Here is a 63,846-nt window from a genome sequence, read left to right on the forward strand (position 1 = left end):
CCCAGATACAGCCCACCCATCTTCAGGCCTGGACCGCCTCCCCCAGACCACAGGTGGGCAGCCCCAGGCACCAGCTGTGCGGCCCTGGGGTGGGGTGGGAGCACCAAGAACAGGGCCATTTAGAGTCCTGGATGCTGAGGAAGGTGATGGGACAATATCTCCAGGAGGTCCCTGGCAGGAGTGGGATGGGGCGCTCCCTTTCTCCTGGGGCTGACAATGGGGCTAAGGATGGGGCTCCCTCCAGGGTCCTCACTACAGCCTGGAATGGCCACCAGGGGGCGCCCATCCCACAGCCTGCTCTTCCTGCAGGTCTAGCCTGGGGTGGGGTGGGCACTGCGGTGGGGTGGGCACTGTGGCCACTGGAAAGCTGCTTGCAGCGGCTAGGGGACTGGGGGCCAGCAAGTACGACACACAGGGCAAACCCCATCTCAGATCCGTCTGGGAGTGGGGAGGAGGCGTCCTGCTTGGAGCTGGACACCTCAAACCACCAGGGCTGGGACTGGGGACTGATAGTCCCTGCTCTTACGGTTCCCTGGACTCTGCATTGGGAGCTGGGGGGAAGGTGAGCAGACCCAAAGGGCCTGCCCCTGCTACTTCCCTGACCCAGAGTCCTGGAGGCTGTTAGCTCCTCAGAGGCCACTCCTCCAGGTGGCCCTCCCAGACAGCAGCATCACACCCACCTCCCAGGCTCACACACATCCTCAAAGCACAGCCTGGGGGCTCTTTACAGTGATCAGGGCAAAACTCTCAGGGCCTCTCCTGCAGAGAGGGGAGGGGCAGAGCCCAGCACCAAGCAGTTAATCAAAGGGGATGTCACCCCGAAGACTTAAAAACACAAGCATGGCTCTGTCTTCTGCTGGTGTGCTCAGGGCGCCCCAGGGCTAGAGTCTGCCCCAGAGCTGGGCAAAGATGGGCACCCAGATGCCCCAGACCTTCCCTGCTCTTGGGGGCCTGCAGGTCCAGAGTAGGGACACGTGCACTGGTGAAGCTGGCTGGGCCTTGGGGGTGAGGGGGTATCTGTGGAATATGGGGTATCAGAATGCCCCCGAGGGTGTGAGCAATGGGGGGGGTACTCCTGGCAAGGGCGGAGCACACACAGGAGCTCAACTGGATCACTCCAGACACCAAATTCCCGCTTTGTCCTGAGGGTACTGGGGAGTCATGGGAGGGTTCTGAGCAGAGCAGAGCACAGTCAGAATTGTGGTTGGGACACCTCACAGGGAGATGGGTGGGTGGGACAGAGGCCAGGGTCCCATCAGAGGTGATAACATGCCTCCCATCACACAGGGCCCTGCCGGACTATCTGGGAGGCCTCAGTGTCCTCCGGAGGCAGCTTGGGCCACACTTGCCAGAGCTCAACCCTATGAGTCTAGAAGCTGCTAGATGAGCTGGAGCCCAGGGGTGGGGGCTGGGGTTGGGTTTCCTGGGCTCAGACCCTCAGGGCCTCCAGCCTAAGACTAGAAGATCTCCACCCTAAGACCATGTGTAACAGCCAGGTACAGTTTAGAAGGCCTGGAAGATTTCCTGGAAGAGGTAGGGAACAAGCCAGAAAGGCCTAGGGCAGAGAACCCAAGAAAGGCCAGGGCAGGGAGAGGGGTTTTTGGTGTGAGCCTCAAGGTTCCTACTGTTTGTGGGAGGGAGACCTGCCCATCTATTCCAGATGTACTCTCCCTCAGACAAGAGGGCTCACAGCCATCAGGGGCCTGGGAGCAGCAGCAGGGCTAACCCCTGTCCCACCTGGGCCTGAAAACGGTTGAGGTCACTGGCCCCGAGCCATCAGTTTTCCACCCTCTGGCTCAACACCACAGCAAATGCCTGGGTCTATACCACATCCCACCCTCAGACCTTTTTTTTTTTTCTCACTATAAACTTAAAAAAAATATATTGTTTTTGGATATCTTTACAAAAAAAATTTCATTTAATTTACAATTGTTTAAGTTGTCTAGGGTCATCAAGCATAGCAGGAAAACTTGTAAAGTGAAAAATCTAGTCCAAAGACTGTTCACAAATACAATAAACTATTTTCTTATTTTAAGTTTAAAAATAACATTGACAGGGGCGCCTGGGTGGCTCAGTGGGTTAAAGCCTCTGCCTTCGGCTCAGGTCATGGTCTCAGGGTCCTGGGATCGAGCCCCGCATTGGGTTCTCTGCTCAGTGGGGAGCCTGCTTCCCCAGCACCCCCACCTCCACCCCTGCCTGCCTCTCTGTCTACTTGTGATGTCTGTTTCTCTGCCAGGTAAATAAATAAAATCTTTTTTAAAAATAACATTGACATTGTGTTAGCTCTGCACACATTTAATTATGTCTTCATGCATCTTGATATCATCGCTGCCCCCTTACTGTATTCTGGAGACCATTTTCTCCTGAGCGCTAAGCTTTATAGAAGGCCCCAGACGCTCAGAGGCCGGGCCCGGTGCCCATGGCTGGCTGGCTTGGGCAGCTGCCACTCCAGTCCAGTCCGTTTCAATGGGGACTCTGATGCTGGCCGTGGTGACCTGGCAGGCCCTGCCCCTTGTCTCCGTGTGTAGGGCCAACGGTTAGAGGCACTTGCCGATCAGGGATGATGTTCGTATCCCTGCCACTTTCGGGGCATTCCTTTGTGCCCTGCCCACTGCTGCCTGGGTCTTTCCATGGATCCTTCTTTCACCCCAAAAGGCAGGTACTGTCAACTGTTTTATAGCTGAGAAACAGGCTGAGAGAGGCTAAAGTGAGCTGGCCAAGGTCTCATGGCCAGACTAGAATTCAGGGACGATTTGGGGGAGGGATGCAGGGACAAAAGTCCCCTGGACTCCCCTCTGGTGCTGGTGCACACTGGACATCTCAGGGCAGGGGAGCCAGGGCTTCTGGGAGGCTGGCTGTCATGCTGGGCTGGATCTGGTCCTCGGATGACCCCAGGCCAGGCTCTGTGTCCCCCCACACCACGGTCCCAGAACCTGCCTGCTGGGATGTAACCAAACATGGCCTGTCCCCCACTACACCTGCCATGGGTCAGGGAAAGGCAGGCTGTGGGCTGTCCAGGCAAGCAGGCAGCCCCTCACTCCCAGAATGCTGGGGCTGTGTACCCAGGTGGGAGCAAGGAGTTCACCCCAGGGATGGAGTAGGCAAGGAGAAGGTGAAGCCAGGGGTGGGGCATCCTGGAAGCAGGAGGAGGAGACTTTGGAGAAAGAAGGGCCTTGAACACCTTGTCCTGAGGACAAGGTGTGTGTGGGGGGGGTGCTTCCTGGTGCGGTGGTGGAGGTGAAACTCTGGGTCCAGAGAAAGGGAGCCAGGGCCCAGTAGGTGTGGAGGAGGCTAGGAAGCAGCTTTCTAGAGGTTTCTTTCCCTCCGATATCCTTAGGGCCTTAAATCCCCTCGTGGGATCCTAGGGGTGGGGAGTAAGTCTGCCTTTACCGAGCTCCTGGGCCAGAAATCCTCATGCCATCCCCCAAATACTGCAAGAGGTGGGTACTCCCATCCTCCTTTTATAGCCAGGAGAGCTGAGGCTAGGGTGAGGGTGGGGGAGGAAACCAAGAAAGGTGGGCAGAGGGGGCCTTCCAGCCAAATTGGGACGTCCCTTCTGGATTCAGGCCCCACTCCTTCTCTTGGAGTCCCTATCTGGAGCTCTGGGGTGGACTGGGCTCCTCTAAAGGACACACAGGGGAAAGAATCTGTGGGATGGCACAGTGACGGACATGTGCGCTGGTGCAGGAGGGATGCACAGTGGAGGGCCCCTGCAGCGGGGATGCTTGGACGGTCCTCTGGAGTGGGGAGCAGGAGAGGTCTATGCCCCTCTTGGGCTCTAAATGGAGACAGAGGGGGCCTAAGAGGTCTGCGTCCTTCCTCAGGGCCATGGACTTGGGCTGGTTCCCGCTGGGACAAGGCCCTGTGCCGGAGTGGGGCAGGAAGGGCTGGGCAGGCATGAGAGAGGGGTAGGTGAGGTGGCAGCTGGCCTAGCCTGGGCTCAGGGAAGCCTCCCTGGAGGAGGTGACACAGCCCCGTTGGAGACCCGCCCTACAGAGCCGGGCTGGGGGTGGCGCAGGTCCTGGGCAGCTTTGGACCCTGGGCCAGCCAGCTGTACCTCTGCTCCCTGCCATCCCCTGCCCCCACAACATACCCGGGGAGGGCACATTGACACTTGTGGGTGTGGAGCCTTGGCTGGCCCCAAGTGAGATCAGCACCCCCACCCCTGTTCGTCCCCCACTCACCCACCCACACACAGCCCCCAACCTTGCACCTTAGTGTCTTCCCTGGGGGACTGTCTGGCTCACAAGGCTCCTCCCTGGTTGCCCCCTAGGCCTGGGGTCCTGAGGCCTCTGCCCACACCAGGCCCTGGCTCTCCTGCCCAGCCCCTAGTTCACGGCCGACTTCTCCCCTCGCTCCCACACACTGCTAGCCCTCCAGTGCCACCAACACTCACAGGCACTGCTTGGCCCCTGATGTTGCTGGGAGAGGGGACCCCAAAACAGCCTAGCTGCAGATGGAGGCAAGGTGGGGCTGCCCTCTTTTCTCTCAGGCTGGGGTGTGTTGTGCATGTGTTCCCGTGGTCACACCGGAGTGCTTGCTCTGCGGGCTGAGACACACAGCAGCCCTCATGCCTCCTGGCAGTTTGTAGGGTGGGCCTTTGGCAGGTATCATGGACAAGCTGCCAGCTCTAGGACTGGGGCAGCAACCTACCCTTCACATAAGCAGGGATGAAGGGACTCTGCCACTGAGGGGGAGGGATGCAGGGACAGAAGTCCCTTAGGATTCCCCTCTGGTGGGGATCTGCAAAATGCTGACCACCAGCTGGTGAGCCTGGGGTCCTGCTTCCTATACCCCTGAACTCTGCAAGCCTCTGTGCCCCCAGAACTGGCACCTTCCTTTACCCTGTGCAGCATGATCCAGGGCTCTGTCCTGGATCGTGAGGCAGGAGCAAGAAGGGCTGGGGTTCCTGTCAAGGGGTTGTCTTAATGTCAGGGCTGTCTAATGGCAGTAGCTGTGATCCCTGTTGGCTCCTGCTGCGCTCTGCTGGGAAGGGTGGGGTGTAGGTAACACATCCCTAAACCCATTTCTCAGGTCAGGCAGCTGTAGTTCCCACCCCCGGCAAGTAATGAGGTCAGGAAGGGTCTTGGTCTCCATGCTCCTGGGTTACCAGGCCCAGGTCACATTTAGGGTAGTGCTCATCTACCTGCCCCTAGGATTGCAAGGAGACCCTGGCCAGTCCCCACACCTCAGGATTCCTGGCTTATCTGTAAACTGGGGAAATTCAGAAATTCCCAAGGGAATGCATATGAAACCTCTAGCAGATCCCAGGACAGGAAGTGCCGAGATGTTTAATTTTGGCTGTTTTGTTGGCAGCAGCAGTACCCCATGTTGAACTCTGGGCAGGGTGGTCAGGGTCCAGCTACCTTATGCTCACACTCTCCAACCTGCTCGTCCCCTCCTCAGGGGCTCCCAGGCTACTAGTCTCAACAACTAGCGAGAAGGAAGACTGAGGGGACCCAGGGCCAGTCTGGGGCTGCGTCCAGGCTGCCAGTTCCCACGGAGCCAGCTGAGGGGCAGGAGCCACTCAGGGCCATGCAACAGCTGGGAGCTCGATGAGGGCCTTGCTCCCCTCCCACAGAGGGCAATGCTCTTCCCCAGAAACCGCTTCCTTGGCCAGAGGGGACCAATGCCCGGAATGTCTGGGAATGTGCCCACTCTGCAGACCAGACGCGAGCACGCAACCGTCCACTCTTGAGGGCCCCTTCCTCCCCGGGCCTCTCCCTGTTGAGATGCAGCTCAAGGAAATCTGGCTTTGGGCGCTGATCCTCTACGCCCCTCTCCCGAGCTCCGCCCTTCGCTGGGGTCACTCTGCGTCCGGCGGGAAGCGGTGTCGTGAGCAGCCCACGCGCCACCCCCGAGGAGACCACGAGGTCCCGTGCTCCCGCAGAGCCAGAGATGCGGCGGCTGTCCCCGGGCAACAGGTTCTTGCACACGACGTTCAGACCCCACGGACCTGCCAGGAGCACCCGACGCTCCCCGCACCCTAACGGACCCTGGGGCGCGGGTACCGCGGCGTGAGGTCCCACGGCTCTTTGCTTCCTCTCGGCAACGCGTCCGGCCGCGGCGCCCTCATTGGCCGCGCGCCCCGCCGCCGCCCATTGGTCCGCGGTCCCTATTTTACATAGACCGCTCTGGGCCAATCGGCGCATGGCACCTACTTAACATGCACGCCAGCCGCCAGTCAGCGAGCGCGGGGGCCGGGCCACCACGTGCTGTTGCTAAGCTTGGGCTTCTAAATTGTTACTACCGCGGCGGGCCTATCGGAACCGAGCTTAGCATCTGTCAACATTCTCGGCCCGGCCCGAGGCGTTCGGCCAGCTCCCATTGGCCCCGGCCCGGCCCAGCGCCCGCCCCCGGGGCAGGAGCGCCGGCCCCCATTGGCTGCGCCGGCCGCCGCTCGCCCTTATGTGTCAATTTGAGGGCCCGAGGCGGAGGGTGGCGGCCGAGCGCGCAGGGAGTCGGCGGAGTCGGGGAAGTGGGGCCGCCGGGCGCGCGGGGCGGGCGGCGAGCGGAGCCGGCCGCAGAGGGCCGGGCAGCAGCCGCCGCCGTCCCGGAGAGCGCGGGCGCGCGGGCGGACGATGGAGCTGAATTCCCTGCTGATCCTGCTGGAGGCGGCCGAGTACCTGGAGCGCAGGGACCGAGGTAGCGCCCGCGCCCCTTTGTGCGCCGGGCCGCGGGCGGGCGGGCGGCGGCGGGGCCGGGCCGGGGCGGGGCCGCTGACCGCGCCGTGTGTCCGCAGAGGCCGAGCATGGCTACGCCTCGGTGCTGCCCTTCGACGGCGACTTCGCCAGGAAGAAGACAAAGGCGGCCGGCCTGGTGCGCAAGGCCCCGAACAACAGGTACCGCCCCCCGCGCGGCCGCCCCCCAGCCCGGTCCCCGAGGCGCCCCTCGGAGCGCCCCCCTTCGCCGGCCCCGACCCCCGCTCCGCGGCCCCGCCGCTGGCCGCGCGCCCCGGCGGCCAGCCTGGAGGAGGAGGCGCGCCCGGGCCGCGGCCGCAGCCCCGCCCGGCCGGCCCCGCCCGCGCCGTCGCCATCTTCCCGCGGGCCGCGCCTCCTCAGCCTCTCGCGTAAACAGTGCCACGCGTACAGCGCCCGCGGCTCGGGGTCTCATCCCGCAGCCGCTCCCGCTCCCAAGTTGTTCCGGACTTTTCCGGCCGCGAGAAAAGTTGTCGGGGGCACGGGCCGCTGCCCCGCGAGTCCGGGGAAACTGAGGCTCGGAGCACAGCAGCGTGGGATGGCCCGCCCTGGCCTCTGCTGGTCGCGGGAGGGTGGGCTGCATCTCTCCTGGTGCCGGGCCGAGTACGCCCACCCCCGGGGGGCCCCGACAATGAAGGCGCACGGAGGCCCTGCCCGGGGCCCCCACCCCACCGCGGAGTCCATTCTCCTGACCAGTCTGCTAACATTGGTGGAACCGCGGCGACAAGTGCAGGAGCCCCCTCTTTGGGACAGGAGGCCCTTTTGAAGGGGAGCCGGAAGAGGTGCAGGCCGCTGTGCAGCGGCCCTCCCCCACCTCCCTTCTTTTGGCCTTGTTCCCAGGCTGGAGAAGCAGAAAGCTGGGGTGCACATCCCTGCGGAGGGGGAAGGACCCCGAGCTAGGGCTCCGTGGGGTTCCACTCTCCCCGCTGCCATGAAGACCACCCCACACCTGACAGTGCCTGGGGCCCTGCTTTGGCTCTGGACCATGTCACCAGGCAGGGACCTGGGCTTGCAGGGGGCTTCAGGGCCCCTTGGCAGAGGGTGCGGCTCATTCCTGTGGCCTGCCCGTTCTTGGGAAACAGAAAGGCTGGCACAAGGACCCATCTCCTGTGACGTCCTGGCGTCCTGGGCCTGGCAAGGAGTTGGTTGAGTCTCCATCTGCCCTGGCCGGACGGGCCTCCCAATGCCAGCCCCTGGCCCCCTGCTGAGGATAGTTTGGGAAGAGATATGTGAGGGGGGCACCCTGGCCTCAGGGCTCCTGGATAAGCCAGCCAGGACCTGCTGTTGGCTCTCACTGCCCCTAAACACCCTGGGGCCCATGGAGAACTCCTGGGCATGACCTTGGACTCCCATGAGGTACCCAGAGTTGATAATCAGAATCCCAGCTAAGACTCTGGGGGCTTTGGGGTGCTGAGTAGGTCAGGATCTGCTACTGTTTGCCCAACCCAGGACAGATGCGTTATTTTTATCTGCATGTGAAGGCTGAGGAAACAGGAACGGAGAAATTGAATTCCTTGCCTGGAGCCACCATCCCATCCTTGGGACCCCCATCCTGAGGTGGGGTCCTGGCCTTCTCCATTATGCCAGGCAGAGACCTTCAGGGCGCTGGGGGGGCGGGGGCAAGGTGGTCTCCTGGGCTGCAGTGCTCTTCTTTGCTGTTCCTCTGGGCCCAGATCGGGGGCAAGGACCAAGCAGGGCCTAGAGAATCTGGGGCCCTGACTTGGCTGGTGGGGCAATGCCACCCTGAAAGGCGTCTTCGTCTCACCATGATGAGGGGAAAAGGATGGGCACTGCTGGGACCAGGGTGAGGAGGGGGGCGGGAGGGCAATGTGTGTGTGCGGAGGCCCCACAAGTCCCAGGAAGGGCTGTGGGGGACAGTGGTTCAGCAAGAGGGAACTGGAGCCAGCCTGCTGGGGCGCAAGTTCTTGGAGAACATGGCCAGGAGAGTACCTGCTTGGGGCTGCTGACGCAGGGTGTGAGCCAAGAGATGCCAGAAATGTACCTAGCAGAGCCCCAGCCTGGGGTCCCCCCTCTCCCCAGGCCCAAGGAGGGTGTTCCTGGGACCCATGTTACAAACCTGCCATAGGCTATCACAGGTGTCTGGACCTGGGAGGGGCCCCAAGAGGGGCTCTGGGCCTCTCTCCATCCTCTAGCTAGCCAAGGAGTGACCCCCCCCACCGCCCTCCAGGACGGGGTCTACCCCGGCCTGGAAGGGAGTGGCCAGACGCAGTTCTCTGTATCGAAGAACACTCACTGACCCTTACATCCACACAGACCCACACGGAGGGACTGTGGTTCAGACCTTGCGGAGCTGATAGCATTGCTCCCTCCTGGTCCTGGCCAGTCCCGGCAGAAGTTGAAGCTCCCTGCCTGGCTCATGTGACCAGCGGGCCCTCCAGGCTCTCCTAACACTGCACAGGGAGGCCCCGGGGCTGACTGCCCTGCTGAGCAGAGGGGAGGCGTTGGGCCCTAGTTGGCTTTGGTGGGGCCATGGACCATGGCAGGCTGCAGAGGTGGGAAGGATGGGCAGGCACTCAGGCTTGTGGGGTGGGGATGGGCGACACACTGTCCACAGTTCTTGGAGCAGGAGAGTAAAGGCGGGCAGGCAGAGGTCAGTAGAAGCTCCCGAAAAGAGTGAGGGGTAGGGGACACAGCACTCAATCTGGGTGTCCCCTGAGGTGGACATAGGATTGCCTGAGTGCCCTCTGCTCACATGCGAGGCAGCCGGGCAGGCCTAGGAGCCCTGGTTGTCCATGGAGTCCCCACCTGGACTGCAAGGATGATGGGGAGCTGGGAGATTGGCCCTGCTGTATTACTGTCCTGCAAGGCACGTGCTGTGGCCCTGCCAGCCAGGGCACTCAGGACTCTGTACTCCTGTCTGGATGGGCCACCTGGGCAAAGCTTGAGCAGCAGATAGGGTCCCTGTACCCAGACCATGGCCCCAGAAGGAAGTGAGGGCCAGCTTCAGTCTCCCTCCTGCCCACTGGCCTGGGGAGCATCCACGTGGTGGAGGCATCCTTATGTGCTGATCCTTTTGGGGCTGGGTCTCCTCTGTCCCTGGGTGTCCCCAGTGCTACGATGAGCTATGACGATGCAGGTGGGAGAGACCAGCAGGTTGAGAATGGTGCTCTGGCTGGGTCCAGGCCCCACTATCCCATGTCTGTGCTCACCTTCCCTTGACTCTCTGTGCTAACTCCCGTAGTTCCAAAGATATTGCTGGCCTCTAGGAGAGGGGAACAGAGAAGGCTGGTGGCTCAGGGCCTGGGAAGTCTGGGGAGCACAGGGTGGGTTAGTCCTAGTACTCCTAGTACCTTCTGGAAGGGGTCTTGGGCCCTCCTGCTGGCCAAAGCCCCCACAGGCTTCCCGAAGTAAGCCAGGTAGCCCTAGGCACCTCTGGATACAGCTGCAATTCTGTGTCTCCTCTCCTTGTCACTTAGTGCCAGTTTTCCCACTCCTGTCTTCACTAGGCAGCCACTCTCCTGCCCTGGCCCTGCCCAGCCTGAGGCATCCTGGGGCCCAGACCCCTTCTGCCACCGTTGGCAGGTCCCCAGGCCCCCAAGTTATGCTGTCATTCCTGTCCTGGTGACCAGGCAGCAGAGTGAGCTCTGTCTTTCTGTCTCTCTAAACAGGTCTTCACACAATGAACTAGAAAAGCACAGGTAAGTGATCCCCTATCCCCCACTCCTGGTCCCCCCTATGAGTCACCTGATGCATCCCACCCCCACCTTCTGCTGTGGGGATGCTGTGGCCACAGCCCCAGGGCTCCTAATGTGTCCTGGGTGTGGCCTACAGTGCTGCCAGGCTGGGCACTCCTATGCCAGGGGGCTGGAGATGGGGCCCCAGGCGCTGCCTTTGGAAGTTATGAGTTGGGGGCAGGGTCTTGGAGCAGGACCCACTGTGCTGGGTGATGGTCAGGCCATGCTCCCTGGAGGAGGAGAGCCATATCTAAGCCCCTTCGGAAGCAGCATGTGAGCCCTTAGGATGCCAGCTTCCAGCCAGGAGGGTTTGGCTCTCTTAGTCTGGGGTCCCCTGTACCCTGGGGCCTGTCTTCCAAGGAGCTCCTGCTGGTCTTGTGCGGGGCCACTGGGAAGGGTACCCAGTCTCTGGCCACATGGGCCTGAGGGGATGCTTTGGTTCAGGGTGGGATCCAGGGGAGCCCCCTTCATGCCCACCTACTGGCTGTGAGTCTGGGTCTGTGCTCGGTCCTCTAGGGAGTGGGAGGGCTTGGGGAGAGAAACAGGGCAGGGCAGCACTCTTGCCGGAGCTAGGTCCCAGGGCCCCTCCCTGGCTGACCCCAGCTTGGGTGCTGTAGGCCTGGCTCTACCCTCAGGGGCTCCTTCACCCTGGGCCTCCCCTGAAGTAGGGACAAGGCACAGACAGGCTCAGCCCTGCAGACAGGGACCCTCCTGGATTTCAGTGGGGCGGTGGGAGCTGGGGGTGGGTACAGAAGCCCTGAAGGCAGGAGCTGTGGTGCCAGGACCAAGGGACGGCACATGATAGCTTTTTCCTGAGCTTTGCTCCCATCTGTGAAATGGGCCAGCTCTTTCCCCCCTTCTTGGGTCAGCGTGGGAGGGGGGCTTCTGCATACAGCTGAACTCGCAGCCTGCTCTGGGAAGGCTTGGAGCTTGGCCAGTTCTGTGTGTCCTCCGCCCGCCCCTGCTCTACGCCTACGGCAGCACCAGCTTCCGCTCCCCTGGGATTCAGCCCTCAGCTGGGCGGGCGCTGGGCAGGGACAGGACGCAGTGTTCTCTGGAGGAACCGTACTTCCTGGACTGGTCCTGTGTTTGAGGGGCTCCCGGGAGGCCATGGAGGTGGGGCAGGTGCAGGGGCCCCGAGAGCCAGGCAGGCCCCAGGCTTGCTCCCTGGCTGGAGGAGGTGGCCAGTCTCCGCTGAGACCAGGGAGCCTGGACAGACACATGGGGGGGGGTGTTTTGGAGAAAGCTTCCTAGGGTGGTGCCTGGGAAGACAGCCCCTCCTACAGACAGAGGGGACGAGGCCGAGGGAGGGTGGGTGCCACAGGCATGGCTGCCCTTGACCCTGGCCTTGGCCTCAGTCACCTTCTACCAAAGCTCGCCCTGACAGGCTGGGCCTTGGGGTCTTTTTGAGACACAGAAGCTGGATAGATGGGTGACTTGAGATCTCTGTCCACTTCCCCATCCCAGTGCAGGGTCCTGTTCCTGGCTAGCCAATAGGCAGCTGTGGATAGCCGTGAGGAGCCCCTGGTGGGGACTGGGGTCATGGTTGTGCCTGTGGCTGCCCAGCGCTGATGGCAGGATGCTGCTGGCCGCTGGCCACAGGAAGGAAAGAAGCACTGGCTGGATCACCCAGCCAGCTCCGGGGAGAGGGGTGCACAGGCCCTGGACATTGCCTTCCCTGGAGGTGTGCCTCCATTGGGCCTGTGGGGTTTCCCCTTGCCTGTTTGAGCCAGCCTGGTCACCCTCAGGCCCATGCAGCCTGGCCCTGATCCTGCTCCCAGGCCTCGTAGGAAGCAGTTCCTGTGGGTCTGCTAAGGCTGGCACTCCGCTGCTGACCCCAGACCCGGCAGCCACGGAGGTCACGTGCTCCCAGGCAGGCTTCAGCCTTTGTGGGTGGAGGTACAGAGCTCCCACCACCTAGCGCAGGGGCTCACGATCTTTATAAATCCCCTGACAAGCAGAACGTGCAGGTGAGCAGAAGGAGCAACCGGGCCTGTGCTTGCCTCCCTGCTCCCCACCCCAGCGCCTGCTGCACCCCTCAATGGAGCCACAGTTCACTGCGTCTCTCTTTTCTCCAAACAGCCAGGCCTGGGGTGGCTCAGTGCGTGGCCGTGCAGACACTGGGGGACATGGCTCAGGAGCTCTGGGTCTTCCTTTCGGGAGCGGGGATGGGGGTGGGGGCTCGTGGTGAGAAGCTAGGAAGGACCTGTGTCCAGAGCTGGGCTGTGGCCAGCAGCCAGAGACCGAGCTGCTGTTAACACTAATGCAGTGATTCCCAGAGGCAGGTCCTGCCTCCTGAATCCTACAGGCTTCCTTCAGGAAGTGGTGAATTTTCAAAGCTCCCAGGAATGCCAGGACAGCCACAGGGCGCTGGCGGTGGGCCGGGGGGCACTGTGGCAGCCTTGGAGGAGGGCTTGGCTGGAGCCAGAGTAGCCCCCGGCGGCGGGGCCTCAGCATCGCCCCCCCCCCCCGCTCCCCACAGGGGCAGACCACCCGGGCCAACAAGGGTGGGGACCTGCCCGGGCCCCAACAGCCCGTGCTTGGCAGAACTGGGTCCTGGCCCCACTGAGACTGCAGTTCTGGCCAAGTGCCCTGGGGACTCGGGCAGCTGCATTGTCTAGTGCTCAGCATCGCACGGGGATGATCCTGCAGACTGTCTTTGTCCCTTGAGGAGGCTCTGCTTTAGGATTTCTAAAGCAGTCTGTCCACGTCTATGATGGATGCTGGGGGACCCCGGTGCCCCTCCTCCCCCAGAGAGAGCCACCCTAGGTGGCTGGGAGGCCACCTGTACCCCCCCCCACGGATACTAACGTGGGTAAGAAGGGGACCTTGTTATCCGCTGTTTCATAACTTGACCTTTCACCTGCCACCACGCGAGCGCTGTCCTGTGTCGGTGCCTTCGCCACCGCTGCCGTCCCCGTGCCGACACCGACACGTGGCTGTGCTGCCCATGCTCTTAGCTGTGGCCTCTGCTTCGTGCCCCTCAGCCCTGCAGCACACCTTGTCACCCTGGGGTCTGGTGCGAGTGTTGACCAAGGTTTCAAGTTGCTGCCATGGCCATTGGGTGCGTAGTCCCTGTTTGCTCCCCTCCCCCAGTGACCCCACGACGTGTGGCCAACCGCACAATGGCTAGCCCCAGAGCCAGCCGGTCTTGGCAGGCAGGCCTGGATGATGGCCTCCCCTGCGGGGCTTGGGTTTCCTCATGGGCTATGTGGCCGACTGGGTTTCATGTTAGCTTAGTGCTCTGTGTTCTGCAGCTTGCCTGTGTGTGTCCTTCGCCCATTTCCACAGTAAGGTACTCCTCTTTTTATTTTCGATGTGTATGAGCTCAAAATGTCACAAATACTAACCGTTTGTCTTTTATGTGTATTACAGATATTTTTCTGCTGTTATTTGTCTTTTAGCTGTGTTTTTTCTTTCTTGTACAAATTCTCTTTCTGATTGTAAAAGTAATATGTGGTATTTTATTTTAGCATAGAAAGCCTGAAAATACAAAAACAAAAAACCATAAAGCTAAAGAAATAAACGTTGCCAACCGTGTCACCCGGAGACGCATGCCTCCTGTTCTTCATTGTGTCCTGTTGCGTCTCTCGTGTGCGTCTGCTGTTTGAGTTTCTTAAACAGTATTGGGTCCCTTGTCACGTAGGTGGTTCCGTACGCTGAGCACTTGTGATGCGAGAATGTGGAGTACACCAAAGTGATGGTGGGACTCGGGGTACTTTCCATTTATTTTTTTTTGTCTTGATTTGCGGTTTTTGATTCTACACAAAGATCACATACTGCTTACGTAAGCAGTAGATTGTTAGAATTGCCATTTGCTGGAGTGCAAATGGGCAAGCCACCTCCCCAGCCATGAACGGGGCAGGACAGCAGGGACCACGGTGGGAGGGTGGCTCCCCGGCTGGTGATCCCCTCCTTGTGCACGGAGCAGGGTTGGCAGCCTGCCCCAGTGTTCCTAGCCCTGTTTTCATTGGGGGCAGTGGGCAGGGTCCTGGAGCCCTTTGGAGGTATGGGAGCAGAGGTTCCCAGAGTCTGGGTGGCCCTGCTGGCGTGCCCCTCCCCAGCCCTGTCTTCCAGTGGAGGTGGGAGCTCATCTCTGAAAGTCCTTCAGCCTTGAGGCAGAGCGCAATCTCCGTGCCATGTCCTGGAGGTTCTTGTGGACAACTTCTAGGTCCCAGGGTGCTGTGGGCTGGGGGGCTGGGGGTTGGGGGGGGTTGCTCTGTCCGTGGGAGGGTGCCACAGGGGCCTGGGTGACAGGCATAGGGCCTTCCTTCTGCAGAGAAGGGCTGCTTTCGTGGCTCTGCCAACAGGCTCCTGCCCGCACCTGGCTGCCCCTTCTCCCAGGCCTCGGGTGCCCCCTCAGTTCGCTGCCCTCCCGGGCTCTGCAGCAGCAGGGGGCTGTGGATGGGCAGGGCTCTGGCAGTCAGGGACGGGATGATAGCCGGGAGTTGGTGAGGGAAGGGGTGAGTGGACCAGCAGGCTGTCAAGGCTTCACACAGATGCCCCCCCTGCCCTCCAGGAGCTTCTCAGAGCTGCACTGGGCCTCCTGCAGAGGCAGGGAGGGTCTGGCATGTGCACATGGCAGAGGCCCCCTGGCCGTCCTGGTGGACAGAATGTGTTTCAGGGTGAGCTGTGGCCACCCCCGGGGTCTCTGCCAGCCAGGAAAGGTGGTGATTCTGATGGGCGGGACCTGGGCCAGAGCCCCTCACCCAAGGCCCCTGTGTGAACAGTGTCACTGGGTCTTATGAGGGTGGTTGGGTGAAGATCTGCGTTTGTCTGCATGGTCACAGGGACAAAATTTGGAAGGAAGCAGCCTCCTCTCAGGGGCACCAAACTCAGGGTGGGAGGGGGCTGCTCCTTGGCCCTCCCTGACCCCAGTAGACTTGTGTTTCTGTGGTGACATGACCAGAGACCACCCTGAACTTGACAAAGTGGAATGCCAGTCTTACCTGGAGTCCCCTGGGCCTCTGGGAGCAGCCCGAGGAAGGCACTAATCTCACCGCCGCAGGTCGTCCCCTGGCCTCCTGGGTCTCCTGTGGTGGGTGGTGACCGCAGGGTGAGCCAGGGCTCTGAGGCTGTGCCCCGAGGGCTGGGCTGGGCTGGCTGGCTACCTGGGCCCCAGCTCTGTCTCGGGGAATCCAGAAGGCGGGTAGCTGGCTCTTTGGGGGACGCTGTCAGCCAGGCTGGGAGGGGAGCCCTGGAGAGGGACCCTCAGCAGGTCCATCCAAGAGTCTGGCTGGGCGCCTCTCGTGCCCCCAGACCTCTCAGGCCTTCTGCTGCCACCGCTGTAGTCCCCCTGGCTCTGCCTCCCTGGCCTTGACAGTTTTGTGTGTTCTCTTTCAGACGAGCCAAACTAAGGCTCTATCTGGAGCAGCTCAAGCAACTGGTGCCCCTGGGCCCCGACAGCACCCGCCATACCACGCTGAGCCTCCTAAAGCGGGCCAAGATGCACATCAAGGTGAGTAGGGTGGCACCCCTACCACAACCTCAGCCAGCCCCAGTCCATCCTGTACACCCCAGGGAGGGACCAGGGGCCTGACAGGGAGCTACCTAGCAGGTATCCACTGGGATCCTCTGGGGTAGTGGGGGCTTGGGGATGCTGAGGGTGGAGGGGGGCACAGGTACCTGCTGGGTTTTATCGAGAAGTGTGGAGGAGGTAGCCATGCCAGGCTGGGAGAGGTGAAGGTGGGTGCAAATGGCCCCTGGGACCCTGGGCTGTGGAAGAGAGGTGGGGGCAGGAAGGGCAGGAGTGGAAGCAGGCAGCCCAGGGGTGTTGGGAGGTTCTGGGTAGAGGGTGGGGTTGGTCTCCTTCGGCTGACAGAGGGGGTAGATGGAGTGAGCTGTTGTTGGGGGTGGGTGGGCCTCGAGACCACCTTCTGGTTTAGGAGTCGAAGGTCCCTGGAAGGACCCCTCAAAGCCTCCAAGCCAGCACAGGCAGGGGTGCCCTGGGGCAGGGTGGCGGGAGTTTGGAGAGAGGCACGGAGCAGCCAGCCTGTCGGAACAGAGTGCTGCCCTCAGGGACAGGCGGTGGGGGCTGGGGGGGGAGGATAGCCACAGTATGGGGGGCAATGGGGGCAAGACCACCGAGGGCAGGCTGTCCTCCAGGAGGCCACGCCAGCCCAGGGCCCCTACATGACTTGGCTTGGCCAAGTTGGGTCATGGCCATGGGTCTTCTGTAGCTGGTCGGCAGATGCAGAGCCTGGGCCTGGGAAGTAGTGCCTTCCGTAACCCCTGGCAAGTCGGGGGGTGGCCCGCGGGGCGGGGGTGGGGTGAGAATCTGCTCTGCCCAGGTCTCTCGGCCCTAGTTCCTGGTCCTGGTCTGGGGAGTGGTTCCCCCACCCCCACTGCTCACAGCATCCCCACCCCCAGAAACTGGAGGAACAGGACCGCCGGGCGCTGAGCATCAAGGAGCAGCTGCAGCGGGAACACCGCTTCCTGAAGCGGCGGCTGGAGCAGCTGTCCATGCAGAGTCTGGAACGCGTGCGCACAGACAGCACGGGCTCCGCTGTCTCCACGGACGACTCTGAGCAAGGTGGGCATCTTGGAGCGCCCCCAGGGGGAGATGGGAAGGGGGTGGGCTTGGCTGAGGAGGCAGCCCTGGGGAGGCTGGGGATGACAGCAGATGCAATGAGCACTCAGAGTGTGGTCGCCTATGGGACGGACGAGGAGGTTGAGGCATGGAGGGCAGTGGGCCTGAGCTGCGAGCTCCCTGTTCCTCCCTAAGCCGTGGACCCGGAGCCCTCACACTCCCATCCCCGGAGCCTCTGCTGCCTCCACCGAGGTCAGCCCTGGCTTTGAAGGGAGCCCTGGCTGGCGCCTCCATTGCTGATCCTGCCCCTTCTGTTCTCCCCAGAAGTGGACGTAGAGGGCATGGAGTTTGGCCCCGGAGAGCTGGACAGTGTTGGCAGCAGCAGTGATGCGGACGACCACTACAGCCTGCAGAGCGGCGGCTGCGGCGATGGTGGCTACAGGCCCCCCTGCCGGCGGCCTGGCCGCCCTGGCCTTTCGTAGGCCCGGTGCCTTCGGCTCCTCGGCCTGCCTGCCAACCCGGCCAAGTGCGCCAGCCCTCCAGTCCTCGAAAGCCTCTCCACGGGCCCGCTGCCGTGCCATTCTGGAAGCTCCAGCTGCCACCCGGGCTGCCCGCCTCTGCCCACCTGCCGGTCAGGGCCCACCACGCCGCCCATCCCTCCCTGCAGGGACCCCTGCAGGGAGATGGGGCCCAGCTCCCACGTCCCGGAGCCCAGCGTAGCTGTCCACGGTCTGTTCTCAGATTCCTAATCATTCCAGAAGTATTAAATATCATTGCTGCAAATCTCGGCGGGCACCGTGTGAGGGGCTTAATGACCACTGCGGGGAGCTCAGACCCCAACCCTGGATCCCAGGAGAAAGGAGTGGACCGAGGAAGGAAGGAAGGAAGGAAGGCGTGGCTCTCCATCCATCTGTCCATCTGTCTGTCAGTCCACGTAGGCTCCTGAGGCCTGGACAGAGGGACCCATGAAGGGCGGGACTCGGGTGAGCACCCTGGGGCAAGTGGGTGGAGAGGGGCCTTTGCACCCTATAGGTGTCAGGAGCTAGGGCTGGATTCCTGGGGGCAGGCCAGGCCACCCCGCCCCAAGCTGGGCAGCTTCTGCTCTGGTAGGTCCCTCAGATGTACACACGCACATGCCTAGGCACACACGCACACATGCCCACACGCACACATGCAGACACACGGGGTCTGGACCCAGAGGGCACGCGTCTTGGGGAGGTTGGCCTTCAAGGCTCATCTGGGCACATGCTGGCTCCAGGCCCGTGTGTGGCTCCTCCCCCTAGCCTGGCTCCCCTGCCCGGTCTGCACAGGGCGGGGGCTCCCCTCCCAGGGGCTGGGGTGCACTGGGGCAGCTGCCTGAAGCTACAGAGTCCTCAGGAGGCTTTCTCATCTACCTTTAAAAAAATTTTTTTGCTGCACTGCCCAGCAGCCCTGAATGGGGCTCCCAGGAGAGAGGTTTTTTCCCCAAAACAAGAGAAATGTTTTTAAAAAGAGAAAAAAGCTCTAAGGACTCCCCGCCAAGTGACATCAGCGTGTGCTGCCTCAGTTTCCTGAATGAGATTTTTGTACTCTATTTTCCTAGCCATTGTTGTGTCCTTGTTTGCTGAGGGGTGGGAGCGACCCAGCGTCTCAGGGACTCGTCTTGTCTGTCACCGTTGTCCAAGTGTGCCTTGTGTCCCGTGTCTGGCCCCACCCCACCCACCACCACCAGCATCTCCCTTGTGGCCCAAGGGGTGCCCCTGGCCCACCCCGCAGGTGCCCTTCTAGCTTCCTCCCCAGGTGGCAGCCCCTCCTGGCAGCCACGGCCTTCTGTGGGTGAAAGACTGCTGGGCCAGTCAGGGATTGTGGGGACGGCTCTCTGTCACCTGGCCCCCGTTGCTCGGGGCCTGCCGGGCAGCCTGGCCTCATGGTCTCCCCTGTCCCCAGCTTGACCCTTCCCTGCTCCCCCTGCTTGGGCTGAGGGCTCCAGATTTCAGATATTGGCAGCTGATGGAGATAGCCCTTCCCCCTGGGTAGCTGGGCTTGGGCATTAGGCAGCTTCTCCTGGCCTTTTGTTCCCGAAGTCCTCGTCCATACAGGAGTATTTGGGTGGCGTGCTGTGGGGCTGGCCTGCAGCTGCATCTGCTTCCCTCTCTGGTGCGTTGTACCCAATTTCTGGATTGTGGAGAAAGTTTGTGTTTGTTTTTGGTCACGCCGATGGACACCCCGGGCGGGTGGCCTCCTGAGGTAGAAAGGGGTCCTTGGAAGCAGCTCTGGCACAGAACCTGCCCCGCAGGGGCTCGGGATGACGTGGAGAGCAGGCCCGTGGGAGGCAGAACATGAACTGGGGAGATTGTCCTGATATCTTGCTGGTGGTTGCAAGGAAAACGATTCTGTCAGCATCTCCTTCCAGCTTCCCTGGGGGTCCGGAGCCCAGACCAGCTTCTCCCATCTGCCAAGTGTGCCACACAGTGCTTCTTATGAGCACCCAGCTGGCTCTGAGCAGGGTAGGAGGGCCCGAGTAGAAAATCCTGCTGCAGGAGACACAAGTCTAGGGTCCTGAGATAGTCTGCACTCTCAGATCTTAAAGCACTAGCTCTCCCAATAGCTGGCAGCTCTGCTCCCACCCCAGCCAGCACAGTCCTCCCTGGGTGACCAGCTGGGGCCCTCAAGCTGACCTTCCTGGCAGTTCAGCCCGTGGCTTTTCAGGCCATGGTTCCCATGTGGGCCAGGGAGTTGACCTCACTGGTACCTAGGGGCACTGTGGTCTGGAGGCCCCTCCCCTAGCGAGGGTCCAGCACTAAGGGTTGCTCACACATGCTTTCGCCGCGCTCCCTCCAGCTCCCTGTTTTTTGCATAGGTTAGCTGGTGCTGGTGGCCAGAGACCTAGAGGGGGCCCAGCTGAGGCCACGTTGGATAACTGAGCATTGTGGAGTCTGTAGGAAGCAGATGGGACCCAAATAGGGCTGTGGGGGAGTCTGTGACCTTTATCCATATGCCCTCCAACACCTGTGTGGGCCATTGTGGCCCTCCGTGGCTAAGGTTTGGGTCCCCACCCTCACTGGGAGTTGACCCTACACCAGGCCACCACTGCCCCAGTGCAGACCCAGCTGGCTGGGGAGACTTTAAGACAGCTGCTTCTCCTTGGAGCTCTGGGCCTGCCTCTGTAGTTGGGGTCTTGGAGGCCCAGCATCCCAGTCTGCTCTCCAGGGCTGATGGACCCTTGTGCCCAGCTAGAGCCCTGAGGGCCCCCGCCCTCCTGTCTGCCCCAGACAATCCCCATCTGCTGAGTGAGGCAGGCTTCCCCCATTTCCCCAACCCTTGCCTCTCTCTGGGCCAGCTAACCTGGGGCTCCCTCCCCATGGCCATGTACACAGAACTCTGACCCCAGGCCCCATATAGGGCAGGTTCTGTGCCAGAGTCTGGGGCTGCCCAGAGGGCCTGGTGCTGGCCAGGTCCGTGCATCAAGAGATCCTCGCTGGAGAGAATTGGGTCACCCACCTGCCTGTTTACCGGGAGGGACTGTGCTGTACCATTCTGTCTTTGTAATATAAATACAGATTTTTATACCTCATCCCTCTGGCTTCCAGTTCTTTACATCACCATATTTGGCTCCCCTCCCCTCAGCCTCCATGGGGAGCCTGAGCCCACTGGTGATCTTGGCAGCCTTCACTGCCCTGTCCCCAGCTTCTACTTTTGGGGAGGCCCAACAGACCGCGGTCCTTCCCCACTGCCAGCCAGCCACCACGGAGACATCACCTTCGCTGCTGCCTCCCAGTCACTGGAGTCATTCAACTTCAGTTGAATGAAAGTGGAACCCCACCCTGCCTCCACCATCTGCCAACCAGGTGCCCTTGCTCCTGGCCTTCTGACTTTGCTCCTGGCCCTGGGGTGGGGGCACTATCTTGTGAGGACAGCTGGCCCATGGGGTGGTCAGCCTTAGAGTAGAACGCAGGTGTTCTTAGCCACGTGCGCTTTCCACACGGCTGCTGTTGGCTGGCAGGGGTACACCCTGAGTAACCTTCCTTGGACCTGTCCTTGGTGTCCCCAGAGTATCCCAGGCATGGCCTCTGCCCACTGCTGTGCAGGGTGGGAATATGAAATGGTGTGGTCCCAGCACAAGGCAACTAGGGGACAAAATGCTTGGGTAGCGGGGAGATGGGTAGCCAGAACAAGACTTCCTCCCCCGACCCCTGGGGCGCGACAGCACACTGGAAATGGTTCAGTGATCCCCTCCAGCAGGTTCTGGGGTGTCTGGGAGAGGACCTGCACTGACCTCCACCCTCCCCCAGCAGGAAGCAGTACTCACCTCTTGAACCTGGATGAGTCCCCTGGGAGCACCTCTGGAAAACAAGGGAATTCCTACTGAGAACACAGCTGGGCTTGGGGTGCGAATATAAATGAGCGACTTTTAAATTCCAAATATTGCTAGAACTTTAAATCTGCCACCTTTTATGGAGCTCAGAAGGGCTCCAGCAGCTGTGCTAAGCACTCTGTGAAATCAGAGCCTGCTGTCCTCATGACAGAAAACTGCGGCTCAGAGCAGGTACCCACCTTCCCCAAGTCATTCCCTGAGTCTGGGGGTGCCTAGGAATGGACCCAAGCCCTCAGGGTAAGCCTTCTGGCCACCAGATTCCATCTCCATATTCTGCCTGGATTATAGGCAGCTTCCCTCAAGGGGGACGCCTGTCTCCATGTCAGCCTTCCTGCCCAAGCTCTTGTTGGCAGGCAGAAGGACTTCAGGTGGTCTTGTTTTCCCCACCCCCAAAGCCTTCAGAATGAATCCCAGGGGACTGCTTTCTCCCTATCTGCTCCTTCACCTTTAATGCTTGCTTCCCACTCTGACCCTTGCTCCCTTCCATCCCCATGCACTCACCAGCCTCCCAGCTCCCAGTCCCCTCTCTGACCTGCTCCTATGTGTCTTCCCATCACACTTCTGCTAGGATTAGGGCCCCCAAAATTGGGTGGCAAGGCTCTTTTCATGCCATTTCCTTTCCTCTGTTCCCAGTCCCTAGCTACCCCAGGCCCCCAGTGCAGGCTAACTGCGTGAAGATCTTTCCAGAATGTAAATGGGTTTATGCCACTTGCCCGTTTAGCTCCCAGTGGCTCTCAGCTGCCTCCTTGTTGCCTTCTGCCTCCTCAGCCTGTCTGGAGGGTGTTCATGAGCCCCCGAGCCCATCAGGCCCCTCACTGCCCCCTTCCTCAGAACCCCCTTACCCCCAAACTCTTCCCATCCCCAGTTGAACTATCTTGGTGAGCCCCTACCCCCAACCTGTTCCTGAGTTTTTACTTTTGTTACATGAATATCAATGTGATGGAAGACAGAATCACTTTTTTCACACCCTCTTCCTTGATGCCCTCTGCTTTCTTCTGACTAGGCAGGATTAAAAGGAAGAGTGGAAGTGTCACTTTCTTGCTCAGCTAGATGCTGAGAGTCACCCCATCTCTGGCCCTCCTGGCTCTGGGTTCTGCCCTCAAGGCGGCTCTCAGCCCCTCCAGGAGCCAGCTTGCTCCTGCTCTCCCCCAGGCCTGGGAGCCTCTCGGAATCCATCTCTGGCCACCCTTTTGTCACTTTTGTTACTGAGAATGTCACTCCTCTGCCTGGAAAAGCCTCCGACTCCTCTAGTTGTTTGAGAATGGAGCCCTGCCCATACCCAAACCTTCATCTAAAAATAAGTGATCTTTATCATCAGACTTCTGTCTAGTATTAGACTATCTAAAAACATATTGTCCAGAACCTAGAATACTTTTTAGTATCAGCAGGAGAAAGAAGATTTCTACAGGAAGGAGATGAGAAAAAGCAATCTGCAAGTCCACCATGGCTTACAGCTGGGCGTGGACACTGCTGAGGGCCTGGCCTGCCCCCTTCCACCAAGGCTTATCTGTGGGTTCCCTTCATCTTTCGACTCTGTAAGGACCCCACTAAAACCCCGAACGATTTTGATTGGAGCAAAGAAACCTCATCTTGGAAGTAAGTGTTAACCGTTTTGCTTCTTCAATCCCAAGTGCAGCCGGAGTACAGGAATGCCCTGATGAGATTTCAAAGCTTCGGGGGCTTCATGATTAAGCCCACTGTATGTTGTTTGTACTCTGGGAGCTAGTAACATCGCGATTTCTACTTTATGTTTTTATGGCTTTATTTATTTATTTATTTATTGGCCCCACAAACATCTTTCAAACTAATAATCATGGTCAGCAATTCAAAGTCATACGGAGAATTTGTGGGCCCAGGAAATGACCCAGGATTTGCACTGAAATGTAGGATTATAGAACACCTTCCTATGCCTTATCCTCCTGTCCCTTACCCTCCTGTCCCACCGGGATCTTTCCAAAAAGCAGCCCCTTCTCCTCCTTTAAGTTCCTCTTCACAGTCTATAAACATCCCCAAGTTCCTCTCATCTGAAAACAAAACAAACCCAAACCCTTCCCCCACCCCATCCCCAGGGTAATTCTGCTCCTCTCTCTCCCCCAAACTTTGCCTCCTCAGCGAAATGTCCCAAGGCGCTGTCTGAACAGTCTCCACTTCCTGCCAGGCGGCTGGACTCCCCTGGGTGGGGGGAGGCAGGAGTCCCCATCTCTCACCCCCAGGTCAGTGGCCAAGGGGAGTTCTCCTGGTCCATGGACTCCAACCTTGCTTCTGAGTTCACCAGTCTCCTCCCCTGGTCCAGTCCCAGCTTGTTTCAGGCGGGATACCAATTTGAATGTTTCCCCCTGTAATCTTTGCTTTTCAGATCATTTTAGGCTTTATTGCCTTTCAGAAGAGAAAAATTAAAAAAAAAAAAAGGATTAATAAGTATCTTCCACTCAAGATGTATCCATGATTTCTGCCTTAGACCCTTCTTTTTTTTCCCTCCCCTTAAAAAGATTAAGAAAAATTATTCAGAAAGACTTCTCCCCTTCCATTTTCCCCCGAGACTACTTCGTCTCGGACAAGCCACCTTCAGGTCATTGGATGCTGGGGGTGGAGAGAACCGACTCTGGGGTAAGGACAGGGCCGGAAGCACGTAAATCGGGAGGTCAGTCTGTGTAAGGGAGGGAAACGACTGGCGGTAGGGATGCAAATGGCCGCGGCCGCACGCCCAGGGCAGCCCCGCAGGTGTGACCGCTCCGGGCTGTAGGGCATCGGCCAGGTGCACACGGACTGCGGAGGTGGGGTGCAGGGGTCTCCCCACTCGTGGACTGACTACCCACGTCCTCGGCCTGGGACGGTCCTTGGAAACAGCTTCCCTCTTGATTGACCTTCCACATACACTACCATGTACGTTTCTATATTTTCAACTCTAAGTTGTATTCTGAGGGGCGCCCCGGCGACGCAGCCGGTGGAGCGCATGCCTTCGGCTCGGGTCATGATCCCAAGCCCGCCAGATCGAGGCCCGCAACAGGCTCCCTGCTCCGCGGAGAGCGCGCTTCTCTTTCTGCCGCTCCCCATTCCCCATGCTCCTGCTCTCGCTCTCAAATAAATGAATAAACCTTTTTTTTTTTTTTTTAAAGTTGTGTTTTGAAAAACGGGATGTAGAGAAGTCGGCTTTTGCTTCGAGGCCCGGCGAGAGCTCGTGGATTGCGGGCTTTGCAAGACACCGCTCAACGCCGAAGCCGGTAAAGCGAGTCAGGACAGCCCAGCCAGAGCCGCCCCAGACGCGATCCGCCCGCTCGGGGTCCCGCAGCGCGTCCGCTCCCGGGACCTGCCGAGGGGCGCGCTCGTCGTAACCGGTCCTGGCGGCCCCGGGCTGCGGCCGTCCGCCCCTGAAAACGGCCTACTTAGAGAATGCGGGTCTGGGGAACTGGACCGCAGGACCGCGAAACCGCCCGCGCTGAAGCACCGGTCCTGGGACGCCGACCGCTGCAGCACTCCGAGCGCCAAATCCCGCCCCGCCCCCGCGGCCGGGAGCCAACCAGCTCGCCCGCACCGCGGGGCGCTAGGCCGGGGGGGGGGGCGGGGGCGGGACAGCGCCCTGCTCAACTCCGCCCCATAACCCCTCCCCTCCAGGCCCGCCTCTTCCGACGCCGCGCCTGCGCAGACGGTCAAGCCACTCCCTGCCTCTGCCCCGTCTGCGCGCGCGCGGTGGCAGCGCTCCCGTGAGGCAGTGCGAGACGCGGAATGCGGCGGCGGGCTTCTGAGGGACGCGAACGGAGCCTCCAAAGGTGAATGGCGCGGGCCTCTCCGTTCCGGGGCGTGGGGCTGTGGGAGCGGCTCCGATTTTTCTCTCCAGGCAACCCTGGGGACTCCTTTCAGGCGCGCGGGTACTTGCCCGCGCGGCACAGTCGGGGTCCGCAGGGCTTGGAGCTACGGGCGAGGGCGAGGAGTGCAAATGAAAGCGAGAGGTGGGCGTCGGCGGGGAGCGCGGCGCCGGGGAGAGTGAGGGGCCTTCCGGTGGGGGGTCGAGGCGGGGGCGGGGCAGGGCCGCGGGCGGGTCCTCTCGGGCCGGCGCGGGGGTCGAGGGCCGGCGGTCTAGTGCTCTTTGGGCGGGCGGGGCCGCGGGCGGCTGGTCTCGCGCGGCGGGGGCGGGGCCTGGGTGGGGGCGGGGCCGCGGGCGCCGGGGCCTGTGCGGCTGGAGTCTGTGCGGTTTACCTTTAATGCTGGGATGTGTTACTGACCTGCATCCGTGTCGCACGTGCGTCTGTGCGGCTGGCCACCGTCCGTGGGGCTCCCTTAGGGAGGTCATCGTGGTGGTTCGGCGGGGCGTTGGCTACAGACCCGCAAATGCCCGTGTGTTTTTACCACGGGTGCTTAGTTCTCCGGGACTCGTGCCCTGGCGGGTACTTGGTGCTCGGGTTTGGGGTTATTTTGCTTTAGTTTTTTGTTCGGAAGTACAGTTGAGCTACACGGTTGTGTAGTTTTGGGTGCTCGGCATAGCGACCTGATATTTGTGCACCTTGCGAGACGGGTGCCGGCCTTCACCGCACAGCGTGACAGTTTTCTTCTTTCGTTGACTTTTAAGGTCAGTGTGAGGGCGGTTCTTCACAGTCTTGAGCCCGCCGTTGCCTGCACTAGCTGGACTGTCTGTGGACATCGGTTCCTGTGCGAATGGCGGGTGCTTACTGAGTCGCCGGAGGTTAGCATCTTGTTGACACTGCCTCGGGGACATTACCTATTTGTTTTCTTACATGGGAACGGCGGGTTGGGGAAGAGGCTGCGAGCCACAGGCTGGCTTGGACTGTTCTAGACATATTTATTCTTAATTAAAGACTGAATGCATAAACTCATCTGCTCCGTAAGATACAATGTATTTTTAATGACTATCTTTGGAAAGACTTCTTGCTAAGCAGGTTTTCATTGTTTTAAAGTGTTCTCAGTAATATCTTAGTTTATTTTGTTTATCTTCATCAAACATTCCAGCTATAACTCCCTCTGGGTTAGATGGTTCCCAGATGTTGTCATATTTATCAGTATCGTCCATTTACAAATACAGTTATTTTATTTATGGTCTAATACTTGTTTTTCCTTCTCCAGGAGAAGTCAAATTCTAAAAATATTTTTTCCCTTCTCTATGGACTTAACATAAATTTAATATTGGGGTTTATTTTCTAACTATCAACATAAATCCATATCCATCACAAAGAAATTGGGTATTTAAACCATGAGTTGTGGAAAAGAGTTTGTGGAAACATTAAAAAAAATCAATTATCCTAAAGCTGATACTCTTAATGGGGAAGATTTTGACTGGTTGTTTGAGACTGTTGAAGATGAATCATTTCTGAAGTGGTTTTGTGGGAATGTGAATGAACAGAATGTATTGTCTGAAGAAGAATTGGAAGCTTTTAGCATTCTTCAAAAATCAGGCAAGCCTATCCTAGAAGGAGCAGCATTAGATGAAGTTCTTAAAACCTGTAAGACTTCTGATTTGAAGACATCTGCCCTGGATGACAAAGTGCTAGATAAATTAGAGACTGAGGTTCAGATTCTGCAGAAATTAAAGAACCTAAAAATTCAGCGACGTAATAAATGCCAGTTGATGGCTTCCGTAACAAGCCACAGATCTCTGAGGTTAAATGCTAAAGAAGAAGCAGCCACTAAGAGGCTGAAGCAGAGTCAAGGAATTCTGAATGCTATGAATACTAAGATAAATAGTGAACTTCAGGCGCTTACTGATGGAGTTGCTAAATTGATGATGTTCTTCAGACATTCTAATTTGGATCAAGGGACAAACCCACTGGTGTTTTTATCTCAGTTTTCCTTGGAAAAATATCTAAGCCAGGAAGAGCAAAGCACAGCCGCGTTAACCTTATATACCAAAAAACAGTTCTTTCCCGGTATACATGAAGTAGTTGAAAGTTCAAATGAAGAAAATTTTCAACTGTTAGATATACAAGCACCATCTATTTGCGATAATCAAGAAATTCTTGAAGAGAAACGGCTAGAGATGGCAAGGTTGCAGCTAGCCTACATTTGTGCTCAACATCAGTTAATTCACTTGAAAGCTGGTAATTTAAGCATGAAGTCAAGTATACAGTGGGCAGAGGAGAATCTTCATAGCCTCTCTAGCAAGGTAAACATGAGAAATGAGACTGGATTCCTATAGTAATTATTGTTCATAATGGAAGACATATTAATATTACAGTACTTTAGGAAGGAAGATGAAACAAGTACATTTGTAACAGAATGTAAGAAATATAAGTTACATTTTCTTATTTGGTGTTTATTCAGTGCTTAGTTTTGACCTGTGTCAGTGTTTCATACAAATAGATATTCATATCAGTGGAGGGCAAAAATGGTAATTATAACCCTATCGCAGTAGCTAATTTTAAACAAAGCACTTTTTCTGAATTTGAAATTGGTGTTGGTTCGGACTCAGAGGACACTGAAATTCCCTCTTTTGTGATGTTTGGGTAAAGAGCCTTGTTGCTTTGTTATGGGTATTCTGCCTTGTTTGCTCCTTGTTTGGTGCTGCTGAAGTCAGGGACCCAATTCAGTGGACTGAAACCCTGACTTTTTAGTTGAGAATGTACAGATGTAGTGCACATATCTAGTTGGACTCTTGGAAAGCTTGCTGCCTTGGTAATTTAACCCCTAGGTAACTGAGTGAAAATATAGCTGAAACTGAATATGAGCACCAAGTTAGTTCATGTGACTGACACAGACTTTAGAATAATGTATGAAGTTCTGTCACTCTTTACAAGTGCTAAAAATCAACTGACAGACTAGGAGAATAGCTACTGGGATACTTTTTTTTTTCCTTTTAAAGATTTTATTTATTTATTTGACAGATAGGGATCACAAGTAGGCAGAGAGAGACAGAGAAGCAGGCTCCCTGCTGAGCAGAGAGCCCATGCAGGTCTCGATCCCAGAACCATGACCTGAGCCCAAGGCAGAGGCTTTAACCCACTGAGACACCCAGGCACCCGATAATTTTTTTTTTTTCTCGATAATTTTTGTTTTGAGAGAAACTTAGTGTACATTTGCATTCGGTGATTTCTGCGCTACAGGGGGTGTGTTTTGGTAGTCAGTACTGTATATATATGGTGGTAATAGTATTAAAACTTAGCAATTTACTTTTGGCTTAACCTACGCTTTCCCTTTTTTAAGCTGTGATTTTGGCTTTTGTTAACATGAAATTAGTTTTTATTAGCACAATATCTGATAAACTAAAATGGAAGTAAAATTATGTTAAAACTTTCAACTTTATACTTCTTGTTTTAAATGTAATTGCTTTTTCTGTGTAGGCTCTTGGCAAAGATAATTTGGATGCTAAAATTTCTAACTTGAAGAGTGAGATTCTGAAACTTGAAGAACAAATCTCTCATATAAAAGATAAAAATTTGCCTGCTGTGGTAAAAGAGAATGCCCAGTTATTGAATATGCCCGTTGTAAAGGGAGATTTTGATCTACAGATTGCTAAACAAGACTGTTACACAGCAAGACAAGAGTTAGTTTTAAATCAATTGATAAAACAAAAAGCCTCTTTTGAACTTCTACAGTTATCATATGAAATTGAATTGAGAAAGCACGGGGACATATATCGTCAACTTGAAAATTTGGTTCAAGAACTTAGTCAAAGTAATAGGATGCTTCACAAGCGATTAGAAATGCTAACAGATCCATTAGTATCTCAGCAGATAAATCCAAGGAATACCATTGATACCAAGGACTATTCTACTCACAGGTGTGTATCTTTGTTTCTTTATTAATTTTTTTGTTTTTGTGAAATACTATAGAGAGTTTGAAGTAATACTGTAGAAGTTTAAAACACTTTTCACTTTCTGTTTTTGGCCCTCTGTTCTCTTTCATTTTTCTCACATATGACTCGTTCATTTTGAATATTTTGCTCCCTTTTCCATTCATGTTAAATCTGGGAGTAGCTGTTTTAGAGCTGAGGTGGATGGGTTGGTGGAGTGACTGTACAAGGTTTTACTTACCTTTAGGCACCATTATTTAGATGACTTATTTGAGATTGAGGCAGGAGTTTTAACTACAGGGAGTTTGAATACAGCTTGGTGTGTTGAATAGAAACACACCGGTATTGCTAGGCAGAGAACTGATCGCATTCAGAGAAGGTGTCAGCAGAGAGAAGAGGGGAAACTGACTTTGTTTTTAGTCAGGTGAATCTGTGAAAATGAATGCCCCCTCCCAGCCTCTTCTGGATGTCAAACCAGTTGATGGTATAGGGATACAAAAATTGGAGGACTAAAGTAGTCAAAGTCCTCAACAATCTGGATCTTACTCCTGATTTTTTTTGAGTTGTAGAGGAAAATCATCTATTCCTTTCGTTTTTAAGATTTTATTTGTTTGAGAGGGGTAGAGCAAGCACAAGCAGGGAGAGGGACAGAGGGAGAAGCAGACTCCCTGCTGAGCAGGGAACGGAATGTGGAGCCCAACGTGGGGATGCATCCCAGGACCCTGGGATCAGAACCTGAGCCGAAGGCAGACACACAATCCCCTGAGCCACCCAGGCGCCCCTCCTTTTTTTTTCTTATTAATGAGGTGAGGGACATGGAAAGGGTGACACTGACATCATGAGTTAAGAATAGTTCCCCCTGGACGCCTGGGTGGCTCAGTTGGTTAAGCAGCTGCCTTTGGCTCAGGTCACGATCCCAGTGTCCTGGGATCTAGTCCCTCATCGGGCTCCTTGCTCGGCAGGGAGCCTGCTTCTCCCTCTGCCTCTGCCTGCCATTATGTCTGCCTGTGCTCGCTCTCTCTCCCTCTCTCTCTCTGACAAATAAATAAAATCTTAAAAAAAAAAAAAAGAATAGTTCACCCTGAAGTTGTGTAGTCACATCCCACAAGAACAAAATCCACAGCCTTGGACTTGAACCAATTTTATGAAGTCTGTTGCAACTTGTTAAAATAATTGAAATAATTTTAAAAATACATATTTTTGAAATTGAAGAAAAAGAACAAACCTTTTTTTGTTAGAAATATATAGAAAATTCTGCCTCACATTTTTCCATTTGTTCCAAAAGATTTTCTGCCATTAATGTTTGAAATGTTAAAGTGGCCTAATAGTTCATTAGGAATTTAATTCAACAAATATGGATAAGACTGAAGTAGCAAGTTTACTGTTTCTGTAGCTCTTTATTACTTACTTTTTTTTTACGTTTTATATTTTATTTTTAATTTTTTTCTTTTAAATCCAGTACCATCCTAGAATGATAGGTATGTGACGTGAAAAATCTAGTCTCAGAGGTTGACCTGACCCAGGTATCAAAAGACAGCCAGAACTCAGACCTGGGTCTTCTGTTTCAACTTCATTGCTATTTCTGTTCTATCACACTCGTGTTCTGTGAAAACAGTGGTTTTTTGGGTGGTATTTCTGAAACATACTTTGTTTGAAATAGGGTAATGGCAATTAAAAGTAAAAAAATATATTTAAAATTTGGGAGATGAGAAAGTGGGAAGCAGGTAACAGTAATTATAATGTGTATTTCTGTAATGAGATAGTATTTTTTTTTCTTTTTCTTTCTTTCTTTTTTTTTTTTTAAAGATTTTGTGTTTTGACAGAGATCACAAGTAGGCAGAGAGGCAGGCCGAGAGAGAGAGAGAAAGAGAGAGAAGCAGGACCCCTGCTGAGCAGAGAGCTCAATGCAGGACTCGATCCCAGGACCCTGAGATCATGACATGAGCTGAAGGCAGAGGCTTAACCCACTGAGCCACCTAGGGGCCCAGTATTTTATTTTTCTTAAAGATTTTATTTATTTGAGAGAGAGCATGATAGGGAGAGAGAGAGAGGCGGAAGCAGACTCCCCGCTGAGCAGGAGCCCGATGCAGAACTGAATCCTGGGATCATGACCTGAGTGGAAGGCAGAAGCTTAACTGACTGAGCTACCCAGGTGCCCTGTAATGAGATAGTATTTTAGCTGGAATGTTTTTGGTTGCTTGATTTAGCAGTAGACAGATTAATTTTTTTCCAGGTTAATATTTTTAATCTGTTACATATCCACAAAGATACCCAATACTCAATATAAAGATGATAATTTTGAAAATTGTACTGATTTGAGAATTTTCTCCTATAATTTTTATTTTCAAATTTTAGGCTTTATCAACTTTTAGAAGGAGAGAATAAGAAAAAAGAATTATTTATAACCCATGGAAACCTGGAGGAAGTGGCTGAGAAATTAAAAAAGGATGTTTCTTTAGTACAAGATCAGTTGGCAGTTTCTGCTCAAGAACATTGTTTCTTTCTGTCCAAACTGAATAATGATGTGGACATGCTTTGTGACACCTTATATCAAGGAGGAAATCAGCTTTTGCTTAGTGATCAGGTGGGTACTCACCATTGTAACCGAAGATGCTGTAAGAAAAAATATGCTTGTTGTAAAAGATGCTAAAGACAAAGTTAACATGAGGAAAATACTACCCCAAATCCTGTTGCCCTACTATATAACTTATTTTTTTATATCCTATTGTTTGTTCACATATAAATATATTTTTCAGAGTATTCTGATCAATGTACATAGAATTTTTTTTTTTTTAAAGATTTTATTTATCAGAGAGAGAGAGCGGGAGAGAGCGAGCACAGGCAGACAGAATGGCAGGTGGAGGCAGAGGGGGAAGCAGGCTCCCTGCCAAGCAAGGAGCCCGATGTGGGACTCGATCCCAGGACGCCGGGATCATGACCTGAGCCGAAGGCAGCCGCTTAACCAACTGAGCCACCCAGGCGTCCCTGTACATAGAATTTTTAAGAAGAAATTTTACGGGGCGCCTGGGTGGCTCAGTGGGTTAAAGCTTCTGCCTTTGGCTCAGATCACGATCCCAGGGTCCTGGGATCGAGCCCTGCATCGGGCTCTCTGCTCAGCAAAGAGCCTGCTTCCCTTCCTCTCTCTGCCTGCTTCTCTGCCTACTTGTGGTCTCTGTCAAATAAATAAATAAAATCTTTAAAACAATTTTTTTTTTCACAAGAAATTTCAGACATAAAAGGTTACATAATGTTTACACTAAAAATTTAAAGAAAAAATCAAACCACTCCTGTATTTTACCTGTCTCAACAAATAGAGGGCTTTTACCTTTGAAATGCTCTGTGACAGCTTGCTTCTCCTAATAGCATTTCCCTTCCTTCATCAAGGAGAACTACATCTAATTATATCATTTGCTTGCTTTTGTTTATACTTTTATTGCGTATATATATTCTTAGATTGTATATATATTTTTAAATTCTGTTTATTTGATAGAGAGCATGAGCATGTGCATGAGCGGGGAGAGGGGTAGAGGGACAAGCAGACTCCGCACTGAGCAGGGAGCCTCGATGTGGGGTGCGATCCCAGGATTCTGGGATCATGACCTGAGCCGAAGTCAGGCACTTAACTAACTGAGCCACCAGGTGCCCTGCTAGACTGTATATTGTTTAGTTTTAGATGTTTTTGAAGTTTATGTATGTGGTTTCTTATATCTATTTACTAAGATGCTGAGTTTCATCCATGTTGCCATATGTAAAGCTCTAGTTCATTTATAGTTTTTTGTTGTTGTTGTTTTAATCTATTTATTTATTTGAGAGGGAGTGCACATGTGCATGGGGAAGGGTCAGAGGGAGAGAATCTAAAGCAGACTCCCTGCTGAGCTTGGTTGGGCTCCATTTCATAATCCATGAGATCACAGTGTCTAGACTCTTAGCCAGCTGAGCCACCCAGGCACCCCTATAGTTTTCTCTTTTATCTAGTTAGTATTCCATTTTATGAAATCTGACAGTTTAATTATCTGTTATGTTGACAGACATCTAAGTTATTTTCAGTTTTTGCTATTGTAGATTGTATTGCTGAAGATGGCCTTCCTAGGTGTCTCCCAGCTGCACACGTGTGCACACGTGCATACTCACATTTTTTTCCATATAAGCAAATTGTCCCAATGCCATTTATTGAGGTGTACAATAAAAATAAAATCCTTCTCTTTCTGGTGAAAAGAGCTGCTTGTGAAATAAAAGATTCTTAAGTGTTTTTTGCTTTCATGTCTCTTGCGTTAGACACTATGGGCAGGGCCAGTTAAGTCTAAGAGTCTTTGGAGGACCCAGGTGATTCCTGTCTGGCATGTATTTCTATCCAGGGGCTTTTCCACTTCTGGACCATTCTGATCTTATGATTGTTGGTGTACTGTGAGTCCTTGGCTTATTATGAAGGAAGTCTCCCATTTGATGTCCCATGTTCTGTAGACCTTGGACTGATTTTTCTCCCACTCATCTTGTGAGTCTCAAGAATCATAGGTTCTGGGACGCCTGGGTGGCTCAGTGGGTTAAGCCACTGCCTTCGGCTCGGGTCATGATCCCAGGGTCATGGTATCAAGTCTCATATTGGGCTCCTTGCTCAGCAGGGAGCCTGCTTGTCGCTGCCTCTGCCTGCCTCTCCGCCTGCTTGTGTGTACTCGCTCGCTCGCGCTCTCTCTCTCTCTCTCTGGCAAATAAATAAAATCTTAAAAAAAAAAAAAAAAAAAAGAATTGTAGGTTCTGATTTTCCAAGATTGGCAGTTGCCCTAGAGTGAAGCTACTCCTAGACTTTCCTTAGCAATGTGGGATGTTTTATGGACTTAGAGCTCCTTTTCTTGTCTTGTTACTCTTCATTGATTTTAGGAAGCTTTTGTTTTGCTAATTTTAAAAAATATTTCATTTAGCCTTTTACATTTTTTCTTTTTTTAAAGAAGTTTTTTTTTATTTATTAGACACGGAGATCATAAGTAGGCAGAGAGGCGGGAGGTGGGGAGGCAGGCTCCCTACTGAGCAGAGAGCCTGATCCAGACTTTGATCCAAGGACTCTTGAGATCATGACCTGAGCTGAAGGCAGAGGCTTAACCCACTGAGCCACCCAGGTGCCCCTTCACTTTTTTCTTATGCGAGGATTTGGATAACTTGCCCGCCTTTCCTTGGAACAGGAATGCTTGTGTTTAATTTTTTAAAATAAGGTTTTTATTGTGGTGAAATACAGAAAATGTAAAATTATAGCTTTAACCATTTTTTTAAAAAAGATTTTATTTATTTATTTGACAGAGAGAGATTACAAGTAGGCAGAGAGGCAGGCAGAGAGAGAGGAGAAAGCAGGCTCCCTCCTGAGCAGAGAGCCGGATGTGGGGCTGGATCCCAGGACCCTGAGATCATGACCTGAGCCGAAGGCAGAGGCTTAACCCACTGAGCTACCCAGGTGCCCCAGCTTTAACCATTTTTAAGTGTACAATTCAGGGGCATTAAGTACAAAAGTACATACACAATTCAGGGGCATTATGTACAAAAGTACATTCACATATTGCACAACCATGACCACTATACATTTCCATAGCTTTTTCATCATCCCAAATAGAAACATTAAACAGTAACTTTTCTCTCCTTCCTCCCAGCCTTGATAACTTCTATTCTACTTTCTCAGTGAATTTCCCTACTCCAGGTCCTAATTGTATGATTAAGTTTTATCCATGTTGTAGCATGTGTCAGAATTTTATTCCTTTTTTATGGCTCAGTAATACCCCATTGTTTGCATATAGTACGTTTTGTTTATCTGTTTGTCTATTGATGGTCACTTGGGTTGTTTCCACTTTTTGGCTGTTGTGAGTCCTTGTTTTTGTTTCTTTTGAGTATATCCCTAGGAGTGTAATTGCTGGATCATTTGGTAATTCTATATTTAATTTTGTGAGGAACTACCTAACTTACACAGCAGCTGTGTATCTAAGTTTAAAATTGTGGTGAATTATTATCCTGGTGGTTTGAATTACAGTGAATTGAACCATTTAGTGTTACATAATGATCTTCTCTATTCTTAACTGCGCTTTTTGTCTTACCATTCTTTTATTATTAATATTTCTATGCCATCTTTTTTTGGTTAGTATTTGAAGGTATAAGATTTTCACCTTTACTTACACATCTTTTTTTTTTTTTTTTTAAAGATTTTATTTTTTATTTATTTGAGAGAGAGAGACAGTGAGAGAGAGAATGAGCGAGGAGAAGGTCAGAGAGCGAAGCAGACTCCCCGTGGAGCTGGGAGCCTGATGTGGGACTCAATTCCGGGACTCCAGGATCACGCCCTGAGCCGGAGGCAGTCGTTCAACCAACTGCGCCACCCAGGCGTCCCTTACACATCTTTTTTTATTCTTCCTTTTTACTTAGCATTATGAAATAAACATTTTCCCTCTGAATAATTTTAATTACTAATTTTATAGTAATTTTTGTAACCAGTCCACTGTTGAGTATTTTTTGGTAGTTTTCATTTTTTTGTTTGCTCTTGAATGCTATCACATATATCTTGTGTATATAGCTTTTTGTTGTTGAATCCTTAATTTGGATGAATTCTTAGAAGTAGGATGATTGAGTTTCTCAGGTATGTACTTTTTTTTTTGGCCTTTGTTGCGGACATACTGCTTTTCCGAGGGGTCACACCTATTTTCCTTGTTACCAGCACTGTTTAAATGTCTACTAGAGACCATTGATCATATGGTATACCGTCATTTTTATGAATTGCTTAAAAAAAAAAACCTTTCTGTTAAATAGGCATGATATGTTTTTAAGGATTTTATTTATTTATTTAATTAAAAAATTTTTTTATTTATTTATTTATCAGAGAGAGAGGGAGAGAACGAGCACAGGCAGACAGAATGGTAGGCAGAGGAAGAAGCAGGCTCCCCACCGAGCAAGGAGCCCGACATGGGACTGGATCCCAGGATGCTGGGATCATGACCTGAGCTGAAGGCAGCTGCTTAACCAACTGAGCCACCCAGGCGTCCCATTATTTATTTATTTTTTATTATTTTATTTTATTATTATTATTTTTTTAAGATTTTATTTATTTATTTGACAGACAGGGATCACAAGTAGGCAGAGAGTCAGGCAGAGAGAGAGAGGAGAAAGCAGTTTCCCCGCTGAGCAGAGAGCCCGATGTGGGGCTCGATCCCAGGACTCTGGGATCATGACCTGAGCTTTAACACACTGAGCCACCCAGGCGCCCCAAAGATTTTATTTATTTATTAGAACACACGAGAGCTAGAGAGAGCACAAGCAGGGGAAGGGGTAGAGGGAGGAGCAGGCTCCCCACTGAGCAGGGAGTCAGATGTAGGAATCGATCCTAGGGATCACAACCTGAGCTGAAGGCAGTCACTTAACCATCTGAGCCACCTAGGCATTCCCACACAATACTTTCTTGAGAATTTTTATTGAATACTTACTAGAAGGTATCTTTTAGGTGTGGGTAGATTTTTATCTTATCACTCTTGAATGTACACATTAAATGAAATATACACAGTTAAAATGGTTAGCATGTTTCAAAGCTTCACACTTAACATGCAGTTCTTCTATGATATTTTTGGACTCAAAGTAGTAGTTGTCTTTATTTTTCTATGCTATTCATTGAGAATATTGGTGTTAGCAGAAAAACTAATAATCCAATTTAAAAATTCTTTTAAAAATTCTTGAGTAGAGCTTTCTCCAAAGAAGACATACAGACAGTCAGCAGGTATCTGGATAGTTGCTCAGTGTCACCCATCATCAGAAAAATGCACACCAAAACTGCAATGAGGTATCACCTTATACCTGTTAGAGTGGCTAATAGTAAAAAAGCAAAATTGGGACACCTGGGTGGCTTAGTCGCTTAAGTGTCTGACACTTGGTTTTAGTTCAGGTCCGATCGCATGGGTCCTGGGACTGCATCCAGCTGCTTGAGGTTTCGCTCCCTCTGCCCTTCCCTAGCTCACCAGCTTATCCACGTGTATGCACTTTCTCAAATAAATCTTAAAAAAAAAAGAAAAGCAAAATCAAAAAGTGTTGGTGAAAATGTGGAGAAATTAGAACCCTTGTACACTACTGGTAGCAGTCCAAAATGGTGCAGCCGCTGTGGAAAACCATATGAAGTTTTCTCAAAAAAATTAATGATCCCGATGATCCAGGAATTGCACTTCTGGTATTTAAACAGAAGAACTGAAATCAGGATCTTGAAGAATTATTAACATTCCTACATTCATTGTAATTATTCCTAATAGCCAGGTTATGGAAACAACTTAAATATCTACCAGTGGAGGAATGGATAAAGAAGATGTGATATATACACACAAAGTACTATTCAGCCTTAATAAATAGAAATCCTATAATATGCGACAATATGGATGAACCTTGACGAAATTATGCTGAATGAAATAAACCAGTCACAAGGACAAATAATGCATGATTCCAGTTACAGAGATTCTTAAATAGTCAAACTCAACAGAGGCAGAGGGTAGAACGATGGGATTGGAGGGGGAAACGGGTTGTTAACCAACAGATACAAATTGTCAGTTATGAAAGGTGCATGCATGCTCTAAAAAGTTGTGCCTGTAGTTAGCAGTACTGTTGTACTTTTATAAATCTCTTAAGGGGGAGATCTCATGTTAAATGTTTTTATCAAAATAAAAAATTTTTTTAGTGTTGATGATAAAACATTTCTTACGAGTGGCTAATAATTACATGATGCTCTCGATTATAAATTGCTATGGGTTTCAGATATTTTAAAATGTGAAAGATTGCATCCTAGAATCACTAAAGTATGGTGATTCACTATAATCTTATTGAGAGTCATCATTTAACGTTTTTCCCTAACCCAGTAAAATACAAAAATGTCTTCTGTATAAATTTTAATTTTCACTTTTGTTATTAATGAGGGATATTTTTCAGTATCTATAGGAATATTATTTTAGCAACTATTAAGATCTTTAGTAGTGAAACTGAAGGTGAGATTGTAGTTTCTCATTCAAGTTTACCAAGTTTTTCTTCAAGGGAACCACTTAATGTCAGTATTACTTGATTTTGTTAAAGTGTAATTGCTCTCTGAAACTGGCATTTATGACTGGTGTAAAGCAGTCATTCTTGGATTTGTTTATTAGAATCACCAGGGAGCCTGTTGGAGTTTGAGTAATTTAGTGTGGCGTGGGGTGCAGGCATTTGTATTCATAACAAATACCCCAGGTGATCCCCTTGCGGTGAGAAGATGCAAAAGGTTGAGATAGAGCTTTAGATTTTCTCTTTGGTGATAGTGGCTGGAAATTTACAGAAGTTGAATACATGATTAGAAAGTCATGGAAACTTGTTAATAAATAGCTTTTGGTATTAGGAAGTGAGGCTGTATGTTAAATGTAAAGGGTCTGGCATGTCTAGGTTCTTTTTCTTTATTATTATTATTTTTTTAAGATTTAGGAGGGCGTGGGTGGCTCATTCAGTTAAACATCTGTCTGCCTTTGGCTCGGGTCATGATCTTGGGGTCCTGGGATTGAGTCCCACATCTGGCTTCCTGCTCAGTGGGGAATCTGCTTTTCCCCTCTTCCTCTTTCTCTGCCCCCTGCTTGTGCTCTCTCTTTTGCTCTCTCTCAAATAAATTAATATTTTAAAAAAATAGAAGATTTTGTTTACTCATTTGAGTTAGAGAGAGCATGAGCATAGGGGAGAGGCAGAGGGAGAGGGAGAAGCAGGCTCCCTGCTGAGCCAGGAGTCCGCCAGGGGGTTAGATTCTAAGACCTAGAGATTATGACCTAAGCTGAAGGCAGATGCTTAACCATCTGAGCTACCCAGGCACCCCTTTTTTTTTGTTTGTTTTAAAGATTTTATTTATTTGAGAGAGTAAGAGAGAGAGGACAGCAAGCACGAGTGGGGGCAGATGGAGAGGGAAAAGCAGTGGCGTGTTTAAGTTCTTAAGGAGGAGAATTACATGGCACGTTGGGGTTGTTGAATGTTACATGTAATTCTATTTTCTGTAACACTGTGAAAAAAAGAAAAATGGGGATTTCTGTTGAGGTGATTCTTTTATCGGTAATTGCTTCATTTCAAGACTTTCTCAGCACCACTTTTATCTAGCGTAGACCAAGATTAGGCTAAAACAAGGTGCAGTCAATTAAGTGGAGTATAAACTCTATGAAGGAGATGGTGTTCTTCTATCAGTAGTCTCTCAAACAGTGCTTGGCACATGGTAGACTTCTGGTAATAGGCTGAATGCATGAATATGCACTACAGTGTACGTATCAAGGACTCTTCTGGGAGGAACAGTTTGCTTTGAATCCCTTAAAATTACCTATGGAGGGACGCCTGGGTGGCTCAGTTGGTTAAGCCACTGCCTTCGGCTCAGGTCATGATCCCAGGGTCCTGGGATCAAGTCCCGCATCAGACTCCTTGCTCAGTGGGAAGCCTGCTTCTCTCTGCCTTTGCCTGCCGCTCTGCCTGCTTGTGTTCTCCCGCACTCTCTCTCTCTGACAAATAAATAAATAAATAAAATCTTAAAAAAAAAAAAAAAAGAAAAGAAATGTTACAAATTAAAAAAAAAAACCTATGGAAAGCTGTGCAATTGATTTTACATAGAATTTATATTAAACCTGTGGATTTTTAGGGGCACTTGGATGGCTCAGTTGTTAGGCCCTGCCTTTGGCTCAGGTTATGAACCTGGGGTCCTAGGATCGAGTTCCACATTGGGCTCCCTGCTTGGTGGGGAGCCTACTTCTCCCACTTCCCCTGCTTGTGTTCCCTCTCTCGCTGTGTCTCTTTCTGTCAAATAAATAAAAATCTTTAAAAAACCCTTTTAGGGCGCCTGGGTGACTCAGTGGGTTAAGCCGCTGCCTTCGGCTCAGGTCATGATCTCAGGGTCCTGGGATCGAGTCCCGCATCGGGCTCTCTGCTCAGCAGGGAGCCTGCTTCCTCCTCTCTCTCTCTCTGCCTGCCTCTCTGCCTACTTGTGATCTCTCTCTGTCAAATAAATAAATAAAATCTTTAAAAATAAATAAATAAAAAACCCTTTTAATTGAAGTTCATTTATCATTAAAATCATGGGAGAAGCGGATGCCCTGCTGAGCAGGGAACCAGACTTAGGGCTCCATCCCAGGACCCTGAGATGAGATACATCCTGAGCCAATAAAGACTGAGCCACCCAGGTGCCCCTATAGTTTGGATTCTTTGCCTGTAAATTACATTTTAAATTTATAATTGCTATTACAAATAGAGCTTTTATAGTAAAAGCATTTTTATTTTCTTTTTAGGAGTTAACAGAGCAGTTTCATCAAGTTGAGTCCCAACTGAATAAGCTAAATCATCTTCTTACTGATATTCTTGCTGATGTGAAGACAAAGAGAAAAATTCTGGCAGCTAATAAACTGCATCAAATGGAAAGAGAATTATATGTATATTTTTTAAAAGATGAAGATTATCTGAAAGATATTGTGGAGAATTTAGAAAACCAGTCAAAGATTAAGGCTGTTGGTCTTGAAGATTGAAAATTACTAAAAAGTGAATCTTTACTAAATATGCTATGTTTTAATGTTTTATATATTAGGAAAATAGATCTAATAAACCCTACTAATATTTTAAATTTGAGGCCAGTGGAATACTTCATTTAATTCAAGTATCACATTGGTTTGTTTTTTTCTGTGTATAGTATGTTCAAAGTACCAGTGCCTTCTATGAATTGAACATTTGCTTGGAGGCATGGAGTTCTGGTAACTTTCTACTTACAGGGAAAGAATATTATTATATAATGTAAATATTTCTTAATAGAAATAGTTCTCTCTCTCCTTTATTATTTTTTTAGAAATAGGACTTTTCTACTGTTAAATATTTTAAACCTTTGTAGAACTTAGAATCAGCATTGTTAAACCTGTGGACCTTAATATATGGAATAGCCAAGTCCCCTCATATTTTGTTATAAAGTAAAACTCAGCCACTCAAATTGTAATTCCTGTAATTCCCTGCTGTAGACTTTGAGACTCTCTGCTCCTGTTTGTGCCCCAAAGAATGTCAGGTGTCCTTTGACCATTGTTCATTTTAGTAGCTGGGTCCTGGGGGCTCAGAATTTCTACAGGACAGATCTTAATGGTACTTGGAGTTCCATGTGACTTACACATTTTGAAAATACCATACAAGTGGTTTCTTGGAGGATGTATAATGCTATTTTAATCAGTTTCTCTGGAGTGAAAATACTTAAGTCTTAGATTGTTTAGTTGGGATACAAATATATTATTTGGACAATTAGAAATTATTTTGAGTAGTATGAAATAATTTGAAGTAGCTTATTTATCCATTATAATGTCAGATGCTTCTTGAGTACTTGATGTATATGTGGCCTGTGATACATACAATATAAGATTTATAGAGGAACAAGAAGCTAGAGTATTACCTTCAAGAATATTCCTAAAAAAAAAAAAAAAAAGAATATTCCTGCTCCAGAATATATTGCCTTTTTAATATGGAATGCCAGTCTAAAAGCTATGCATTTTAGGTGGTATTTGTGGAATTCTTTAATTATATCCATTAGAATATCGGTACACTTAGGTGACAGATAAGTCTTGATAATTTTTATACTCTGTTGAACAAAAATATCTTGCCAACTGTAGTATTTTTACATTATTTAAAAATTTATATTTGTTAAATCTAAATATGCATGAAAAATTTATAACAAATTTTGTCTAAGATTTTGGTATTAGCTCCTCATGGGCGACTTGTTCCTTTTTAAATTTTTTTCCTATTCTGCAGTGGAATAGAGAATTTATTTCAAATTTTTCTTTTCTCCAGTAATGTGGAAAAATATGTCACCTGGTTTCCTGGCTCATGAAACAGCAAATTCTGTTCAGATTTGTGCCAGATAGGATAGATGTATGACCAGCTACTTGATGATTTGTACTGTCTCTTCCAGACCTTTACTGGCTCAGCTCAGGGGCCAGTAAAGCTGAGCAGTATGCACAAGATGATGTCAGGTTGTGTGTCTATCAGATAAATTACCCAAGTCCATTAAATATTTTTATTTAATTAAATTTGATTAGAAATTAAAATAATTTTTTTGTAATTAGATTTGTATATTTGAAGATTATAATAGCCATTGGTTTCAGACCTCAGGAAGTAACATGAATAGGTTGCTTGCTTCAAAATTGTTTGACTAGAAAATGTATTCTTTGTTCCCTGTTTACCAGTATATTCCAGGTGAGCTTCTGTCTTGCTGCATTCTTACTTTTGTATCATTGATTATGGAGGCAACTGCTATCTATTTTCTGTGGTCATTATTAGAGTAATTTGTATGAGTGCCTCTGGCTGTAACATGCTGCTTACTTTGAAGTCTCAAAATTAATATGTGGATGTTTATCTTATGTTTAGGATTTATGAAAATGGAAAATTATGAGGCATTTGTAGGCTTTGATCTCTGTGAGATACCACTCTCCAGTGTTGCACAGAAGATCATGTCTGCTATGCATTCAGGTGATTTAGTGGAGTCTCAGAATTGGAGAGAGAATGAAAAGAGTGAGTAATTTTTCTAATCATCTTTCTATCTTTTGTTACCTTGAATGTTAATTATTTCTTAAGATTTGAAAAGGAAACAGCAGAATTGTTCTCAGGAACCTTATATTGTGTAGGGAGGTTTTTGCTACAGACAAATGGAGCCTGGGTCTTGGTTTATTCTCATTCTGTTAAGACTGAGCATCTCACTAGAGTGCACATTCTCTTGGCCCTTACTGCTTTAAAATGGAAACACTGTCTTCCTTATCCCAGACATTCCTGTCAGACATTTCCTGAGAATCCGAGTCAGCTGTTTCAGTTACCTCAGAAGAGCTAGGCTCTTTCACAGTGCCCCTTGCTTCGGCCCTAGGCTCTCGGGTCATTGATGCACGTGGACGTAGTACTTCCTTGCTGTGTGTGGCGGATGGGAGAAGGGGGTTTGACTGTGTGTCTCTCTTACGCTGCCTGAAAGCTATCAGCTCTCAGGTGTGTGTGTTTATGATGTCACATAGCAGTGGCGTGGGCGCGCAAGTGTCACTGAGACTTTTGGAACACAGTTCTTTGTTTTACTTGCAAAGCGGTTTGTTGTTGCTTGTGTCTTAATATTTAAGTCTGGGCCAATAATTTGTCATTTCTTTTCTGTGTAGTAAGTTATACGTGAGATATAATTGAGTGACTGTGACAAAGTCATTGAGAGCGTTGACAAAAAAGTGCAAAAGAAGTGTAGTTTCTTGATTAAGATATAGTAGCACCGAACTTTGATCTGTTTGTATTCAGGCATCTGTTGTTCATGAGCCTCATAATAGAAAGTCATTGGTAAATGAACTGCTAGGAAGTTTTGGATATGGACCACATACCTAGCAGTTGATAATGTTTTGGGGGATGAGGGTGTGGGTAGCAAAGAAGATAAATATTTAAACGTCGAAGAGTTTTTTCCTTTATTCTGTATACTTTTCTAAAATAGTGTGCACTTGACAAAGGTGGAAATGTACTTTCCTTTAAAAACTGATAGGAATAAAAAAGAAATAGTGATAGGAATAATGAAATGCCTCTGGTAGCTTCAGTGTGAGTCTCACTTGAGAAAGATTTAGGGCCATGAGCCTATCTTGTGAACTCTCTTGTGATGCTCTTCAAATACCCTATAAAATTGTAGTTTTCACAAATTTATTGAGAGGTAATGGGAAAAGATACTATTTTTCTTTTAAGTGTTACTGGATTTGGAAAAATCGCATACATTTCACAAAGATTCTGTATTGTCTGTTGCTGAACAACACTGTTACTACAAACTTAGTGACATAAAAGAAGGCATATTTGTTATCTCCCAGTTTCTGTGGGTCAGGAGCCTGGGCATAACTTGGCTCCATCCTCTGCTGGGCTAGAATGCGGACATACCTGCAAAAGCTCAGGTCTTATCTGAAGCCCAAATGGGGGGCATTTGCTTCCAGTTCACAAGGTTGTTGGCAGATTCAGTTCCTTGTAGGCTCCTGGGCTGAGATTCTCGGTTCTCCCCAGCTCTTCACTTTAGTAACCCACCCTCCATTCCTTTCCACGTGGTTCCCCTGAGGCTCAGCTTTACTGATAGCAGCTTGCTTTTTCTCTGGCGAGACTACATCACAGTCTTCTGCGATGTGATTGTGAACTTCCTGTCACAGGTGCTGTACTGTGTGCGTGATGAGTAAGCCAGGAAGTCCCACCTGCACTCAAGGGTGTGAGTACTGGGAGGCAGGGGTTGTGGGACCACCCTGGAATCTGTCTGCTACAGACTTCTCACCAGTTTTAGTTCTTACTTCATGTGGATTTAGTTAAGTTGGGTTGCTGGTGGATTGTTGATGCATGATGCTGGACCCGAGATCTAGTTGCTTCCTGGACTCTAGTCACACCCTGAGCTGTAATTGTGTCACACCCTTATCTCTTTTTAAATTTAATGTAACTTTATTTATTTGAAAGACAGAGATAGTGACAGAGATAGTGAGAGAGTACAGCAGGGAGGAGCTGGAGGAACAGGCTCCCTGCTGAGCAGGGAGCCCAACATGATGGGCTTGGTTCCAGGGCTTCCGGGGACCATGACCTGAGCTGAAGGCAGATGCTCAGCCCACTGAGCCACCCAGGCACCCCGACCCTTACCTCTTAAAAGGAGAATACTGTAAATCCGCATTTCATTTCTAAAGCCCACTTTGTACTAAATAAATATAAAAATCGAACTCCTAAATCAATGAGAGTTACTACAGATATTTGTTATTACAAACAAGTAAAACCAAACATTAGTGTTATATGTCACTTGAGGGTTTACGTGTCTTACGTGCTGGGCTGAGGGATGTCAAGATGCACACCCAGTAAGGGTTGGACTGTGTACGTCTTCTTGCTGCAAGATTGATCTTTTTTTTTTTTTTAAAGATTTCATTTATTTATTTGTCAGAGAGAGAGGCAGGCAGACTGGCAGGCAGAGGCAGAGGGAGAAGTAGGCTCCCTGCGGAGCAAAGAGCCTGACTCGGGACTCTATCCCAGGACGCTGGGACCACAACTCAAGCTCAAGGCAGCTGCCCAACCGGCTGAGCCACCCAGGTGTCCCAGAGTGATCTTTATTTAAAACTCCTCTGCTATGGGGCACCTGGGTGGCTCAGTCATTTAAGCGTCTGCTTTCAACTCGGGTCATGATCCCCAGGTCCTGGGATCTGACCCCATGTGGGCTCCCTGCTTGGCAGGAAGCCTGCTTCTCCCTCTCCCTCAGCTTGTGTTCCCTCTCTCGCTGTTTCTCTGTCAAATAAATAAAATCTTTTATGAATACATACATACTTACCTGTTCTCTGCTGTGAAGACACAAAATATGCAAAAACTTAAACTAGTTTAATGAATGAAGATAAAGAGGACTTCCGTGTCCTTGCATCCAGAATCTCGAAGTTTCTTTCTCCGTGAGAACTCCCTCTCTGCTCAAGGTAGGCATCATCCTGACCTGTGGCTGTCTCTCCCACTTCCTGACCATGGGCATTTTGTGTTGCTCCAGAGTACTTCTGGGGCAGAGATTACTTGTACTCCATGACAGCGTTTGTCCTGCCCTTCAGACTACATGCTCTGTCTCCTTGCCATCGGGTGTGACCCACGTGCCTGTTAGTGGGATGCATGCTCAGGTGGTGTGTGTCGTGTCCAGGGCAGGACTCTTATCTTGCCCTCCAGTAGGAACCCTCCTTTTGAACTCTGCACTTGAAGCTGTGTCCTCGAGGATTGCACGACGTGTCGGAAGCAACTCAGTCCTGGAGAGGCTGCATGAAGCATGTCCAGCCAGCTGAGAATACTCCCCTCAGAACATGAAAGAGAAATAAACTTTGTTTTTCCAGCCGTTGTCTTGTTGGGTCTTTTGCGACTGTGGCTTAGCTTTGTACTTCAATCCATGCACCTTTAAAACTACATTGAAAAGTGAGTTCATCTCACTTAAATTTTTGTTGTCATTTGATGGGTCAGTAATGCTGTTGAAAGCTTTTGGTAATTATGAGGGAGGAGTTTGCAGGGCGGCCCAGGGTTACCAGCTGATCCGTGGCCATGTCCAGTGCTATATGGAGGAGTCATCACGTGTTATTAGAAGATGCCTCTGATTTGTCTGAGTAGCTATAGAAATCAAATAACGTTTTCTGGTACAATTGTTTTTTATTTTAATAGCTTAGATGTGAATTTGGTTTTCCAGTAAAAGAAAAATACATATGTGTGTGTGTATTTATATATATGTGTGTTTATAATATGTACATATATGTGTATGTGTATTTTTTTTTAAAGATTTTATTTATTTGACAGATCACAAGTAGGCAGAGAGTCAGGCAGAGAGAGAGGGGGAAGCAGGCTCTCTGCTCAGCAGGGATGCTGAGGCAGATGCGGGGCTCGGTCCCAGGACCCTGAGATCATGACCTGTGCCGAAAGCAGCGGCTTAATCCACTGAGCCACCCAGGCACCCCGTGTATGTGTATATTTTTACAGACATTACAAAGTAATACAGTTTGAGACCCCAAAGGAAAATATTCGTGAAAATCCAGTTCATTAAAGTGAAGGGTGTCTTTATCCCACCATCCAGTAGAAATCCTTGTGATTTCAAGGACAGATAACATAAAATTAAATGACTAAGCAGATCTGTCTTGATTATGTTCATTATAGTCAAGAGTATAATGGATAAACATGTATTATTTCTATTAAATAAACATAAAATCCTTAGGTCCAGTCACTTGGCAAGCCCCTCCAGGTGTTGGATTTCAATCCCTACTGCCCTCGTACAAGCCTGACTTCCTTCTCACTCGGATTTTGGCAGTGGCTTCCTCATTGCTGTTTGCCTTCATTATTGCCCCTTGTCTTGCCCTCATGCCTTTGCTAGAACTAGCTCAGCTCTTGTCCCTGCCCTCTGCAGAATTCACCTACAGAAACATCCCATGTACTCAGAGAGATCCCTGCTTGCCCTGTTCAGTCTTGGTTTTTTTTTTTTTTTCCCAGTCTTCTGCCCCACCACCTCCCTCTCTTACTTTACACCCCATTCAGATTTGGCTGCAACCTCCAAACATGACATTTTCCAGTATCATCCTCTACTTAATCCTTTTCTTTCTCTTTAATTCAGTTCAGTGATGAGAGCAGCATTTTACAAGGTCCTGCTCAAAATACTTTTTGTGGGGTACCTGGGTGGCTCAGATAAGTGTGTGCCTTTGGCTCAGGTCATGATCTCAAGGTCTTGGAATAGAGTGCCATGTTGGGCTGCTGGCTCTGTGGGGAGCCTGCTTCTCCCTCCCCCTGCCCACCCTGTTCCTGCTCTCTCAACTTCTTTTTTAAAAGATTTATTTGAGAGAGAAAGCATGGGTGGGGGGAAGGGCAGAGGGAGAGGAAGCAGACCCTCCCATCCCCTGCTGAGTGTTGGACTGAATGTGGAGCTCCATCTCAGGACCCCGAGAACATGACTGGAGCCTAAATCAAGAGTTGGGTGCCCTGCTGACTGAGTCGCCCAGGCCTGTTGGCTCAGAACACTACCACCAGCATGCCTTTTTAATGTGAACTGCACTGCGTTCGCCTGCAGCTCCAGTGAGCACACTGTGAGATGGACGGCTTGTTTGGGTGGCCCTCTAACTGCTGGTGTGCTTCCAGCTATGAGGCGGGCTGAGCTGTTCTCTCCTTGAATGCTGCCACAGCTGGACTCACCTGTGGATTCCTCTCATGGATGTGTAAGAGCTTTCTACACACAACACATATTGAAGGACTTTTTTTTTTTTTTTTTAAGATTTTATTTATTTGATGGAAAGAAAGCATAAGCAGTAAGAGCAGCAGAGGCAGAGGGAGAAGCAGTCTCCCTGCTGAGCAGGGAGCCTGATCCAACTCGATCCCAGGACCCCAGGATCACGACCTGAGCCGAAAGCAGACGCTTAACCAACTGAGCCACCCGGGGGCCCCTTGAGGGACTTCTTTTATATATGTTGTAAATATTTTTCTCGATACTTTGGGAGGGTTGTTTTGTTTTGTTTTTGTAATAGGAAATTCTTTTAAACAAAACGAAAATAATCCCACATTTAAAAAATATTTTCTTTAAATGCTTACACACAGGTGAGTAGTGAAAGGGTTCATCTGCACGTTGTTTTCTTAGTTCAGACTTATGCTGTGTTTGTTGAACTCTCCCCTTGTTACTAACCCAAGACGTCTTCTTGCAATGTTACTGTACGGGAGCATCCCCTTCACTCAGTCCTTCCATCCTCCCATCAACTTCCTGTGGGCGAAGCTCAGTCTGGTTCCTGGGAACCTGATCTGCTACAGTTGTTAACAGGAGTGGTCTGAGCACACACAGTGTTGTGGTATTTGACTGGCACTGATGACCATCATAGGTGGTAGGCAGACTAGGACTGGCAGCAGTGCAGTTGCAACTTTGGGGATGGATGGTGTGGCAGACAATGGTATTGGTGGCTGTGGCTAAGAATAATAAATCCTTAGGAAAAAGACAAGGGCTGAGAGTGATTAGCCGTTAAAGGCTAAATGTGGTAATCAGGGGGCTTCCCTGGTAGTCTACAAAGAGGCCACTCACAGCCACAGACCAGTGCTTAGTCCTGATACGTGGAGAGCTCTAGAGAAGGTTGGCTTCTCAGCCCAGGCAGGTGTACTACCTCAAGGTCAGGGCCTTGATGAGGAAGAGGGACCAGACCCTGAGATCTCTCATGGGAACATGTGGATCGGCATGTTCAAATCCTGAATCCCAGATGCCTCTGGGGCATGCAGAAGTGTCTACTCTGTTAAGGCAGTGTCTCATTTTCCTGCCATTGCTGAAGACCGTACGGGATGCTTGTAGAAGGAGGAATTTTTGCCTCCTCTCCTGGCCATAAGTCAGCAGCCTAGCCAAGAAGGGCCAATAGGGCTTGTTGAAGCCCATGAGACATGCATCAGTCAGGTGAAACAAACCGTAGGGTAATTTGAACAAGGAAAGGTACAGCGTGTTAGCTAATAAGGGGATTAGCTACCAAGGAGTAAAGAACTATACACAGTAAAGCAGACAGAGCAGCTCCCTGAGGTAGAGGGTTGAAGGAATAAGCAGTGGGAATGACTTGCATTTCATGCACTAGTCTGTCACGTACTGTCCCAGTACAAGCACCTGGGGCTCTCGAGTGGCCGTGGGTGGGGTGGAGGCCTCACCTGGACCCAACCACTCCCACTCACCAGGGCTGATCTAGTTACTGCCTCTGCTGAGTGTCCAACCTTCCAACAACAGACCAAACAGCATAGTAATAGCATCCTTTGAGGAAACAGTCACTTGGTGGCAAGTTGATGACACTGAACCTCTTATCCCCCTAAGGGTGCATTGACCCATTCCAGGCATGGCTTTCCCTTTCCCGTTTGCAGGGCCTCAGCCCTGTGATCCAAGGCCCAGAGCCTTTGATCCACTGACAGTCCCACAAGCATTGCATTGGGCGTGGGCACCCACTATACAGCAAGGGAGCTGCAGTGGCCACGTGACTATGGGACCCAAGGGTTCCCTCAGCTACACACCCAGGAACACCACCCCAACACCACCTGTAACAGGTGCAGCGTGGAGGAGTTCCCTCCAGAGGGTGGTGTCCCCAGTATGTGTAATTAAGGGGCCTACAAATCAAAAGGGCGATGTGAGAGTGGTCCGGCTTATCACTTCCAGGGCTCCAGTCAGTAAATCTCTCTCTCCCCCAATACCTCTGGGTTCTGCAGAATGAGACTTTTTACTGTCAGAGAGGAAGTCCCCTGGGGCTATGGGAAGAATCCCATTTAAATTGAAGCTGCAGCAGCTGCCTTGTCTTTTTTAATAGTCTTAGGCCAAGAGACTGGTAGGCAGGGCATGTGATCTGCACCTTGCTTGGGATGCGTCCTGGTCATCAGAAGTCAGGGTTGCTGTTACATGATGGTGTAGGAGAGCATGCACTTGGTCACCTCTGTCCTCTGTCCAAATCTCATGGCCAGTGCAGTGACCATGGTGGCCAGGAGCTTACACCTCTCAGGGATGAGAGGTTTGGGTAACTCCATCGGTCAGGTAAGCCACCTAGACCAGCAGAGGAGCTAAGCTGGGTTGAAGGGATTCTAGAATGTGCATTAGAGCAGGGACCTGAATCTCCTTTATAGCTTTGAGACTCGCTGCTGTGACCAGGGAATGCTAAGCTGGGTTGAAGGGATTCTAGATTATCCCATTAACCTTCCCTTTAAAAGTTTCTCCCAGCCAGAGGCCCACCAGAATCCTGAAGGAGCTGGTTTCTGCAGCAAGTGGCTGGGAGTGGTGCGGTACAGCAGAAGACGGCATTGAGCCCTGTGGATGCCCAGGCTCCCGCACTAGCACTAAGCTATTCGTCACCCCACGGGCTGGGAGTGTCTGCCTGTCTGTCTGCTCACAACACAGCCTCTCCGGGTGGCTGTCTCGGCTGCACACTCCTTTCCCAGGGGCAACCGACACAATGACTGCTTGGTGCTGGCTTATAAAGTCCCGCCCCCTTGACCCACTGGGGAATAACTCTACAGGCCACCCAGGTTGCAAGCAGGCCTCTGAAATGACTCCCGGTCCTCCTGTCATGCTCTTGTACACGTTGATCCTGAGAGCACTCCCCAATAACCTTTCCAAATGCAAACCACTTCAGAGTCAGCCTCCTGGGGACCAGGCCTGTGCCACTGGGTGTGTATAACATACATACAAAAATGGGGAGATTCAGTCATGGGTTGCAAAAATGAGATATTTTCACAGATTCTGCATCTACAAGGCAGCCAGTAAAGCTCTAAGTCATGGTTTTGAGTGGCTGTGTGCTTCATGGTGTAGATGTTACATAATTTATTCATCACCTTCTCTCTTGATTGGTTTCTGCTTTGCTTTCAGTCCTTTGCCGTAAGCCAATACACTGCCATAGATGTTTTGGTTTAGACCTATTTACTGTTGCATATGTTTCTATGAAACAGCCAATAGTGAGGTTGTTTGGTTAAATGATTTATGTACTTCATACCTCTGTTTTTATTGAGGTTACACACACACACACACACACACACACACACATACATTCTACACACAAAACACATACATTCTGAGTTTATAACTCTACATTTCACAAACCGAGCACCCCTGTAACCTTCACGCAAATCAAGAAACAGACCATTAGTAGCAGCCTGGAAGCCCGTCTTTGTCCCCTTTGGGGCAGTCCTCTTGCCAATTATCACAAACGATGCATGTTTTTAATTTCAATAGGTGTTGACAGTTTGCTTTCCACGAAGATTCTAGCTATTCACATTTTTTTTCTTCAAAATTCTATCTCTTTGACAGATCACAAGCAGGCAGAGAGGCAGGCAGAGAGAGAGAGGGGGAAGCAGGCTCCTCACTGAGCAGAGAGCCCGATGTGGGGCTCCATCCCAGGACCCTGGGATCATAACCTGAGCTGAAGGCAGAGGCCTCAACCACTGAGCCACTCAGGTGCCCCTAGCTATTCACATTTTTACCAGCAATACCTGAAACTACATCTTCTGTCCATTTCTGGTTGGTTCCCTGACCACCAGTGAGTTTGAGTATTATATCATGTTTCTTGGATTTGCTAATTTGTGTACTGCTTCTTCCTATCTTTTGCTAATTTTTAAAATTGAATTGTCTTTTTTTTTTTTTGCCAGTGTTTAAAGACTCTCTGTAAAACATAGATATCATCCCTTTATCATGTTTCTTCCAAACGGTTTTCCCAGTGTGTTCTGCTCTTTCAGAAGCAGTGCTACTATCCCTATTTATTAATCTGTTGTTTTCTACTGAATTGAGATGCCATCTTTGTTCTGTAGTAGCGTCTCATAAAGCCTTGGGTCAGTTTCTGCATTGTCTGTTCTGTTCTAGAAATCTTTTGACTCTTCCTATTTGAATACAACATGAATTTGATTGCAGGGGCTAAAGAGTATGTTCTGATAATCCAGCAAGGCGAGCCTTTTATTGCTTTTTAACTTACCTTTTGTGTCTGTTTTCAAATATTTAATATTTCATATGCACTTTGGCATTTTTTTCAATTGAAAGAGCTCTGTAGGGTCTCTAATTGGAATTGTATTAAAATTGTTTTTGGAAGAATTGGACATTCTGTGCCCATTTGGATGCTATATGTCTTTTCATTTGTAGAGATCTAGTTTTATGCCACTTTATGAGATTTTAACTTTTCATCAATGAGTGCCTCATGCCTTTTTGTTAAATTTATCCTATGTTCTTTCTACTGCAAAGATTTCGCTGTTTGCATTTCTTGGTTGTTATTGTTGCTGTAGAGAGAACAGTGCTAAGAGCACGAACACCTGAGTCATGTTGCCTGAGGTTGAATGTGGTTCCATCACTTACTGTTCAGCCCAGGCTTATTAATATTAAAACAAAATTTAAAAGAGAGGTTTGTATTAATGATTCTTTACCAAATCTCTAATTGTTCCATTGCAATATTATTCATTATAGGAATTTCCTCAAACCTTTAATACTTTCAAGGTTTCCACAAAATGTTGAACTTGGGTTTTCAGACTCCAGTATTCAGTGGAAATATCAAGTAATAATTCTAATAAATGTGTCATGATTATGTGGCTCTGTTTCCAGATAATTTGAAGATATGTTACATAAATATTTATTGCAATGGTAGTATACATTTTGGGTCTGAATATTATTTCACTGTTTTACATAAGTAAATAATGAGTAAGTGACAGGGTTGTAGAGGCCACTTTCAGTGTTTAGCTAATTATATGACTTAGATTCAATGTTTCTTTAATGCACGTTTCCTTTTTGTGTTTTTAGAAGCTACAGAAGTGGTAAACAGTTCCTGTAATGAGTATAGAGTACTTCTTGAAAATGAGAATCAATCACTGGAAAAAAGGGTAAATCATTGCAAATATGATTAATTCTAAATAACTTTCACTTATTCAACACATGCTTATTAAGTGTCTAATGTATGCTAGGCACTGTGGCTACCACGCTTCAGAAAATCAAGAATGGAGTTCTTCTCCGGAAGCTCACAGTTGAAATTGCTGGATGGGGGAGGGAAAGATACAAAAGTGCCATGACCCCACAGGATGGTGCATTGGGTGCCATGGTTGGGGTCAGTCCCAAGGACAGTAGGAGAGACCACTCACCCAGTTTTTGTGCTCTTTTTTTTTTTTCCTGGGTGGGAGGGGGGAACGTAGTCTGGGAATCCTTCTGAAGTGTGAAAATTCTGCCTGAGTTGACATCTACAGGATGATCAGGAGTCCCATCTTTAGAGAGTGGGAGGGGACTTGGCAGAAATGTTTAGGTGAGGAAGAAAGCTGGGGCTATGGGACAGCTAAAATGCAGAGAAGTTTCAGAAGGAAATGGACACAACTCTCCATGGGGGAGCTGTGTAGTGTGGGCCTGAGGGGAGGGGAAGAAGAGGTCATCTCACCAAAGACCTTGTACGGGAGACACAGTGGCCAAGAGAATAGGTTCTGGGGCAAAAACTGCTTGTGTTCAAAACCTCGCCTAGCTCAGTCTGACTGAAACTCCCTGTGGTAAAGTGGGGATGGCAGGATCCATCGCGGGGTTAACAGGATCATGGTTTGCCCTGAAGCTGGGGGAGAGGCCAGCAAGATTTTTCTCTCAGCGCTGCTCTGGTGTGGCCCTCCCATCATCGGCTCACCAATGTTTTGCTGCTTTTCTCACAAAAGAATTTCGAAAAGCCCATATACCTCATGACATATATTTTTTAAATATTTTGTTTATTTGACAGAGATTGAGAGAGCACAAGCAAGGGGAGGGGCAGGCAGAGGAAGAGGGAGAAAAAGACTCCCAGCTGAGTAGGGAGCCTGGTGCAGGGCTCCATCTCAGGACCCTGGCTGGGATCATGACCTGAGCCAAAGGCAGACACCTGACAATGAGCCACCCAGGTGCCCCACCTCATGACATTTTTAAGTCGATATTTAAAATATTCAGAACGAGTTTGAAATGTTTCACTATATAATTCCTGGTGTATTGACATTTAAAAATAATTACATTGTCATTAAAATAAAACCCCTAGAATCTAAATACTGTACTCTGGTAGCTTAATACCCACAAGCATCCCTTTAAAAACAACATAAAGCAAGATATTCTTCAGCAATCTAGATTTTTGTATTTCCTTTTTGCTCTTCAAACTCCTTTTCTTGTATCCTCTTCTGCAGAATTATTAACATAATATAACTTTACGCTTGGAAGTCTTTTCTTGAAACCATGTAATATTTCTCTGTAATTAAAACAGGAGTATAAACTTAAATTTTCTGTGACCATATGGCAAATACTGAAACATTTTCCTCTGAAATGATTTTTAAAATTCAATTAATATACATTTATTTAAAACAAATACAACACAAATCTGAAAAATAAGCTCTTAATATACATTTTATTCTAAATGAATATAGTAATGAGATGGGTAGAGATTCTTTTTTTTACCCTCGGTTTGTGAATTTATGAATGAATATTGCACAGTACTAGATCAAGACAGGAAGAGGATTGCTGTTGAGCTATAGTTTTAAAAATGTTAGTAAACAGAGGAACATATTATCAAATAGTTGTGGTGATTTCATTTGTTCTGTAAGTGGCCTTTACCTGGAAGTTGTAAATCACCGTCTTGAGCGTTGGGCGCATCTGAAACATCCTCCCATCCGTGGCACCTATCTTTACGTACTCCGGGTATGGCTAGAGACTTCTGGAACTCCTGTCTACTCCAGCCCATGGTTCAGATATGCACTCCTTTTTTTTTTTTTTAAGATTTTATTTATTTATTTGACAGAGAGAGATTACAAGTAGGCAGAGAGGCAGGCAGAGAGAGAGAGGAGGAAGCAGGCTCCCTGCTGAACAGAGAGCCTGATGCGGGACTCGATCCCAGGACCCTGAGATCGTGACCTGAGCCGAAGGCAGCGGCTTACCCCACTGAGCCACCCAGGCGCCCCCAGATATGCACTCCTATCTGGGCTGAGAAAAATTACTGCTCTAGAAGCTACTATATTGTTTCCTTAGAAAGTTTGATCACAGATAATGTGAAGCTGTGTCCCCGCTTTACCTTAGACAAAGCTTACCAGAAATTAGTTCGGTTTATAGATCTGTCTTAAGAATCTACATTCTAGTGAAACATTTCATGTTTTTCTACAGAATCTGAATTCCTCTACAAGCCAGGCATCAGGTGTGTCCATCAAGCTCTGTCTTCCCACCTCCAGTATCAGACTCACAGATCAGCCATCATCTGACCAAAACCAGAAGAACATCAGCTCATTGGCTCCTCCCAGTTGTTTCATTCCACAGTGTAACCAAGAGGCTTTAGTCCTACAGAAAACAGAGTGTAAAAGAAAGCATTTCCTAAAGGAAAATAAAAATAATGAAGAGAAAGAAATGCCTATGAATCTTAAAAGAAAATGTAGTACATGTCATTTTTCAGGGAAAACAAGTAAACATGTGGCATTGGAAGAAGATGTTGATGAGGTTGAAGCCCACTTACACTGTGGGAATGCAAGGGCATGTGGAGACCATTTTTGTGATATTAGGTATTTGGATGATTTGGAGAAAAGCCAGCTGGTTGAGATGCTCAAACAGGCAGTGGCCATGGTCATAACGCTGATATATGAGGATGGTTCAACCCAGCTAAGAGCTGAGCAGGTTAGTGAACAGTGTTGGGTTTTGTTTTTTCTTTGGCACCATAAAAGAAACCCGTTTTCTTAGTGTTTGATTTGATAAGAGAGCTATGAATAAGATTTGAAGCCCCCCCTGCCCAGGGCTGAGTGACTGGTAATGCATAGTTCTCTTCAGATTTTTAAGAAGCTGCCAAAATGTCTTCCAGAGTGGGGATGCCTTTTTAAGCATTCCAGCAGCAACGCGCCAAAGTTCCAAGCTCTCCACCTTCTTGCCAATCCTTGTTGTCTGTCTGGTTTTAGCTGTTCTAGTGGGTATGAAGTGCTATTTCACTGTGGTTTTAAATCGCATTTCCCTGATAACTAATTACCTTGAACATCTTCTCATGTGCTCTGTGGTGAAATGTCTGTTCAGATCTTTTGCCCATTTTTAAATTGGGTTATTTGTGTCTTATTTTGGATCTGTAAGCTTTCTTTTTCTATATTCTGATATGAGTCCCTTGTCAGGTCTGTGATTTGTAGTTCCCCAAATCTGTGGCTTATTTTTTTCAATTTCTTACTCATGTTTTTTGAAACACAAAATTTAAAAAATCTGATGAATTCCAATTTACCAATTTTTTTTTGAGATTTTATTTATTTATTTGACAGACAGAGATCACAAGTAGGCAGAGAGGCAGGCAGAGAGCGAGGAGGAAGCAGGCTCCCTGCTGAGCAGAGAGCCCGATGTGGGGGCTCGATCCCAGGACCCTGGGATCATGACCTGAGCCGAAGGCAGAGGCTTAACCCACTGAGCCACCCAGGCGCCCCTTACCGATTTTTTCTATTGCTTGCACTTTTGTTTTATATTTAAGAATGCTTTCCCTATCTCAGGTCTTAAAGATTTACTCTGTTTTCTTTTTTTTTTTTTTCAAGATTTTATTTATTTATTTGACAGACAGAGATCACAAGTAGGCAGAGAGGCAAGCAGAGAGAGAGGAGGAGGCAGGCTCCCTGCCGAGCAGAGAGCCCGATGTGGGGCTTGATCCCAGGATCCTGGGATCATGACCCCAGCAGAAGGCAGAGGCTGTAACCCACTGAGCCACCGAGGCACCCCTACTTCTGTTTTCTTTTAAGAATTTATGGTTTTCACTCTTCCGTTAAAATCTGTGGCTTGCTTTGAGTTCATTTTTGTGTGTGGTGTGAGGTAAGGGGCACAGACTAGTTTCTTGTGTGTTGAAATTTATTTATTTATAATAGAATAGGGGAAAAGAGCACATGTGTGCACACATGTGGGGGTTGGAGCAGAAGGGTAGAGAGAGAGAGAAAAAGAAAGAATCTTAAACAGGCTCCAGACCCAGCATGGAGCATGATGCAGGGCTCAGTCTACAGCACTGAGACCATTACCTGAGCCAAAGTCAAGAGTCAGACACTTAACCGACTAAGCTACCCAAGCACCCCCTGGTAATATATATTTTTTTTAGAAAAAGATCAGTTTTACATGTTCACTGAGAGTGTGTAGAAATACAATTGATGTTTTGTTTTAATCTTGTTTCTTGCAACCTTGCTAAACTCTCATATTGGTTCCAGGAGTTTTTTGTTAATTCCTTTGGGGTTTTATGCAGACATTTGTGTCATGTGTAAATAGGGATGGTATAGTTCTTCATTTCTGATTTATATGCCTTTTATTTCCTTTCCCCATTGTGTTACACTGGCTAAGGCTTCTGTTATGATGTTGACTAGGGAGGAGACCAGATTTGAAGAGTAAGATCATGGGTTTGGTTTTTGGCCTTGACTGTCATTAAGAGAGCTGTTTATTTACAAATTTAATTGCAGACCTTTTCTCTCTGTTTAATTGTAAGACATACCTTTCTTGAATAAATACATTGTGTTTAATTTGGAAACTATTTGTATTCACAGGCTCTGGTTCCCTCTGTTAAAGGAATTGCAGTGTTATTACAGAGCCGTGTAAACAGCAGTGGTCTTCTGGAGGTCTCAGCCTCTGACAGTGACCTGGGGGAAGGCTCCACACTCCATGAGCAGTATATCTACCTTGAAACAGAGCAGTCCTCCACTGGGGGCCGAGAGCAAGAAGCATATAATCAGTTTGCCAGGTCAGAAATCTCCTCCCACTGCCTTACTTCCTGCGTACATGTCTGCTTCATTGGGTTCAATTGAAAGTCTCCCAAGCTCGAGTTATTTAAAATTTAGAAGTTTTGTGTGGGTACGTGAAAATAAAATGGATCTAAATGACAGAAAGCTCTGCACACACTGGCCTGCTTTCCCTCAGAGAGCTTCTGGAATAAACGGTCTGTCCTTTCATGGGAGCCCCTCCAGGATTTGAAACATCTCAATGAGAAGTTAGTAAGAAAAGGTTGGTCCCGAGGCCTGAAGATCTGCTGCTGTGACCACAGTCCCAAATGATTTTCCTTATCTCACTGCCTTACAGTGTTAGAAAGTAAATTGTCCTCAGTACCACCTAATTTCATGCTAGTTTCAAAGCTTCATTCTGTGGAAATAGTTAGGATATAGCTCACTTGGACCTGCCCCTTTAGAATGGGACAATTTTTTAAAAGATTTTATTTATTTATTTGACTGAGAGAGGGAACATAAGCAGGGGGAAAGGGAGAAGTAGGCTTCCTTTGGAGCGGGGAGCCCAACGTGGGGCTCGATCCCAGGACCCTGGGATCATGACCTGAGCAGAAGGCAGACACTTAACAACTGAGCTACCCAGGAGCCCCTAGAATGGGACAATTTTAGAAAGAGCAGGGTGTTTGAGCTGCCGTGTTGTGATCCTGAGCGTTGTGATCCTGAAAAGCCCTGTTGTGGATTCCAGCCTCTGCCGTCCTCACAGCTCTTAGCAGGAGTTGTCAGCCTGAAGGGGTTTCTGTCTTGGGTGGGGACATCCACTTCCAGCCTGCCCAGCCCTCCGAGTCCCAGCCCCTTAGCTGCTTAGTGGGAGATCCTCAAAACTGCTGTCCGGAAGAGGTGTTCACGGGGCCTCAGGGCCTTGGGGTGAGAAGATGGGGTCTGGGCCTGGCCCTGTGGGCCCCCTACAGTCTCACTGGGCTGTGGGGGAGTTGTAGGCAGTTGCGGCATCAGTGTTGTCTTGGTGAGGAGTGCCAAGGGCCAGTGCTGTAGCTGGCCCAACCCTTAGAGTTCTTAGCATCACAGGACACAATTCAGCAAAAGCCATCAGGGAACTCTGAGGAACAAGATTCATTACTCACACAGGCCCTAGAGGGTACACAGCACACCAGGGGCCACACAGCAAAGTCATAGCTAGAAAAAGAGAGGGTGCAGGCCTGAGGCTTTGCCTTTAGTACAGTGTGAGGATGGGAGTCTGGGGGTTTCAAGGTTTTTCTTTTATTGGCTAGTAGAAGTCCTAAAAGTGGGAGTTAGGGTTCAGGAAGGGAAAAGCAGGATCAGTCACAGGTCAGGTGTCTAGATGCCCCTGGCCTATCTGGAGGGGGACCTTCACAGGTGGGGGTGGCTTTGTTCCTTGTTTGGGTGTTTTGCCAGTGGCTTGTCATACAGCAGTCAATATGGATGTCTTTTGAAATGAGTGCCCTCAACAATCATAAACTTAACATCAGGCACCTGTACTACAGTAATTTTTGGTGAGAATGGGACAACATATGACTAATAGAGCAGCCTGCTCGCAGGAAACCCATAGCATTATTTTTACACCGTTCTCTTTTGAAAGAGCAATTAGGCAGGTCTGTTCTGTGGAAGACCTCTGTGGGAATAGTCCTAATGTTTGGATGGCCTTTTCTGAATTCTGGATGTATGTATCCCACTCAGTGCTCTTTACTTGGACATCTGACAGTCCTCAACACATGCAAAACAGAGCTCCTGTCTTCCTGAAACCCACCTCTGACAGCCTTTGTGGTCAAGGTTAATGTCAGCATTTGCTCTCCATGAGCTCAGGCCAACAGTCTTGGCATTTTCTTTAGCTTCTCTCTTATTTTCATCTAAGCTCTTAGTACACCCCTCTGGCTCTGCCTTCACAGTACAGCTAGCAGCTGACCGCCCTTGCCCTCTGCTGCTGCCACGTGGTACAGGCCTCCCCCGCTCCCCTTGACACTGAACCAGGAAGGGGCTTCCCAAGGGCCTGCTGCCTCCACCTGCCCCTTGGCCTGTTTTCCACCCGGCTCCCAGAGAGGGTTTGCGCACTAAGTCAGGGCACATACTCCCTACACAGAGCCCTGCGACAGCTCCCAAAGATGCCTGCAGGTCTGCCCATGGCCCCTCCCCAGGCCTGGAAGCTCCTCTTCCCCTGCTCTCACTGCACCCCAGCCTCCTTGCTCTTCCAGAGGGACTTCCTTGTGCCACTCTCCCCCAACCCTGCAGCCTGCTCCCAGGGGTCCACAGGGTGTGCTGCCTCACAAAATAAATAAAATAAATAAAAAACCCCCACAAAACACAAAAAAGCGAACTATGAAAACTTGAGTCTACAGAAAGGAGTGTAATGAGCTCTGTATACACACCCATTTGGACCAAACAGTTACCATAGGTTTTTCCGTGCTTCCTTCATCGGCCCCTTTTCGAGGAGAGGGGTAGGGAACAGGGATTAGGGAAAATCCCAGACAGTTGTTTTAGCCCCCAGGGCTCAGGAGGCAGCTATAAAACACCTGGGCTCTTCTTCACCTGGACACAATGCTGTTCTCAGACTTAGCAAATTTAATACTCAGTCCACATTTCAGGTTACCTGAATTTTTAAATGTCCTCCTACACTCGATCTACTGGGATCAGGACCAGCATGGTCACGTGTGCCATTTCTTGTCTCCGACCTCTGACCCCATCTTGCAGGAGGCCCCATGTCCTGGGCTTACCTGTTTTGTGATTGTGGGGTTCCTTGCCTTGTTTCCCTTTCCTCCATATGTCTATAGACTAGATCTTCATCATGCAAGCCCCATTATCCTGCTCCAGCTCTTGTCTCAAGGGCACTTCCCTGGGTGGTGCTGCCCACCTCACGCCCCATCTGCGGTACAGCTGGATGGTCAGATTTAGCAAATAAAAAAGCAGGATGCTAAGTTTGCATTCAAGATAAACAATTTTTTAGTATAATTATGTCCCAAGTGTTGGAAGAAACATTCTTACACTACAAGCATACATCTCTAAAAAAAATTTCTCTATTTTTTCAGATAAAAATTTTATCTAGGATTTTTCTGAACATCACATTTGGCTGGACGCCCTGCCCTCGATCTGGCTACCTTTTGCAATGAAGTCATGTTGTCCTCACATCTGTGATGTTCTGATGGAGCCATTGGCTGAGTGGTGTCAGTGTGCTCCCTCTGTTGTGAATGTCCCCATGGTCGTCGTTGAAATCGCTTTTTAAGTACTCCCAGAAGATGGTGATTTTTTTCTGTGTTTATCATTTCTTCCACATGTATCGGGTAAAATTTTCTGTAGAGAAATTTCCCTCTTCAAGAGGACTTTTGTTCACCTTACCCCTCAAGTCTTCCCTGTGGTGTTACAGCATGGTCCACAGGCCTTCCCTGCTCACTGTGCATAGCAGTGCTCCCCCACCCCGCCCGGCACCCACAGTGCACATCCCCCCTGAGGTGCATGTGTGCAAAACGCCACCCCCGTCGCCAGGGATTTTTATGTCTTGCTCATTCCTGTGTCTCCACAAGCCAAGGACAATGTGACCGAGTGTGTGCTTCACAAATATTTATTCAGTTGGATTTTTGGATTAATGAATATTAAGGTTTAACTTTTGTAAGTTCCAAGACAATTATATGGCTTCACATACCTTAAAATTGCAAGTAATAATCCCAATTCCATGATAGTATGTTGGAGATTTAAAATGAATTTAAATAAATCACATTTAAATGGAAACACACATAAATAGCTTTTTTACACAAAACGTATCGAATAGCATTTATTGCAAACCCATGCAAGGTCTTCGTACACACCCGCAGTCTCTTTGTCTTCACATTAACTGTACATGTTGGGTCTTGTTAGTTCCATTTTATAGATGATGGAATTGAGACTCGAGAAATAGCCATTAGTCAGTCTTGAGCTTTCCAATCAGGCTTCCTCTTTTAGACTCAAGTCTAGCTTTTTTATATTCTGGCTGCCTTTTTGCTTGCAAACATGACACAATCGACTTCCATAACTGACTTACAAAACACACTGTGTTTCAGCCACTTTGTCTTACAGGATGCTCTTCTTGTTGTTTGTCTTACCTTGAGATAGAAACCCACTAGCCTGCATCTCTTACTAGTGGGCGATTCTGCAGTTCTTAGGTGACCTGAGTAGGGACTTCTCATCTGCAGCAAACAAAGGCATCAGTGTGGAAACGCAGCTCTTCGCACCTGAAATCTTCTAGCCTCTCTCCCCTCTCTCCTCCCTGCACCCTTCCAAGTCTGTAGAGCCAGACCCTCTGTCCTCCCTACCTGCTGGGCCTCCTCTTCCAGGGAAACCCCTGTGAAACCACACAAGAAAATGCCAATGCCCGTGCAGCAGGCAGAACAGAATCTAACCTCTTACCCTCTGTCGGCTCTGTGTGCAGAGCTGAGTGGGCTCCTGCTTTCGTTCTCCCTCAGCCTCATGCAAGACCCTCATTAATGTACAAATACAGAGTTCCTATAAAGGAAGATTTATAGTGCAGGTCCTGGCAGCAGCAAGATAGGGGCTTACTGTGAAAATTGTTTAGCCACTCTGAGCCTCAGTTTCCTTGTCTGTAAAGTGGACCTAGTGCCTGCCTAACAGGGTTGTGCTAAGATTTCAGTGTTAGCAGTCCATTGAAGTGTTTTGCATGGTGTCATCATGGTTAGTGCTGTAAATGATGACTCTTAAGAATCCCATATCCGGGGGTGCCTGGTGGCTCAGTGGGTTAAGCCTCTGCCTTCGGCTCAGGTCATGATCTCAGGGTCCTGGGATCGAGTCCCGCATCGGGCTCTCTGCTCAGCAGGGAGCCTGCTTCCTCCTCTCTCTCTCTCTGCCTGCCTCTCTGCCTACTTGTGATTGCTCTCTGTCAAATAAATAAATAAAATCTTAAAAAAAAAAAAAAAGAATCCCATATCCGGGGCGCCTGGGTGGCTCAGTGGGTTAGAGCCTCTGCCTTCGGCTCAGGTCATGATCTCAGGGTCCTGGCATCGAGCCCCACATCGGGCTCTCTGCTCAACGGGAAGCCTGCTTCCTCCTCTCTCTCTCTGCCTACCTCTCTGCCTGCTTGCGATCTCTGTCTTTGTCAAATAAATAAATAAATTAAAAAAAAAAAAAAAGAATCCCATATCTGAGGAGCTCACAGTGCAATGGAACAAGCCTACTTTTAAGGTAAATTACGTACCCGGCTGCGGCTGGTACATGAACAGGAGTAGAGAAGGAACAGAGAACGGGCAACCCCCTGTGTGCGAAAGGGGCAGTTTGCAGAAATCGAAGGAGGAGAATTGCAGGCAAGAATGCAGCATGTGGTGTGGCCCCATACTGTGAGAGGATGTAGCACTGTGTGCTGGTAGAGGAAAGACAATTCAGTGGGAGCCGAGGGCAGAGTGTTGGGAGCTGGGTGCTGGGAGAGCAGGCTAGAGAGCCATGCTGGGGAGCCTGTCAGGGGTCCAGAGAGTGTGTGCTCCAGTCAGGAATGCGAGATGTGACTTTCCACAGGGATGGGCTCTGAACAGCTGGGCGGCCTGTCTCAGCTTCATCATCTCTAAGTGCAGAGAAGTAACACCTTCCCACAGGATCCCAGTTAATCTCCATGAGCATCTTAGAAGATGAATGTTTACACGGTAGTACTAGCAAGTGATACCTGTCAGTAGAGCAACAAAACTATTTATCTCTAAGGTCAGAAATTCTAAATTGTCTGAATCAGTGAATTTCTTTTCATCTTCCAGGAAAGTTCTGTTTCAAATGCTGAAATGTAAATGTCCTGTTATTTGTTTTAATGCCAAGGACTTTGTGCGAACAGTGCTGCAGTGTTTTGGTAATGATGGTAGCTGGAAGCATGGTAAGTTTTAGTTTTTATAATCTCTTAAATTGAACTCTCCAGCAGTGATTCCTCCTGAGAATGAGACATGGGGAGGCAGGGACAGCACAACTCTGGGGGCCTGGCCACGTGGCTCCAAAGCCCCAGCTGTGTAGCCTTGTGCCCCAAGGGTGAGGGGGCACTTTCCCTCTGTGTTTTAGGTTGTTTGATTTTTTTGCAAATATATATTACTTTTTTAAATTTAAAATAAGAAAGAAGTGACTTACGCAGAGTGGTCAGATGGGGTGTGTTGTTACTATAAATAGCTTATAAACTCCCTACGAATTAAACTAAAGTCTAAGGGCACCTGAGTGGCTCAGTCGGTTGGGCATCTGCCTTC

General features: G+C 49.5%; 2 protein-coding genes across 2 annotated transcripts; both read left to right on the forward strand.

Annotated features, from left to right (window-relative positions):
• The first annotated feature begins 6,500 nt into the window (after positions 1-6,500).
• MXD4 (MAX dimerization protein 4) lies at positions 6,501-20,475 on the forward strand. The gene is made up of 6 exons (XM_044267926.1): positions 6,501-6,645; positions 6,743-6,842; positions 10,328-10,357; positions 15,737-15,851; positions 16,763-16,925; positions 17,247-20,475. The coding sequence occupies exons 1-6, from the start codon at positions 6,582-6,584 to the stop codon at positions 17,402-17,404; spliced, it is 630 nt and encodes a 209-aa protein (XP_044123861.1). The 5' UTR covers positions 6,501-6,581; the 3' UTR covers positions 17,405-20,475.
• A 4,493-nt stretch (positions 20,476-24,968) lies between these two features.
• HAUS3 (HAUS augmin like complex subunit 3) lies at positions 24,969-40,615 on the forward strand. The gene is made up of 6 exons (XM_044267929.1): positions 24,969-25,043; positions 25,841-25,954; positions 26,353-27,388; positions 28,563-29,002; positions 31,370-31,598; positions 40,282-40,615. Exons 3-6 carry the CDS (start codon positions 26,480-26,482, stop codon positions 40,513-40,515), a joined length of 1,812 nt encoding a protein of 603 aa, XP_044123864.1. The 5' UTR covers positions 24,969-25,043; positions 25,841-25,954; positions 26,353-26,479; the 3' UTR covers positions 40,516-40,615.
• Positions 40,616-63,846: the final 23,231 nt, after the last annotated feature.

This window comes from Neovison vison, chromosome 11, assembly GCF_020171115.1.
Source record: "Neovison vison isolate M4711 chromosome 11, ASM_NN_V1, whole genome shotgun sequence".
Classification (NCBI taxonomy): domain Eukaryota; kingdom Metazoa; phylum Chordata; class Mammalia; order Carnivora; family Mustelidae; genus Neogale; species Neogale vison.

What these genes read in the sequence shown, in the direction of transcription:
- MXD4 (XM_044267926.1), top strand. Translation starts at nt 6,582, where the DNA reads ATGGAGCTGAATTCCCTGCTGATCCTGCTGGAGGCGGCCGAGTACCTG. An exon ending in CGCAAGGCCCCGAACAACAG is followed by an intron (nt 6,843 to 10,327) that starts GTACCGCCCCCC and finishes CTCTCTAAACAG; the next exon opens with GTCTTCACACAATGAACTAG. An exon ending in GGGCCAAGATGCACATCAAG is followed by an intron (nt 15,852 to 16,762) that starts GTGAGTAGGGTG and finishes CCCCACCCCCAG; the next exon opens with AAACTGGAGGAACAGGACCG.
- HAUS3 (XM_044267929.1), top strand. Translation starts at nt 26,480, where the DNA reads ATGAGTTGTGGAAAAGAGTTTGTGGAAACATTAAAAAAAATCAATTAT. An exon ending in AAGGACTATTCTACTCACAG is followed by an intron (nt 29,003 to 31,369) that starts GTGTGTATCTTT and finishes TTCAAATTTTAG; the next exon opens with GCTTTATCAACTTTTAGAAG. An exon ending in AGCTTTTGCTTAGTGATCAG is followed by an intron (nt 31,599 to 40,281) that starts GTGGGTACTCAC and finishes TTTTCTTTTTAG; the next exon opens with GAGTTAACAGAGCAGTTTCA.